Here is a 72,089-nt window from a genome sequence, read left to right as displayed (position 1 = left end):
GCAAGAAAAAATTGTGGGGTACAAGAAGAAAAATGTAGGGATACAAGAAAAAACAACCAATGTCATGTGCACTGAACTGGTCTAAAACCCAAAGTAAATCCATACTTCATTTATTGACCCGGCTTCCCATAGGTGTTCAAGATATGACTAAATACTCACTATTTCTTTTTGCACCCATGATTTCTTCCGGTGCATTTCCATGGATGTGAAAAGTTTAAAATGCCTATGATTTAAATTTTTTTTATAAAACTTGAAAAACCTATTTTGAAGAATTTATTTTGAATTATACAATCCAAAACATATTTTTAAATTTGTATTTCAAATTATACTTTAAATTATATAATTTGAAATAATTTTTCAAATTTAAAAATATATTTTAAACTATATAATTCAAAATATATTTCTAAATCTAAAAATATATTTTAAATTTTGTTATAATATAACAATTTGAAATGTATTTTTAGATCACATAAATTTTTTTAAAATATATTTCAAATTATGCAATAGAAATATATTTTAAGTTCTACAATTCAAAATGTATTTTTGAATTAGGTTATTAAAAAAAGAATATCCTATTGTAAGAATCAAAATATATTTATATATTACGTAATTCAAAAACATATTCTAAATTATATTCAAAAATATATTTCTAGATTATGTGATTTTAAGGTCCATATATATATAATTTAGAATATGTTTTTAAATTATATAATTTTTAAATATTTCTGAATTTTAAATGGTAGAATGTGTAATAAATTTTATAGGATTATTATACAATATAATTTTATAATCCACATGTAACACTCTAAAAGTACATCTAATTATTATAGCATTTTGAAGCATAGCATTCTTATTACACCTCTCTTATGCATAGCATTCTAAAGCATATAACAAGGAGGCTATTTACCATAGTCACCCTTATAAAGTTTTGCGTCGCATCTAAGAGGGCGGCTATGCTAAATAGCCGCTCTTATAAAGCTTTGCACTGCATCTAAGAGGCGACTATGGTAAATAGTCGTCCTTGTAGATGGTAACTTTTTTAGTACATTCTATTTAATGCTAATTCCTATCTAAATTGACCCGTTCAATTATAACCCAACTAGACAAATACATAAATTTAGAGAATCAAATTATATATATTGATAAAAATGTATTACAAACAGTAATAACATATATCTTTACCTATATTCCTATCTATCTATCTAATTCCTACACTATTGATTAGCTATCCTAAAGTTATAAAAATTTAGGAAATATGTAGCCCAAGCATGTCTCACATATTCTATGGCGGCCGAAGGCATTGCTTGCTCATCCATAAAGAACTGCATTACAAAATAAGGTTCATATAAATTAGTGTTAAGATACATATATGTTAAAAAATTATAAAAATAATTTACCATCATGTTACCTGCTCCCAATCACTTTTAAGCCCTAGTCTTACAATGATAACCATCTATTGCAATGTAGTAGCCACACTCATAGCTTCCTAGTTGTCTATTACACTATAATTCAATAGAAAGTAAAAGTTAATATTGATGAACAATGAAAAGAGAAAGACAAAAATTACAAACCTTTAGTGTGATCCATTTCAGATTTTGATAATTTGAATTGGATCGACCTTTTAGGATGTTATATCCACGCCATGAACTGATTAATACAAAAAATTGCGTTAGTAGATTCTTAATTAGTAATATACAAAGTTAACTTTATAGTGTACTTACTTATCAATCATATTCTTCAGATGTGTGGATGACCTCTTGTGTAGGGAACAAAACCACACAACAGTCTTATCAATCATGGATAAAACCAGTAACTGCCAATGACCCCTATATCATCCATGAAAAGAGTTAGTAAATATTTAAAACATTAAATAGTTGTTGAACCAAGTGGTGTTCAAGCTTTGAAGAATCCAAACCCTTTGAAGGATATTGAAGCCTTTGCTGTGCTTGCTGTTGATGTGCTGTTTTAGTTAGGATTTGGGGTAGATTGTGTATGTAATCCACCTCTTTGATTGAATCCAAAGCATAGGCATTCTCAATCTTTTTGAAAGAAAAATGTTTTTCAAACTAAGTTAAAAACAACTGATTGTTTTGTCGAAACAACCGATTGTTTATACTTAGATGTTTTTAAGAAAAGATTGAAAACTGTTTTTCAAATGGTTGAGCTCTTAAAACCAAAACAACCGATTGATTCGAGGAAACAATCGATTGTTTATTTTGGGACCATAACAGAAAAACTATTTTATCTTTGAATGAGCTTTAAATGGGTTAACTGCTTACGCTTCAGTCATTAAATGCTTTGACCAATATTTTAAAGCAATTTAAGAGTTTTTTAAGATTTGATAACAAACAACATCTTTGAATAAATTCAGAAAAACAGATTTGAGTAATCAATCTTTTACAAGATTTTGAATAGAGTTTTTGAGTTTTTCAAAGAGATGAGATTGCTTAGAGTTTGTGATCGATCAAAGTGTGTGAAATAGGATTCTGCTTGTATTGATTTCAAATTATCTTCTGTAACAAGTGTAATCCTTGTACTCTGTGAAACAAGTTTCGTTTCTGTGTTTGCTGAGATTGGCTGTGTGTTCTTGAGGGGGTCAAGATCAGCAATCTTAGTGTTGGTGTGTTGGCCAAGAAGAGTGTGTGTCTTGAGGTGTTCAAGGTCAATTTCTTGGTTGTGGTGTAAGTGATCAAGGTGTGGTTGCTTAGTGGATTTCCTCAGGGTTTCTAAGAAGACTGGATGTAGCTCTGGGTTTAGAGTGAACTAGTATAAACATCTGTGTGCAATCTCTCTATCCTTAATCTCTTTAAATTCAGTTTTGTTTGTTGTTTGCTGGTAAAAAACAACCGATTGTTTATGTGAAACAACCGATTGTTTTTCTGGTACTGCAGCTTTTGCTTGCTGTTTTGTCTAACTAAATTCTTTATCAATTGTTTTCTTGAGAGAATTTCATTCTTGACTTAAAAGTTTGCGAAAACCCTATTTAAACAATTTCCCCCCCTTTAGTTTAAAGCCATCCATTCTAACAATTGGCATCAAGAGCTTGGTTCTTGAAAGTTATTCAAGTTGATCCTAAAACTGTTTTTAAAATGGCTGATAGACTACCTTTTGGGGAAGGTGCTTCAATTAACAGGCCACCTCTGTTTTGTGGTTTGAACTACCAATTTTGGAAAGTAAGAATGAAAATCTTTATGGAATCACTTGACAAAGGAATTTGGGATGCAATTGAAAATGGTCCTTTTGTTCCAAAGTTTGAAAAAGATGGATCTGTCATTGAAAAGCCATGGTCTTAATGGACTGATTCAGAAAGCAAAAAGGCCAAATTCGATTGCATTGCCAAAAATATAATAACCTCTACTTTAAATTCTGATGAGTTTTTCAGGGTCTCTCAATGAAAATCATCAAAAGAAATGTGAGACACCTTGGAAGTCACTCATGAAGGGACAAATGAGGTGAAGAGAGCTAGGAAGCATACTCTAATCCAAGAGTATGAGATGTTCAGAATGCTTAAAGGTGAAACAATTGTTGAGGTGCATAAAAGATTCACTCACATCATCAATCATCTCATGAGCCTTGACAAGACCTTTGAAAAGGAAGAGCTGAACATCAAGATCTTGAAATGTCTTGATAGAGCATGACAACCAAAGGTAACAGCTATTTCCGAATCTAAAGATCTAACATCATTAAGTATGGCTTCTTTGTTTGGTAAGCTTAGGGAACATGAGCTAGAGATGAATAGACTCAATGTTCAAGAAAGTGAAGACAAGCACATAAGGAGCATAGCCTTAAAAGCTTCCAAGCACAAAGGAAAACAAGAATTCAGTGATGATTGTGATGAGGAAAACCTTAGCTTGCTGTCAAGAAAGTTCAGCAAATTCTTGAAGAGAAACCGCAACAAGGAAAACAACAAAGATAGGTATGGAAACAAGAAATCCAATGATTTTAATTTCAATAACTATACTTGTTTTGGTTGTGGTGAGCAAGGTCATATAAAGGCAGATTGTCCAAACAAGAGCAAGGAGAAAAAACCTAGCTACAAGGAAAAGAAAGGCAATACAAAGAGAGCCTACATAGTTTGGGATGAAAATGAGGTATCATCATCAAGCTCTTCATCAAGTGAAGATGAGAAAGCAAACATCTGCTTGATTGCTGAAGATGATGATGAATCTTGCAGCTCAAGTGAGGTTAGTTCATGTACTTCATTAAATGAACAAAATTATAGTGAATTGCTTGAAGCTTTTCAAGAAACTCATGATGAAGCCAATCGATTGGTTCTTTCAAACAACCGATTGAAAGAACTTAACAGCTGGCAGGAAAAGAGAGTGAAATCACTTGAAGATGAGATTGCAAAATCAAAAAATGATTTCAAAAATCTGGAAAATCATTTAAAAAATTCTTCTTGCAAGTGTGACACTCTCATTTGCGAAAATTGTGAAAAGCTCGAGAAAAAGGTTCATTATCTAGTTGATACTGTGGACAAGTTTTCAAAAGGGAAATCTAACTTTGAGAATGTCTTGGCATCTCAAAGCTGTGTTTTTGGAAAGGCTAGTTTAGGTTTCAATCCACAGAATCAACAAGATAAGTTTTCAATTTTTTTTTTAAGAAAGCCAGTAAAACAACCGATTGTTAAATCAAAACAACCGGTTGTTACATGCTTTTATTGCATGAAAAAGGACCATTCGGTTAGATTCTGCAAAATAAGAAAATTCTCTATTTCTAGAGGCTACATGAAATGGATTCCTAAAGGATGTGAGGTTCCAAATGAGAAAAAGAAATCTATTGGACCCACATTTGTGAAGGGACCAAATCTTGTTGCTTGAAGTCATGTTTGTGCAGGAATTCTAAAGAAGTGTGAAGGACTAAGTCATGTGATCAAGTTCTTGGAAGAAAAAGACCATAATTGAAGCTGAATCAATGCTCTGCATATGTCAAAAGGTCCTCAACAGTGAAAAGAGGCTTTTTGATCATAAAGCACATGACTCATTGAAGAAATAACATAAGGATATGACTTTCCTTATCATATTCTTAATTTCTGTTTTAAAGTTCATTCTCATGGTTAAAAATCTTCTTTAAAATGCTTAATATCATTTGCTTTGAACGTTTTCTGCTAATAGTTAAAATTCAAAATCAGTTTTAACAGCTGCAGAAAAACAACCGATTGTTTCTTCGAAACAACCGATTGTTTTGAGTCTGACAACATTGTGAAGAAATCAATTTAATTGCTATTTTGAATTTCTATTCGTTGCAGATCAATTCAAAGAGAGAATCTTGGTCAAAGAACCTGTGATTGAAAGCTGATCACGTTCAGAGAGAAGTTACAACTGTCATAAAGGAAAATATTCCAAAATCTTGGAAATTCAAGAGCCTTAATGACTAGTCAAAGATCACATGTGAAGATCATGTGTTTTTCAGATTTTCTTGACGTTTTTTGTGCAGGGCAGAGTCAAGTCCTCTCTCTTTGAAAATCTGGTACCCACTCATATCATCGAATGCTATTTGATTCTTTTACTGCTATAAAATCTGTTGCAGCTAATCTCTTCCTCAAGAACAACCAATTGCAACATCTCTTTCAAAAATTGTGAAGTGAGCTTTTCTCTGTTTTCTTCTCTGCCATCATGGAATCAACTCCTCCCACCTCAAAGAGAGTCAAAACTAGAGCTGTAAGGTCTGGAGGAAGGCTAGAAGGCTGGTTTTCTGGAGACAATGATCTTATTGAGAAGTATAGGTATGAAACAAGTATAAAAAAGATAAACAACCTCAAGGTTGTGTGCTTTGATTGGCTGAAAAGTCAAAAGCTTGATAATGTAAGGAGGCTGCTCAAAGATCAATCTCTCAGAAAGTTCCTGGATATGAAAGGAAACATTTACCCAAATTTGGTAAGGGTGTTCTACGCAAATCTAAAGTTTGAGGGAAACAATCTAGTTTCTCATGTGAAAGGTGTAGAAATGGAGATAACTCAGGAGGTATGGGCTGCTGTTGTTGGTCTCAAGTTCTCTGGCCTGAGAATCAACAAGGGAAACCTTGGAGTACTGGAGGATTTCAACAAAATCCAATACTACAAGAGTTGCTTGAAGAATCAACATGCTCAAGTTAGAACATGCTCATTAGAACATGCTCGGTTGGAGGTCTAAAGCTTGATGAAAGGTTGCTAGCCTTCATTGTGAACCTTGAAGATGAAACATCTGAGTTGGTCAAGTCAACTCAAGAGTTGAACAATGGATCACTCAGCAAAATGGGTTTTACCAAAGTAGGTGGAAAATGGATTAGCAAAGATGGTGACCATGATGCCTCAACTAGTGCTGCTGCTGATCTTGAACAAGATGAACCTGCTGATATGGATGTTCAACATGAAGATCCACCTGAAGATTATCAAGATGCTGGACCAAGTGCTGGTGCTGGAAATCAAGAAGAAAGGATGCAAACCATGTCTCCTTTTGAGAGACTCATGATGAATAGGCTTGATAGCTTTGGGGAGAATCAAAGAAATCTCCATGATCTCTGTGTCAGTAATTTCCAGAGGATTGACAACAGGTTTGACAGCATGGATGCACGCTTCATGGCTCTAGATGAACAAATGGAAGTTGTCCAGAACCAAATCTTTGATCTTCAATTTGCTGATGATGATGAATGAGGAAAAACAACTGGTTGGTTTATCGAAACAACCGATTGTTTTTGTTGATTATATCTGTTTTTCAATTTTTCTTTCCTTTTGCTATTACTGCTTTAATTCTGATGTAATCAAAACAATTATCTCTTGTCTTATCTCTTCTTTTTGTCTATTTGTGAAGACAAATAGGGGGAGATTATGCTGTTTGTGTTTGATTTCAGTTTTATGTTTTCTGCAAAAACAATTTGCTATTTTGAATGTTGTTTATTCTGATTTTATGCTCTGGATTTCTGTATTTGTTTCTGTGCTAACCAAATATTAGAAGTTCTATGCTTTGCTTAAAACTGTATCTTGCAGGAATTGCTTCAGATTCAATCAGGTACAATACAAGCATCAGGGATTTGTCTTCATCAAATACGGGGAGATTGTTGAACCAAGTGGTGTTCAAGCTTTGAAGAATCCAAACCCTTTGAAGGATGTTGAAGCCTTTGTTGTGCTTGCTGTTGCTGTGCTATTTTAGTTAGGATCCGGGGTAGATTGTGTATGTAATCCACCTCTTTGATTGAATCCAAAGCATAGGCATTCTCAATCTTTTTGAAAGAAAAATGTTTTTCAAACTAAGTTAAAAACAACTGATTGTTTTGTCGAAACAACCGATTGTTTATACTTAGATGTTTTTAAGAAAAGATTGAAAACTGTTTTTCAAATGGTTGAGCTCTTAAAACCAAAACAACCGATTGATTCGAGGAAACAATCGATTGTTTATTTTGGGACCATAACAAAAAAACTATTTTATCTTTGACTGAGCTTTAAATGATTTAACTTCTTACGCTCCAGTCATTAAATGCTTTGACCAATCTTTTAAAGCAATTTAAGAGTTTGTTAAGATTTGATAACAAACAACATCAGTGATTGCTCAAGCTTTCGATACCCCGAATGAGACAGTACGTGTGGGGTAACATTCTTTAATGCTATGTCTTGAGCTTTCTTTCGACGATCCTGTCATAAATGAAATAAACAAAGTGAATTAAATAATATTATGTTATTAAGTTATATAAATGAAAATAGTTAAGTAACTTCACTTAACATCCACGCTTTACATTCACGGCTTTGACCAAAAAGACGCCATGTCTTTTCATCAATATGGTTGTACTTTAAACAACGATTTTCACATTTATACTTGCCAAAAATATATTTCGTCATCAGTGTTGACTTAAACTAATGAAATTTAATTTCGATATTGGATATGATCTTTGATTGAAGCGGTTCCACATTAGGGATTTCAAAATTTGTTCGCAAAATAATATCATGAAATTAAAATTGATCAATGAATATTAAAAAGCATTATATGATAACGATAATAGTGTAAAGCTTACCCGAACATCCTCCCAGAGCATGTTTCGATCGACCTTTGACACATCCTCCCATGAATTAATCAAAATAGAGAGCCTCTCATGAGAAACAACTCCAAGATAGTTGCTAAAGGTCTCAACATTAGGACCATAAGCCACTCCAGTGTTGACGTTAATGTCAACAGGTGTCTTCTCACTAGCAACACGTCTCAATGAGAGACGCTTCAATCTAGTAGGTCCTCTGTTGGCTTGTCCGGATTGGGGTCTGATCGGAGTCTCCATATTTGTGTTAAAAAATTAGGTAACAAACATTAGTTAAATTGCATCGAAAGGAAATCATATCAAACAAATACATAAAATTCTAAATTTGTATTATCAAAAATATTTCTAAATTTATTAGCATAATGGATTGAATGTTCATATGTAAATTTCTTCACTGTGGTCTTTACGGTTGCATGTACATCATCAACTATATCGTCATCTCTATTCATTATGATTGGTGTGAATGAACGGGGGTCACCATTTTCAATATCATTTATGACCACCCCTTGTTTTTTCTCGTGTAAAACGACATACCAATGTTCTCACGTAGGATCTTCGACGTTGAAAACCTGAGATGCTTGTTGAACCATTATAAATGGCTCATCTTGATACCCTATCTTTCAAAAGTCCACTAGTGTGAATCCTAATTCATCAATTTTAACCCCATTTTTATTGTCAACCCATTTAGACTTAAAAATTGGAACGAAAAACTTAGTGTAGTCAACCTCCTATATCTCTTCTATAAACCCATAATATGTCATTGATCCAAGTACATGATTTGTATCTTTCGAACTGGAAAACTGCATTGACTCGACTTTAAGAGTAACACCAGAATTTTGAATTGTACTCTTTTCATCCATAGACTTCGTGTAAAATATACAATTGTTCACTTCGTAACCTGTACAAGAAATGACATCAAACTTCAATCCAACAGCCAACCAAGTCAAGGTCTCTGATGCTGTTGAATCCTTTAACACCTCGTTTTTAAACCAAGGCATGAAAGTTCTATTATGTTCCATCAAGACCCATTTCTCTGGTTGTCTTGGGTTATTTGCCTTCACAATGGCTTTATGAGCATCTATGTAAGATATAACTTCATCTGTGTTATTCAATATATACAAATGTGTTTGCAAGACTTCTGATCGAGATTTGCTTACCACATGTACACCACGTAAACATTTACTTGTAGAACGCCTGTGGTGTCATGAGTTAGTTGGAAGACCTATTGGATTTTCTTTTGACATGTACTCTGAACAAAATTCAATACTTTCTTCCGATATGTACCTTTCAATCATTGAAGCTTCTGGACGATAATGATTTTTCACATAACCTTTCAAAATTTTCATATACCGCTCAACAGGATACATCCATCGTAAGTACAATGGTCCACACAATCTAACCTCTCTTACCAGATGCACAATTAGATGAACCATGATGTCAAAAAAAGATGGAGGAAAAAACATCTCCTATTCACACAAGATAACAACAATTTCATTCTCAAGTTCATCTAATTTTAATGGATCAATGACTTTACAACAGATGGAAGAGAAGAATGACCATAAACGGGTTTTGGTATGTCTAACATTTTTTTGTAAGATCCCACGAATAGCTACCAACAACAACTATTGCATCAAGATGTGACAATCATGAGACTTTAACCTAATTAACTTCAAATCTTGCATTGGCACTAGGTTCTTCACAGTGGAGGAATGTCCTTGTGGCACTTTCACACCCTTTAGACATTGACAAAAAATTACTTTTTCATCTTTTGACATGGTGTAACAGCCTGGGGGCAAATATGTACGCTTACCCATTTCTATCGGTGTCAACTCGCCTCGTATGTTCATCTCAATCAAATCTAAACGAGCATTTAGACCATCATTTGTCTTCCCGTTAATGTTAAGAAGTGTACCAATTAAGCTATCACACACATTCTTATCAACATGCATTACATCTATACAATGTCTGACTTCTAACCTCGACCAGTACGAAAGATCAAAGAATATTGATATTTTCTTCCATATGTTTGTCACAGATGACTTCTTTTTCGACTTACCGAAGGTGTGGTCTATGTTAATTACCTTTTCGTAAACCTCAATACCAGTTAATGGAGTTAGTGAACTACTAGTCTCCTGATGTCCATTAAAGGCTTTTTTCAACCTCTGGTAAGGATGATGACTTTTAAGAAAACTTTGATGCCGAAGATATACTGTCTTTCTTCCATGTTTCAATTATTGAGAAGTGGTGTCTTCTTCGCATATTGGACATGCTTTATGACCCTTAACACTACACCCTGATAAGTTACCATATGCCGGAAAGTCATTGATGGTGCAAAATAACATGGCATGCATCTTGAAAGTTTCATTAACAAATTCGTCAAATACTTCAACACCCTGATCCCACATTAACTTAAAATCTTCAATTAGGGGACTTAGATAAACATCTATGTCAGTTCCTAGTTGTTTTGGATTGGATATCATCATAGACAACATCATATGTTTTTGCTTCATGCACAGTCCAGGAGGTAAGTTGTAAATAACTAGTAAAACAAGCCCTGAACTATGATTCATACTCATATTACCAAACATATTCATTCCATCAGTAGCTAAACAAAGTTGGATATTTCTTGATTCTTTACCAAACTCTAGAAACTCGTCATCAAATTTCATCCATTGAATAGAATCAGCTGAATGTCGGTACATGCCATCACATTTCCTCTCATCTTAATGCCATCTAAGATTCTTAACATCATTTGGGTTTGCAAACAAATGCTTCATCCTTGGAATGATGGAAAGATACCACATAATCTTCATTGGGGGTCCATGCTTTTTTCTCTCTTCAATAGTATCATCATCTTTTTGTTTCAGTTTAGAACGTGATAACCCACACCTCGGACAACTTTTCAACAATTCAAAATCTTTCCTATATAATATACAATCATTAGGACATGCATGTATCTTTTTATACTCCATACCCATCGGACAAAGAATCTTTTTGGCCCCATAATTAAAATTAGGTAGAGTATTTCCTTCTGCAAGCATATCCTTAAAAAACTGAAGCAATTTCGTGAAATTTTTATCAGTACATCTATTTATTGCCTTCAAATTCATCAATATTAACACCCCCGACAACCGTGTGAAGTTAGTTGATCCAGGATACAATGGAGTCTCGACATTGCTTGACATATTTCCATATCCATGCGCTTCTGCAAAAGACTCAGCTCCCACATCACGAATCATGTCCTCCAATCGATCATCATATACTTCACCATGTAGTACATCATCCATGATGGACCCCACATATTCTTCAGTTATGGAAACACGTGGTAAATTTAATAATTCACCATGCCATATCCAAGTTGTATAAGATCGAAGAAACCCATTACATAGAAGGTTATCCCTGATTTTCTTAACATTAAGACTCCTTCCGTTAAAGCAGTTAAAGCACAAACACAATCTTTGCTCCATCGTGATCACTATTATTCGTGTTACATTGCACAAATTGTATAAATTCTTCTACTCCTCTTTCGTTCTCATCACTTACGCAAATAAAATTATTCCAATTTCGATCCATTATATTATGTAATAGTCATTAATGTGTTTACTAATGAGTGTGAAATCTCACATTTGCCGAGGGTCAAACACTCCCGAACTCAATACCAGCACATATCAATTGCCGAGGATCGAACACCATCGGGCTCAATACTAAAATGTATCAATTGCCGAGGGTCGAACACCCTCCAACTCAATACCAACACGATAATTCTATTTTAACCTAACAACTAACATAATATAAATTAATAATAAATATAAATTATAATAAATACTAAATATATAAATGAAAAACCATTAAATTAATTATAAATATTAAATAATATAAATCTATCTACCATATAATAATTTAATAAATCTATTCTAACCTAAAAACAAAAATAATATAAATTTAGATTTAAAAAAATTTAAAAAATTATAACCACCAACCTTGTGCGTGAAGGCAACCAACAACGACAATGAAAGCAGCGACAACGACAACGACGACGAAGCAATGGGGACACAAAGAAAACCCAAAGAGCAACAATGGAAATGGAATAGTAGGATTGTGGTGACCTTCACAACAATGGCAAAAAAAGAAACTTAAATAAGAGAAACAAAAAAAAAAGAAAACCAAAAAGCTTAAACAATGGTGAAGAAGTAGAGAACTTGAAAACAACTTACCCAACAGAACGAAGAAGAAAGGCTCGAGGAAAACGAAGAAGAAGCACAAAGCAGAAGAGAAAACGAAGCATTAGAGACAAAGAAAGTATGAAAGCCTAACTGGCGTGCTCTTAGTTAGGAAAAAAAAGAGAGTCTAAAACGACAACTATTTGGTAAAGTCAACCTCTTAGAGAAATTTAATTTAAAAAATGTCACCGCATTTTGAAGGATAGCGTCTAGCCGTAAAAGCGCTTTAAGTGTAGTAATAAGTCTTTTTTGCACTACTGTGATCATCTGCTCGTGTACATAGTACAGTCACCGCAATTCAAACACAATAAGAAAAACCAGGGTAAGCTAGTGAAAATAAAATTTTATAATATACACAATTCAATCAAAAGAGGAAACCAAATTACATGGATAAATTTCTCAATTATTCAATCTTCTTCAGTTCTCAACATAAAATTCCACATGGATATACACATCCAAGATATTCAACAAACATAATAACAATTGGCGCCTTCTGGAAGACCCATATTAAGTAAGTCCTACCAGAGACTAACACCTGATCCAATACCAAAGACTTAGATTACTAGTGAATCAAAGAGAAAGGATCAAGGTAAGTTCAATACAACCCAAGTCGTACATCTCATATGTCACAGTGTGCATGTACTCCCCCATCAGCTTCTCACCACATGATATCTTAGTCTATGTGACTTATATCATAAGTGAAGCTCGAAGATCTCTGTTACCACATAGGCATCAATACTTAATACACAAACAAACATCATTCCATACACTATCCCAAATGCATGACTTCAATTCTATACAATTTTCATTATACAATATCATTCAAAACGAGAGAAAGTGTGAGGTGAGATAAAGAAGAAAATGAAAAGGGGGTGGGAGGGGCTATTTCTGGGTCTTACAAATTATCCCAAACAACAAAAATTTTCGTCCTAAAAAATTAACTTACCAAGCAAAAATAGGATATGATTATCTTATCTTCTCTTTTATTCCTCAAGTGGAATCACAACATGTGGGATTTCACAATACTTTGACTATGTTGATGTTTCTACCATGAAGTTACCTTATTTTAGAACCCAAAATTTAAACCCCACTTTAAAAGAGAGATATTTTATTTAACTAAATTAGACATTAGAATATGATTATTGTTAGAATGTGTGGCCAAAACAAGAGGGGGAAGGGTGAATTGTTTTCACAAGATTGGAAGTAGAGTGAAAAGTTATGAAAAATCAACCAATTGATTTTTTGTTCAACTGGATAAAATTTTAGTTTTATAGTTCTTAATGATGCGGACATCCAAGCCCAAGGGCCACACACAACAAGATTAAAATATTAAAATAAAATAATATTACACAGAGTATCAACCTAACCACTGACACAAATGATCATTCTTGAAATATAAGGATTGTAGTATCGTCTTATTTTCTTACAAACAAGAAAAGACCTTTGTAATTTATACACTGTTGAAACTCAGATTAGGGGAACAAATATTTTGATAATTTTAGAGAGTGTCTCTCTGCTAGGGTTTTTCCCTGTATCTTGCGATCTTATCAAGAATCCACCAATTCTTGTGGCGATCATCCTTAGGCTTATCAAACTTTGTTTGTGGCGCCTTCCTTTATCCAGGTTTCTATTATTATTGTTTTGAATTTATTCCGTTTCGTAACCCTAAATTCCCAATTTTATTGTCATGTCTATTTGGATTCATATCAGTTGGTATTCAGAGCAAAGGTTTGAGTCATAATATAATTGTGCATCCTGAATTTTTTTTCTGTCTCCCCTCATTACTGTTCACGGGGTAATGTTCACGGTATTGTTCACGATACTGTTCACGGTATTGTTCACGACACTGTTCACGGTACTGTTCACGTGTACTGTTCACGGTATTGTTCATTTTTTTTAAAAAAAAAAAGTAGAAACAGAAAAAAAAAGAAGAAGAAATAGAAAAAAAGAAAAGAAAAGAAAAAAAAGGAAGAAAAGGAAAACAAAAGTAGAAAAAAAAAGAGAACAAGAGGAAAACAGAAAAAAAAAATAGTTCTTATTCAGTGCATACTTGGTGTTTGTTAAAAGTTCTAAAAGTGTCCTATCTACATATTTTATTTTCTCTATATATTGTTTTTGCTTGCTGTTTTTTTTAATTGTCTTGCTTGCTTGTTGATAGTGAAATTGTTCTTCACTATTTTGTTCTTTACTATTATTTTTAATTGATTCTGATTGCTACTTTTGAAAGTGATTCTGGATTATTGATTGCTTGATTCTTGTAAGAACCTTAAGTAGAGAAAGAGTGGTAAAAGGCAGTGTGATCATTAGAAAAAAAGCCTTATTGTGTGAAACACGAGTGTTGAGTGTAAACACGTGAGAAAGTGGTGTGAGGCCCAAACTTATTGTTATTTGTAATCTGTTTACTTGAGCATGGCAGGGGAACCGTCAGATAGTGGACTGTCTCAACTACAGATGCAATGCTTAACACAACACTTGGAAAGGATAATGAAACAACAAAGTGATGGACTCCATGAGAGGTTGGATCAAATGGAGCAAGCACAACAAGTAAATCCAGAAAATAGAGGAGGAGATAGGAGGAGGAGAAGAGAAAATGATGGAGAACAAAGAACTCTGAGAATTGATGGAATAAAATTAAATATTCCCACATTCAATGGGAAAAGTGATCCCGATGCTTACTTGGAGTGGGAAATTAAAGTGGAGCATGTGTTTACTTGCAATGAGTACAATGAGGAGCAGAAGATGAAGTTGGTAGCAGCTGAATTTTCACATTATGCCTTAACTTGGTGGAATAAATACCAAAGGGACAGAACTAGATATGAAGAACCCATGGTAGAATCTTGGACAGAAATGAAAAGGATTATGAGGAAGAGATATATTCCAGCAAGCTATAATAGGGAGTTGCAACTCAAACTCTAGAGAATGACTCAAGGAAATAAAAGTGTGGAAGAGTATTTTAAAGAGATGGAGGTAACCATGATTAGAGCTAGAATGAATGAAGAAAATGAAGCAATCATGGCTAGGTTTTTGAATGGACTGAACTACGATATTAGGGATGTTGTGGAGCTGCAAGAGTATGATGACATTGAGGACTTGTTGCACAAGGCTAACCAAGTAGAACAACAACTCAAGAGGAAAGGAATCATGAGGAGGAGTTCTAACAATAATAATAATTCCAACTGGAAGGATAAGGTGATGAAGGATAAAGGAGTTCCCTCAAGTTCAGCTATGTCTTCAAGTCATCTAATAGATATAATAATTCACCACCTAAAATGAAGACAAGTGATGTAAAATGTTTCAAATGCTTAGGAAGGGGACACTATGCTGCAGAATGTTCAACAAAAAAAACTATGTACATGTTATCAAATGGACAAATAGACAGTGAACCTTCAAGTGAAAAAGAGAATGAGGATGTAGAGGTGGAGTTGGATGCATTGGAGGGTGATTTGTTGATGATTCGAAGGCTTATGGGAAGCAAAATGCAAGCTTTGGACCAAACCCAAAGGGAAAATATTTTCCATACTAGATGTTCCATTCAAGGGGAAATATGTTCACTCATAGTTGATGGAGGAAGTTGCACCAATGTAGCTAGCTCAAGACTAGTTACCAAATTGAATTTGGAGACAAAACCGCACCCAAGGCCATACAAGCTTCAATGGCTTAGTGAAGATGGAGAGATGATAGTGAGTAAGCAAGTGGAGGTGAACACCTATCCATAGGACAATATAATGACAATGTCTTGTGTGATGTGGTTCCAATGGAGGCAACTCACATTTTGTTAGGGAGGCCGTGGCAGTTTGACACCAAGGCTATTCATGATGGTTTCACCAATAAAATCTCTTTCATGCAGAATAATAAGAAGATCATTCTCAAACCCTTATCTCCTAGAGAGGTGTGTGAGGATCAAATCAAATTGAGAGAAAAGAGAGTCCAAGAGAAAAGAGAGATGAGTGAAACACCTAAACAGAGCAAGAGTGAAACACTTAAAAAGAGAGAAACACATGAGAGAAAAATGAGTGGATTACTGAAAGTGAATGAAGTGAAGAAGTTGCTACTTTCTAGCAAACCTCTTTATTTACCTTATTGAAAAAACAACACTTTGGTTGATGATCATTCTAACCAAATTAATTTTCTTCCCAGTGTTGATTCTGTTTTGCAGGAAATCCAAACTCAAGTTGAAGAATTGATGAACAAAGGATGGGTACAAGAGACCATGAGCCCATGTGTTGTTCCAGTAATTTTGGCGCCTAAAAATGATGGTTATTGGAGGATGTGCACAGATTGCAGAGCACTCAATAACATTACCATTAAGTATAAACACCATATTCCCAGGTTAGATGATTTAATGGATGAATTGTATGGTGGTTGTATATTTTCAAAAATTGACTTAAGAAGTGGTTGCCATCAAATTAGGATTAGGAATGGGAATAAATGGAAAACTGTCTTTACAACAAAATATGGATTGTATGATTGGCGTGTGTTGCTATTTGGGCTAACAAATGCCTCAAGCACTTTTATGAGATTAATGAACCATGTTTTGAGAGAATTTTTGGGCAAATTTTTTATGGTGTATTTTGATGACATCTTGATCTATAGCACTAGTTTGGAATTACATGAGGAACATTTGTGTGCTGTTTTAAATGTTCTTAGAACAGAAAAGTTGTATGCTAATCTTGAGAAATGCACATTTTGTACTGAACAAATTGCATTCTTGAGTTTTGTGGTAAGTGCCAAGGGAGTTCATGTAGATTATGAAAAGGTGACAGCTATCCAAGAATTATGTTTACATCATGTTGAGTTTGCTTACAATATGGTTGTTGACAACACATTGAATTGTGATTCATTTGAAATTTTGTATGGATTAAATCCTTTAACTCCAATAGATTTGTTAACTATGCCTAACATTTCTGTTTTAAAGCATAAAGATACACAGGCTAAGGTTGACTATGTGAGAAAGCAACATAAAAAGGTTGAAGCACAAGTTGAAGAAAAAGGTGAAGGTTATTCTAAACAAGTTAACAAAGGAAGAAAGAAAGTAATCTTTGATCCTGGAGATGGGGTCTGGGTACACATGAGGAAAGAAATTTTAACTAGACAAAGAAAATCCAAGCTCCAATCTAGACAGGATGGACCTTTTCAAGTGTTAGAAATGATTAATGACAATGCCTACAAGATTGATCTTTCAAGTAAGTACAATATGAGTAACACTTTTAATGTGTCTGATTTGTCTCCTTTTATTGCAGGTGATGAAGCTTTGGATTTAACTTCAAGTCTTTTTCAAGAGGGAGGGAATGATGCGGACATCCTCTAAGGTCTTTCTCAAGAGGGAGGGAATGATGCGGACATCCAAGCCCAAGGGCCACGCACAACAAGATTGGAATATTAAAATAAAATAATATTATTATTTGGAGTTAGGATTTGAACTCAGGACCGAGTACAGAGTATCAACCTAACCACTGGCACAAATGATCATTCTTGAAATATAAGGATTGTAGTATCGTCTTATTTTCTTACAAACAAGAAAAGACCTTTGTAATTTGCACACTGTTGAAACTCAGATTAGGGGAACGACTATTTTGATAATTTTAGAGAGTGTTTCTCTGCTAGGGTTTTTCCCTGTATCTTGCGATCTTATCAAGAATCCACCAATTCTTGTGGCGATCATCCTTAGGCTTATCAAACTTTGTTTGTGGCGCCTTCCTTTATCCAGGTTTCTGTTGTTACTGTTTTGAATTTATTTCGTTTCGTAACCCTAAATTCCCAATTTTATTGTCATGTCTATTTGGATTCATATCAGTTAACCACTGAGAATTCACTAAGCAATCAAACCAAGATTACAAAACACTCACCAAGAGTGTTGATCTTGAACCCCTCCAGAACACACAACACTTATTGGCAACACCACAATTTTCAGAAACTCTTTATGAAATTGCCTTGCACAGATTACACAAAATTACAGTGTTCAAAAGAAGAAAATAAAGTACACATGGGCTTAACAAAGAAGTAGTACAAGTGAATAAAAAACCCAATTCTATTTCACACAAGCTATGATGCAAAAGCTCTTGATTCTCATAAAAACATTTTTAATAAGCTTTCTTTCTTAGGTTCTTAAAAAGATCATAAAATAGTCTTTATATAGACTTAAGGAAGTGGTTAAAACTGTTCGATCTTTAATCAAAAGCAGTTAGAAACATTTTAAAAAAATTTAGACTTGTTAACAAAATTTTGTTAGAAAAACAACAAAATATTTTACAAAACAAATGATTGAAATTATTTTTTTGTTAAGGATTTTAAATAAAACAATATGTTGTTTTATCGAAATAACCGGTTGTTTCAATTTGATAGAAAAAGAAAAAATAAAGCAAAGCTTTTTCAAAACCTTTTGAAAACCACTAAGTGTCAAACAACCAGTTGTTTCAACAAATCAACTGGATTAAAAACTTTCTATAGACTCAAGACCTTCGAGTAACATTTTTTTCAACAAACTGATTTGAAAAACAACTGACTAAAATTTTACATCTTTTTAGAAAACACTTCTTTTAAAAGAGATAAAGAATCAAATGAGCTTAGATCAATTAGAGGTGTGAATTAACAATTCAAAAACTACTAAACAACACACATAAATATAGTAGCCGGTTCTTCAAGTCTTCAAATCAAAATTGGAAGCATCAAAGCACCTTGTTCAACAATCTCCCCCTATTTCATGAAGACAAATCTTTGGTTTGTTTGTGTTTTAGGTTTTGAACTTAAGAGCTCATGCAAATGAATGTCTCTTGATAGTCAAGGAACTCTGCAAGATGCATACATTTGAACATTAGAAACATAAGGACTGACATTACTTTGGTTCGTTTTCCCTTGAGCAGTTATTCTTTGAACTCAATGTTTCTTGACCGCTAAGAATACCTGAAAAAGAAAGAATTCAAGAAGCAATGTTTAGTTCCTTTATGAATGGGAGTCCATAGTTATTAATTGGGACTTTAGAAACCTTAGGAACTTTAGGAACCCATTTCAAAAGACCTTTAGGAACATAAAACCTCATAATTCTTCAGAATTTAACAGTGTAACCCCTTTTTCATGTAGTAAACATAGATTTTAACCTGTTGTTTGGACAAATTAACATGTTATTTTTCAAAGAAATTGGAGAAAGGTTTTGAAAAAGGTTTGCTCTTGCTGTTTGGATTAAATCCCAGTCCAGCCTTTCCAAAAACACAATTTTGTGAAGCAAGAACAGTTTCAAGATTGGATTGACCTTTGGAAAACTTGTACACAATTTTTAAAAGATAGTGAAACTTATTTTTGAAAGGAATCGCAATTTTCACAAAAGCTTGAATCAACATACTTACAAGAAGAGTTTTGGTAAATCATTTCTAGGTTTTCAAAATCAGTTTTTGAATGACTTAACTTTTCTTCTAAGATCTTGATTCTATTTTCCAACCATTTGTTTAACCATTTCAATAGGTTATTCAATAGGGCCAGCCTATTAGCTTTCTCATGAGTTTCTTTGAAGGCATCAAGAAGTTGACTATAGTTTTCAAAATTCGCATAAGTGTTGGAACTTACACTACTAGTTTCTGAATCTTCATTTGCCATCAAATCCTAAGATGAACCGCTCTGATACCATTAAATGTAACACATAAAAAATACATCTAACTATTCCAATACAAGTTCTACATGTTTCTATACAAGCTTAGGGTTTTTCAAAACATTCCTGATATGTGATTAGGACTTATAAAAATACAAATATTTACAATTCATAGCTTAAAACAAGACTCTAAAGCCTTCCAGGCTCTCTTGTACCTGTATGATCATCTGCTCATGTACATAGTACCATCATCGCATTTCAAACACAACATGAAAAGTAAGGGTAAGCTAGCGAAAATAAAATTTTATAATATACACAATTCAATCAAAAGAGAAAACCAAATTACATGGATTAATTTCTCAATTATTCAATCTTCTTCAATTTTCAACGTAAAACAATCATATAGATCCTACATGGATATACACATCCAGAATATTCAACAAACAGAATAACAACTGACGCCTTCTGGAATACCCACATTAAGTAAGTCTTACAAGAGACTAACACCTGATCCAATTCCCAAAACTTAGATTACCAGCAAACCCAAGTCGTGAATCTCATATGTCACAATGTGCATGAACTCCCCCATCAATTTCTCACCACTTGATATCTTAGTCTATGTGACTTAGATCATCTGTGAAACTCGAAGATCTCTGTTACCACATAGGCATCAATTGATGCAATCCTAGCTTAAATTGCTATGAGTCTTTTGTTTTGTATTTTGGGGTGCAGAATTTGGTGGGATTGGGTGGCTAAAATGGGTGAAAGAAACTGTGAAGTATTGGTGTATGCAGAATGATAATGAAGCTTAAGAGAGGTTTGGCCAACTTCTAAGAGGTTCCTTACTAAAACACATAGAAATAAGGCTAACAAAGAGTGAGCTAAGAGACTAGTTAAGGCTGAAATTTTGGCAGCAATTCAATAGTCTATTCAAAACTAATTTACAAGGCGACTATCACTTGTATTTATAATGCTATGGACAGTCAAGAGCAAACTTTAACCCTAAAATCTCTCTACTAATAGAAGGACAAGTGACTCTCTCTAATTGGAGCAAATCATCAAAAATTAGAGGTTGACAAGTGTCCTCCTCTAATTGGAGAGAATCCTTTCCATTCCCATGAAGACAGATATCCTTTTGGCATTGGTGGAAATCCTTTCCATTAAGGATATGACATGTGGACATTCACGCCTTCCTTGCCACTCCATGTTTTCTATTTGCACTGTAGTAATTTATTTGTGCATCCTAGATGGTCTAGAGTTGCATTGGGTCCAAGGAGGCCCAATTGTAACTCTAGCTACACTTCTTTTTTCTATTTACACCCTACTCTAATTGGCCTAAAACATGACCCAAGAAAATGGCCCAAATACAAGCCCAAAATAAAGCATGTACTACTTTGTATAATGTTTATAAAACTAGATAAAAATGGAAGCGCAGACAACATTAATTCTCTCTAAGATGAAAGTCTTCTATGATCTTTTTATGCTTCCAATCTTCTTAGCCAAATGTTTCGAGGCTGGATGAGTTTTCATCATCAATACTTAATACACAAACAAACATTAGTCCATACATTATCCCAAATGTATGACTTCAATTCCATATAATTTTCATCATACAATATCATTCAAAACACAATCCACAACATTAAAAGTCTTTTTTTAACATAAAAAAAACACTAAAATACTAAACTATCAAAATATAATATTTCTACAAGTTTAAATAATATATAACAAACAAGATCTCTGCAAGATAAATTGAATATTGGGACCACGTCCCCTCCGCATCCAAATCTTAGGGTGCTACTAAAAATTGAAGTTAGCTTCCCTTATCTTAAATTCCTCATTCTGATGGAAATTTTACATCAAATAGGGGAACCACTCCAAAATTTAGGAAGCTAGAGCAAGTTATCCAAACATTACCAAATTGTAGTTTGAACTAAATCAAGTTGAGAGAAACACTTTTCTCAATTGACCTCACTAAGGTTGATAACTAAATCATAGAGATATAAACAGAGAATAAGAGATCTTTACAGTAAAAATGAATTTACTCTGTTTGAAAATTTGATCGAATAGAAATGTAGTCTGACTATTGGAGGGTGTGATTAGATTTGAAAATAGATAAGTTATAGGAGAAAAATTGAAAAGAGAAGAGAAATAGAAAAATGGGAAAAGAAAGCTTGGAGTGAGATAATGAAGAAAATGAAAAGGGGGACTCTATATGGTCTTACACCAAGTACAATTTAAACTTTTTTGCGCAATTTTTCGTACTAATAAAAGAGTATGAAGCGGCTAAAAGAAGTTTTGGAGATTTGTTTTCAAAATACCTAATTTGAGTATTTCTTTATTCATATATTTTTTTGCTGGTTGAAAAAAAAAAAAGGGTGCAAAGTACAAAGACAAAGACATGACATGTTTGAGATATATCTTACAATAGGCTACTGAAACTACCTATGATGAAAACTTATGCGTAAAAGTAACATAACATCTTCATAGATGAGTTCGCTACCCTTCACTTGCTCATTATGAGCACACATATATTATTCATAAATCCCAAAGAAAAATATTTTTTTCTTTTTTTTCTAATCAATAAACAAATTATTTAACTTTATTAAATAATCTTCTTTGACCGTCCATTAATGTACTTCTAATCAAATAATCTTTTTTTCCACTCATTTTTTTCCACTTCAACAAACAAAGCATTAAAGTTGTCTTGGTTTCAACTTGCTTGTTATTTAATCTGTCAGTACTTCTATACTCATCACACTTGTCACTCCAACAATCCAAATCTTTGCCACCATCTCAATCATCAACCACGTGAACAACCATTCCCCCATGGTCAAGCCATCCTCCACCAAATGTGATGCATGCTAAATTATTTATAATTTATGTAAATTTTTCCATCTTCTTTACATTTTCACAAGTATATACAATTGCAAGACTAACCCTAATTACATTAGCTAGGTAGAATCCTTTGATAACTTAGATTCCCTAACACTACAAGGAAAATTCGTTTGAGATCTTTGCCAAGTTCTATTACAACTAATCATCATTTTGGATAAAATGGCACCATGTTTGGTTACTCAATCTACCATTCTCTCCCGAAAACCTAGAGTACTAGACCCTATACACGTGCCCATATTAATCATAGTTGCCTTCAACTTTCACTCTATCTAAATGTGTGGCTCATTATTGCCTACCTATTACGTTTTCATTCATAATGTAAGATAGCATTGTCCCTCCATAGTTTCTCTATATCGACCATCCACTATTTAAGGCATGACCCAATTTTCAATACCACTTCCCCCAATTGAAGAAACACATTTAATTCTTTCTCTAGCAAGATAGACAGAAAAGAGCTCAACTGATTATGATTCTCTTAAAAATGGAAACAATTTTTAAAAACAAAATAATTTATTACTGATTAAATTAAATACTATTTTATAGATTAAAATATTATTGATATTTAAATTACTTTCTAAATTTATAAATTAGTATCTAATTAGTTACACTGAGTAGTTGAGAGTTAAAATTATAGTAGCTAATTAGATACTAATTTATAAATTTTATTAATAATAAAAATTATTTTTAATATTAATAATTTTTTTATTTTTTAAAATATTATCTAATTAATATATAATAATTAATTATTTTTTATCTCTAAAATTAATTTTTATTTAATAATTTTGTTGTAATTTTTTTTAATATAAACTTTTAACCACTAAAAAAAATATGAAGTGGTATCTATATACCTTATTCACATGTTCCTTGTCTTGAAAACAACCATTTTGCTTTCCTTTCTTGCCTTTTCGCCATTTCTTTTCCAAATAAATAGTTTTGTGTTATATATATATTTTCTTTATTACAAAAGTTATGCATATAGGTTAACCTTTATTAGAAGAGGAACTCAAACCTATATATATCAAGTAATGAAATTTGGATTTCAAACAGAAGATTGAAACACCATATGGAAATATCTTCTGTAAATTCTGGTTTATCAAAATCTAAAACACCATTTAATTAAAAAATTCCCCATAAAGGAAGTGTAAATAACTTATATATATATTGCTAAAATTAAAACTCTCAGAATAATTCCTTTCACTTGTCATGTGACTACACGACATACATAGTTGAAAAGAAACATGAGTAGGTTGAAAATAAATGAAGAGCATAAAACCACAAACTAAAAACACTTGAAACCTAAAACAACAGAACATTAAATTAAACAGCATTCATGAATCACATCAGAATGCTTAATTGGACATTTTAGTCGCCCCTTCCAAAGTTGCTCATCTTCTACCCACTTTTTTCTTCAATGAACTTCTGCAACTTTATGCTTCCAAAAGAAACTCCTTGTCTTGTTCCAACCTCCCCATAGCCTCAGGCTCCAAGGTTAGTTCCACATCGATGCTCCTTCCTCCAATCTTCCCTGGATACAAATAAATCATCCCATCAAACTTGTTATTTGTTCCACTCCTCACATTCTCTGGCTTTCCCCACCCAAAATCAATGTCATAAACCTTGAACCTTGGGGAGCTTCCCACTGCCACACAATTCACCCCTGCATCTTTGAATTCAAAGATCTTGGGTGCACTTTCCCACTCCTTATTTCGTTCATCAATAGCTTTTGCATTGTGAGCTTCAATGGCCTTCTGCACCAATGAAGCTGCAAATTGCTGCGGATGGGCTGCTAAAAGTCCAGCCGCCGTAACGGTAAATATAGCCTGAATTAGGTTTCCGAAGTAACTCTCCGGCATAGGTGGGTCAACCCGCTTCCGGCAGTCGGCAAAGACGGTGAACACGGTGTAATCCTCCGGCTTCAGGTTACGTGCATGGCTTACATGGCGCCAAATATGGGAGGAAAGAGCCTGAAATGTTGAGAACGGTTTTGAGCCGTCCGATGGAGGGTTCTCGTTGACCGTTGACTTGATCTTGTCGATCTTTGACTCGGAGAATTTGAATATCCTTTCCCTGAGAGTGGGCTTTGCCTCGCCGTTGGAAGTTGGTTTTTCGTTGGGCTCCGGCAGTGAGAGGTCCAGCTTCACTCGCGTGTTCCGGGCCTTTGTCCGGTCCAGGAACGGTGGTGCTGACGTGGAGGGTGAGCCGCTGCAAAGCTCGGCCCACGAGGTCATGAATTGCCACGTGGCAGTCCCATCCAAGACCGCGTGGTTGAATGCTAGGCCCATTGCAAGCCCATCTTTCAGCTTCGTTAACTATGCATAAGCAAAAAAATCGAAATGAAAATAAAAATAAAAAAAGGTATATATATATATATATATTATATTACACTGTGAGAGAGAGAGTAAATGTGATAGGTGATGAGTGGGGTGCAATATAATGGCATAACGTGGAGGTTTAAAGTGTTCAGATTAACACATACCATTGTCAAATAAATTGTCCACCTACACTTATAAATACTAGTGATACTTATTATATATAAAAAGATATTTAATTTCAACTGTTACATTGATTTTAGTTTGATTATGTGATTAGTCATAGTAATTAGAGGATGTGCAATGAATGGTTTTATAAGACTCTAAATTATAGGTTTCACAAGTTTTTTTTTTTCAATCGTGAAACTTTGTAAGACCCATATATATTTTTTTAATCTTTTTATTTGCAGTTCATTTTTATTTTATTTTAAGTATTTTAAACTTGAATCCTGTTTCATCAGAATGTTCCAATAAATTTGTTTTATAATAACATGAAGCATATTTATTAGGACAGTTATCAGATGCCAAGTTTGCGTAAACTTTATCTTCATCTGAGCCACACTCAAAGGAACATCATTATAGTTTTGAGTTGAATCAATTCATTGTTATAAAGATATGAATTGAAATGTGATATGATGAAATATGATTTTGGAAATTTAGCAATTGAATGATGTTGATTTTGAGTGGACCAAAATTTAGTGCTGAACTGTTAAATAGTTATTTGTGGTTGACAAAATGAGACGCGCAAAGTGGTGGCAGTGATTTGATGCTTTACCTATATTCTTTTGTTGGAAACAGAAAGTTATATTTATAATTTTATACAACTTCTAACCTCTTATAGGAGTGATTCAAAAGGGTGGTGGGCTCAGTTTGCCCTGGATCTGATAAAATATAGCAGAAAAACATCCATTCACCCAGTCTCATTCATCTAATAATTTCAAAGTTTTTGTATACCTACATGCTTTGATTCAAATAGAAGCTACAAAAGAGAAAAGATAAAAAAGAGGGGTGTTTTCATGACATAAACTAAAATGTTCCATAATAATTCATCTTCTTTTTTTCTTAGGAGAAAAACAAGCAAAGAAAAAGGGTAAAAAGAAACATAGAAATGGCTAGTGGGGTTCATATAAGGCAGCCATCCAATTAGATCTGATACAAATTGGTAAAACTTTGTTTTCATTGTTTCCTGCAACCCCTTTTATGACTGTTAGTTATCACTATGCAATGTCATTAACTTCCAAAAAAAAAGCTGTGAACTTCGAGTTGAAAAGTTGACCCTTTTGGCTAAAACTAGCTTCCAAGATTATAAATGCTAATTGACTGATCAACAACATAATTAACCAAATCAACATGCATTGAAGAAAGTAAAATTACCTGAACTGCCAGCAAGGGTCTATGCATGCCTTCCAAGTTTAAGATACCTGTATAAGGTATGAGCTCCTTCAGATTGCTGCTACTTTCAGCGACAGTTAGTTGATCCACAGCAATCTCATCAGCAACAGCTTCAACAACCTCCACACCAACCACGTCATCATCATACTCAACCCTAAACACCCCATCTTCATCTTTCCCTAACTTTCCAGCTAGTTGATGGAACTCCTTCAGGACTACACCAAGTCCAAGTTTCAGCTTCTGAACCATGCCCTCAAAGTCTTCCCCCTTGTAAAACAGTAGCTTCTGGTTGTAGTAGAAGGCCAAGTAGGGAAGATCAAAAGTGACCAACTGGTACTCTTTCCTCCCAATTTTCTCCTCAGGTTGCACATGGCTCTTGTTAGTGATTTTCAGGTTGAGAGACTCTTCCTTCTTCACCACCTCACCAGCCATTTTTTTCTTTTCTTGAGAAACTGTTTGGTGGAAGAAAAATGTGAATTGAGTGTAGGTTTGATGTGAGAGCAGTGCTGTGTGTTTGGATGAATATTAATATAGAGCAGTGTTGTTGGGAAGCATTTATGGAATTCATGAGAGCGGTTGTGACCAATTAATAACGCTTATTGGGTTAGTAGATTGGTAGGAAGTAATTATAGATGCAGAAATGTTTGGTAACATCACAAAACTCATACTCAAAACCTATATTTTGTACTAATCTCTTAGATTCTCTTCAATATTATTATAAATAATTGAGAACACTCAAAGAGTTCCTTAATCTATATATGACTATATGTTGGATAAAAATATAATACTTTTCATATAAAATTATTAATCGTTCAAGCCAATACTTATTAAAAAAATATTAATGTACCAATTATTAATTATGATAATATTTTTTTTCACTAATATGGTTGCAAAATGAGTATTAGTTTTTTTATAAGGTGAATTAACCATTTAGTTTTGATTTGAAAGAAAATTAGCATTTAGTTAAGATTCTAATAAACAAAATCATTTAATGCTTTTTTATATTTAAAATGAAAAATATTGTGAAATAATTAATAAAATTTAATACGAAACTAATACAAATTTAGCATCTACCTTTAACATTAAGTATATGATGTTTTAAGTGGAAGAGACCTACGACCCAAATTTATTTCATACAAAATAGTTTATCATAGACAATTATTTTAACATATTTTTGAAAATAAAATATTCAGTTTGACCCTTTTCAGAAGTGGTCGTATCTATTGTTAGTTTTTTTATTATTTTTTTGTCAGGGGATTTATTACTAGACTAAATACTTAAATAAATCACCTTGAAATTTGTGTGCCTCTACGGTGAACTTTGGAAGACTGGATGTTTATGTCGTTACCTAACCTACATTCTTAATTTGGTGCGTTTGTAAAAAATAAATAATATTTTGTATAAATTAATAATTTATATATATCAAACAATAATTTAATATTAATAATAAATCATGTTCTTATGGAGAATGAATTTTCTTTCTTCGTTTTTCAAACTATTTTATTGAGTGGTGGAACACCTCAAGGAGATTTGTCGACCTCAAGGAGATTTGTCGACAGTGAAGTCAATAAAAATATATGTGAATTTGTAAGTGAGTAATTGAATAAGAGATTAGATCTACTTCATAAAGTCCAATAAAATGATTACTTTATCATAACCGTTAGGTCACGTTTTTCTTATGTGTGTCATATCATTTTGGGTACTTGGCAGTTAAAATTGAACTGTAAATAATGTGGACGGTTAATGTCGAGCTATGAGGTGAACGACCATAACTACTAGCTGTTCTTGTTCACTAACGTCTACTTAATATATTTATTACAATAAATATATAATAAATACCTATATTTTGGGTATTGGGTAGTACATAAGTCCCCAAGTTTGGAAGCCGAGTACACAATTTTCGAGTTTTATGAGGAAACATTAAGGTGTTCAACTCGATATGAGGGAGCATAAGCTTGTCCAACTTTGGGAGAGTTTAACTTATACTTTGGCTGGAAAACAGAATCAAGTCTATGGAAGAAGAGTTGGGAAAAACAAAAGATTTTGAAAACCTTGATTTGATTTACAAAAACTCATCTTGCAGTTGTGAGTCAAAAGTTTGTGAAAATTGTGAAAATCTTGAAAGAAAGATTCACTATCTTTTGAAAATCTTGGACAAACTTACAACTGGAAAATCTAACATTGAAGATGTTCTTGCATCTCAAAATTGTGTTTTTGGAAAAGCTGGTTTAGGTTTTTATCCTCAAAGCAAAGGAAATGGGATTTCAAAACTTTTTTCAACTGTACCAGAAAAACAATCGGTTAAAAGGTCGATTCAACCGGTTGTTACATGCTTCTATTGCATGATGAAAGGTCATTCAGTTAGGTTCTGCAGGTTTCAAAAATATTTTGTTCCTAAAGGAATCTTTAAATGGATTACTAGATGTTTTGATGGTTCCAAAGACAAGTGTAACACAAAGGGTCCCAAATTTTTTAAGGGATCAAACCTTTTGATTTAACAAGTTATGTTTTGCAAATTTTTGACTCTACTTGAAGGTTCATAAAGAACAGGATCTTAAGAAGATTTGTGTACAAGTCAAAGCCTTGTCCTGATTATATGATCTGCTTACATTTGTGTAACTGTAATCTGAGGATAATTTTCTTGTTCTTCTCTTTAGAAACATTGACTCTTAAATCCAATTCAATGACTGTTCTCTATGCCTGGATTAATTAGCTTGTATTTTTTCTATGCTTTATACAAAATCGTGTGCATCAGAAACCTTGATGTTTGGATATAACATGGCTGTTTGAAAATCTGATTTTCTCAAAACTTTTCATCAGGTTAGAATTTCAACCAATTGTTTCTTCGAAACAATCGATTGTTTTCTCTCTGTCAGCAATGGGCAAATTTGTTTTATATTTCTAAATCATTATTTGTAATTCTGTTCAAACCTAGTGATATTTGTGGTTAATATTGTATTAATTATATGTTTGAATACAATTTACCTCTACGATAACTGCTCTTTATGAATCAGATTTCTCCTAATCTTGGAAATTAAATCTGCTTTTAAAGTTTGGTCAAATCAACATGTGAGTATCTGTACTTTCTGTTTGACTGAAAAGAAAACAACTTTATGGTTCAAATTTGATTCGTTTTTCTGTTTTGAAAACAACCCACATAATGCCAATTTTGACTGAGGGTTATGGCTATATAAGTAATGCAATTAGTTGTTGTATTACACACAAACAACCTGTTGTTCTTATTTTTTCTCTGCTATAAGTTTTCTCTATAGTGTGCTAAAGTTCCTTTCTAAATTGAGATATGGCCAGAACTCCTCCATCTGCTAAAAGGATGAAAACCAGGGTTGTTAGAAGTGGTGGGAAGCTTGAAGGATGGTTCTCTAGAGAATCATAATTGATTGACAAATACCTACATGAAACTAGTAGGAAAAGTGTGAATACACCCAAGCTTGTTTCCTTTACATGGATGAAACAACAAAATCTGAATACTGTGAGAAGCCTACTCAAGAACAAAGGCTGAAACATTTTCTTGAGCCTATTGGAAACATTTATCCAGATTTGGTGAAGGTATTTTATACTAACCTTCAATTCAATGGTGACTCACTTGTTTCTCATGTGAAAGGTGTATATATGGTCATCACAAATGATGTATGGGCTGTTGTGGCTGGATTGAAATTCTCTAGAGTGAGAATCAACAGAGGCAATCTAGGGGTTGTTGAAGAGTTAAAAAAAATGCAGTTATACAAAAGTTGCCTCAAGAATCCCCTCTCCAAAGTGAGAAATTTTTCTGTTGGAGGGTTAAAGCTTGATGAAAGGCTCATAGCCTTCATTGTGTCATGGATCATCACACCAAGAGGGAGCAATCACTCCACTCTTTTTGAGGAAGAGCTTCTGCTGATCTATTGCATCATGAAGTGAAGATCAATTGGATCCACACCATCAAGAAGCATATGCAAAAATCCATGAGGTTAAGTGACTTCCACTACCCCTATGCAATTTTAATCTCTAAATTTCTTCACTATTTTGAAGTGGATATAAAAGGGGAGCTAGCTGAAATTATCAAGCCCTCAAATGAGATTAACAGTGGATCCCTAAGCAAAATGAGATTTACTAAAATTGGTGGGAGATGGGTGAGCAAAGATGGTGATCAAGTTGGCCGAAGTGGAACCAATGATGGTGATGAACCTGAAGATGCAACAACTCAAGAAGAACCTGCTGCTGAGACTCAAGAGGTTGGTCACAATGATGCTTACATGGGAGAAAGGATGACCACAATGTCTCCTTTTGAAAGATTGATCGCATGGACACATTTGCTAAGAATCAAAGAAATCTCCATGATTTGTGAGTCAAAGTTCAATCATATGGATTCACGTTTTTCAAGTCTGGATGAACAGATAGAACAGGTTCAGAATCAGATTATGGAACTACAATTTGAAAGGGAGAACAATCATTCTTTTTAATTTTCTAGTTTAAATTCCTCAACAATATTTTTTTTTTCTTTTATGTTGCTTTTTAATCCTTCCTTTTGCCTATTTGATAAGACAAATAGGGGGAGAAGTATTGGGTTCTGTAATGTTCTTATTACCTGCACTTATTATTGCTTTGAACATTGTTGTTATAACTGTTTAACTAGTTTAAATTTGAATTTTTAAAACTGTTAAAACTCAGATACAAAATTTCAACCGGTTATTCATACGAAATAACCGATTGTTTATCTGTCTTTGCACCTTTGTATGTTGACTGGTTTCTCATCTGATTTAGCTGAAGTTCCTCTCTGGAAATCACCTAGTGGGAATTGGTTTCTGGTGCTTATTTGATTGAAATGGATTACACTGTGTTTCTATGTTTGCTCATGAATACAGGTTATACAGATTCTAAACAAGAACATTCCAAAAAGCATCCCAAGGATTTGTCTCCATCAAATAGGGGGAGATTTTTAAGCATGGGAGCTTTGATGTTTCAAATCCAAGATGAAGCTTGAAGTTATGCTGCTTTTGGTTTGGGTTTAGATTAAAATGTTTAGAATCTATGTAAAGATCAGTTCTTAATCCTTGCACAAAGCTTTCCCAATCTGTTTTAAAAAGCAAAGTGTTTTTCCAAAGCAAAAGGAAAAACAACCGGTTGAATTATCAGTATAATTGGTTGTTTGACACTTAGCTGGCTTAAAGGTTTTGAAACTATTTTTGACTTGGTTATGTAACTTCCTAACCAATTCAACCGGTTAAATCGTGGTTTCAACAGGTTGATTGTGTGTTTTCATAAGAGTTTTTTTTTAAAACCTGTTTTAACTATTTTGAATGTGATAAAACTGTTTTAGCTCATTAAATGCTGCCTTAAACAACTAGTTTTCAAGTGCTATAAATATAGCTTTTCTTTCAAATCAAAGTACACAAGTTTTTTATACAAATTTGAGATAAAAGAGAGATTGAGATTTGTTTTTGAAAGAAGTTTTCAAAATATTTGCAAGATTGTTGTTAAAGCTTTCCACTGGTACAAAATCTTATCATAGGGCTTCCTGGTTTGTGTATCTCAGGTGTTTTCTATCCCTTTCAAGATTCTTGTAATTGTACTTTCATTAAACTTATAAGTGTGTGAAATCCTGCAAAGTCAGAGGGTGTTCTGACTTGAGGTGTGTGGTGTTGCAAAAAGGGTGAGTGGGTCTTGTGGTTTTCAAGGTCACCTCTTTGTGGTGTGTTGGTGTAATCTGGATTTGATTACTAGTGGAACTCAGAGGTTGTTTTGAGAACTGGATGTAGCTTAAGGTTGAGTGAACGAATATAAAATTTGTTGTGTAAATCTCTATATCTCTAACTCCTTATATCTGTTTGTGTTAATTCTGTTTCTGCTGCTGGTATACACAACCGATTAAAATACAATTTCAATTGGTTAAAATTCTGAAAACAATTTCCGTATCATTGGTTGATTGCTTTCCTTAATTGCTTATCTATGATTGTTTGATAAAGGTTCATTCGTAATCACTCTTTGCGAAAATCTTTGACAAACAATTCACCCCCCTTCTTGTTTAAGCCATCAATTCTTACACACTTGAATCAGATTGACACATGTTCAATCTGGTTTAACTACGTTTGAGGATTGAAAAAGGATAATCTTTTAGATGACATGTGAAGAATTCATTGGTGGAAGAATTTAGGAATCAACCGCTTTTTATTTGTTGTTTAAATCTATTTTATATTTTATTTTAAACAATCTCCACCCCTTTTATCTTTATTGTTATTGCTAACTTTTCTCGCAGATAGATTTTGAACACTGATTTACTGATTTCACTATTGGGTTCGTTGGGAGATGACTTGGGATCATCTGACCACAATTATACTATCATCCCTCTAGCGTTATACAGGTCTACGCTAGAATCATTTTAATTTGAAAGCAAAATTACAATTATCAACTTTTATAATAGTTCACTCTTAACACAAGAGCTGCATTTAGTTTAGTTCTTGACCCCTACAAGAACTCTCACTCATAGCCAATTGCAGATACAATGACCCTATCTAAATTTGCTTTACAACAATCAAGAATAAAAATAAGGGTTTGAAAATACCTGAGTTGTTACATCAAATAATACAAAAGAATACAAACTCAAAAACACCTTCTCTACAATACAGGAATGATCCAAGAAGCAAATAAATTATCCAAGATTTTAAAAGCAAACTTTTTGTTTTCTCTTATTTAATTTCGTAATTTGAAATGTACAAATTATCCCTTTTTATGAGTTTTCAATAAAGAACAAAACATTTTAATCAATTCAGTTATAGAATCAGAAAACAGTTAAAACATTAAGTTGATTTCTTGAAATAACAAACTGTTTTATTTAACAAAAGAAATCAACAACTTTTAAACCAATTTATATTTCGAAATAACTTATTGATTTCATTAAACAAAAAGGACAATTTAAAAATAAAACTATTTAAAACATTTAGAAAAGCTTAAGTATTTTCAATTTGCTGATACGATAATTCAATCAGTTAAAAATACTTATTATAGCCACAAGACTCCAGTAGATGTAATTTTAACAGATTTAAAATCTTAATCAACCGATTAAGAGAAAACTTTCTTGGAGATAACTTGGATTATAGTGCATTGTAAAAGGATACAAAAAAATCTATCTAGACACACACACAAACTCACAACTTTCCAATATTCATGGAAGAATTTGGAATCATCAAATCAAGATCTTCAAAGTCAACAATCTCCCCTTATTTGATGAAGCCAATATTTGGTGTGTGTTAGATTTTGATGAGAAAGAAGTCCTGCAGGAAAAAGGGAAATAAAAAGAAATCCAAATATATATGTATACAACTACATGACATTCAAACAACCATGTAGTATATTGAATTAAAACTATCAAAAACTAAAAACAATTCTACAAACAACCAACATATATTTATCCCCCTTTGTCTTCAGCAAATAGACATAAAAAAGGAAGACAAGAGAATATTAAAGCATAAATAGAAAGCAAAAATATAATGTTCAGGGTGCATAAAACATATAATGCATGTATCCTAGATCTCTTTTCCACACTGAAACTCAGCAAGTTGTGTCTGAACAACTTCAATATGATTATCCAGGTGTTGGAACTGAGCAACACAAAATTCACAGTGATCCTTCTAATCACTAGCCATAATATTCGTACGATCAAGCACCATATTATCAAAAGGAGACAGAGGTTCACCATGGTCTATAGGAGGAACATAGAGCCTATTTATGTCATCTCCAATAGCTTCGCTTGCTCTGGCAACAACATTAGTGTTGTCATCATCCTTGCTAACCCATTTTTCATTCACCTTAACAAATCTCATCTTAACCAGAGAGTCATTGTTAATTTCATGAGATGGCTTCACAACTTCAATCATTTCTTCTTCAAGATCAACTTCAAAATATTGAAGAAATTTGGAAACTAGAATGACATAGGAAACCTATAATCATTTAGGCGAATAAACTTCAACATATGTTCTTTAATGACATAAATATAGTTAACTTTGATCTTCTTTATTATGCAGTTAACCAGAACCAAATCTTCTTCAGTGAGCACAACATGATTGCTCCCCTTTGGTGTAAGCATCTAGGCTTTTATGAAGCATCCAAATGGTTGGATTGAACATTTACCATTAAGCCAAAACAATAATTGATAATTAGAGTGTAACTATTACTACGTAAGAGCATATCAGCTAAAGCACCCCAATTTGATTGTAACTTGACTCACTTGACTTCCATCACAAGACAATTGATGTCATTTGCAAATGTGAATCTTGTTTAAATGTATGTAGTAAGTACAAGAAGATAGTATATAACAAAGGTCCCCTAGTTTCACTAGTGGCCTAAATAATGTAGATTAAAAATCAAAGTGTGAGAAGTTAAAGAAAATTCTTGTATCTCCAAAACATTAATGTGCAAATATAATTATAATAAACTTATTCTAGCCTATAAAATCAAAGTTTGTAACCCAAATTAGTTCAATAATTATCTACTATAAGAGTATTTAAGAAAACGTTATTAGATATTCTTTACTATAAAGATCTATATATTGATTAATTATCGATGAATATTAAATAATTTTTTGTGTTAATATTATGCACTACAAGAAAATCATGAAATAGAAACTAATTTTTGAGACTACAGTGACTAAATTAGAACCATTTTAGAGATTAAAAAAAGTGGTTTCTAAATTAATTTCTATTATTGTTTAATGGTTTCTAAATTGGTATCTAATTAGCAACCAAAGTTTTTGCTACCAAATTTAGAATCTAAATAATTGGTAGTTAAAACCTTGATAGCTAATTGGATACTAATTTAAAAATTATTTAACAATAATAGAAACTAATTTAGAAACCATTTTTTTTAGTTTCCACTACAAAAAAAAAGTGTATATTGTGACGGTTATTTTCGTATATTGTGGCGGTTATAACCACCACAATATACGCTTGTGGCGGTTTCCCAAACCGCCATAGAACTGGCCGCCACAAAGTTTAATGTGGCGGTTATACGCTACCCGCCGCAACACCTGCCACTTTAAACATAGTGTAAGTAGTGGCGGTTTTTATATGTAAGTAGTGTCAGTTATAACTGTCGCAATTTACATTCATTGAAGAAGATTCTGGCATCATAATATACGTAAGTAGTGTCAGTTATAACTGTCGCAACTTACATTCATTGAAGAAGATTCTGGTGTCATAATATACGTAACTAGTGTCAGTTATAACTGTCGCAATTTACATTCATTGAAGAAGATTCTGGCACCATAATATATGTAAATAATGACGTTTTTAACTGACGTAATTTTAATTCTGAATAAATAAAATTTATCCACCATTTTTTTATAATCTGTTTTATACAATTATAAAATTTAACCACCACTTTTTCATAATAAAATAAAATAAAATAATGTATAAAGTTATAATCATCCATTCTTTTCATTGAAAATATAAACACACATAATAATGTTCAAAAGTTTATATGTAATTGAAAATTAAAACACATAAAAAGTTCATACATTCCTAATCAAGTTTAAAATTACAACACATAATTGTTCAAAAGTTCATACATCCCTAATCAAGTTTAAAATTAAAACACACATCCCTAATCAGTTTTGCTTCCAGCACTTGATCCTATTACTTGATTAGGTGAAGGAGCACCACTTCCAATGCCTGAAATAAATAATTTTAAGTTAATGAACTTGTTTGAATTTGTATGTATCATGATCAATACATCATCATCAAAACAATCCAAACACTTACCCCAATTTCCAATGCCTCATCATTCACACATGTGCCATTTTTCCTCTTATGTGTGATCTTCCACATTTCAACTCGTCCAATATTTTTACCAGTCTCAATTTTCTATATGTTCAACAATAATAATATAAGTATAATGTAGCGAAAATTGTAATATATTAAAATAGAGAACACAATATAAGCAAACAAATACCAAATTATTTCTTCTTCTTGACAAAGACATAGCACCACCAGTGTGAAGAATAATTTGTCTCTTCCTTATATCTCTATTTCTATTACACATGTTCTACAAAGTGAAAATGAAATCGGTTTTGTGTAAACTTAAAGTAAGCTTATTAATAATATAAAAAAAAACACTTTACCATACCAATTCTTTATTTATCATTAGAAGTGCAAAAAATGCCAATGAGTCCAGCAAAAGGGGCATTAGAGAGAGAATGAAATAGAGATTGAGTGACCATACTAGGCGCTTGTTTATCTCTTCTTCCACAAGATATGCTAGTAATTTCTCAGTCTCAATCTGCAAATCATTACAAAGAAGGAAGAACAGAGACATGAATGATGGAATCTGAAATTCCCTATCAATTCATATAAAGAGCAAAGTATCTTCTTTGATTATTACCTGTGATAACTGTGTTGAGTCATCGAATTCAGGGTAAAGGAGCAACTGCAACATTAAAGATCAAAGTCAGATTTTCTATCATACTTTTTAGAACTAAATAGACACAAGACATTCAGCATGGTAAATGAGTTTACTTGTCTCCTAATAAAGGGTGGCAAAAATTCAAATAGAGCAGATGCCCATGGTGAAAGCTGAGAAGATATCTCGTCAACAACAACACCTTGTCTGAGTAAGCCATGAATTTCCTGAGGTACAAAAAGGTATTGGAAGGAACAGATTAGATACCACCTGAGAGGAAAATTGCAAAGCTAATATATAAAAGCAATGAGAGAAACTGTCATTTTCTGATGCTTCAACAGTCTACAATGTAGACTTGATAGATATCATTCTGCTTTGCACTTAGGTGGAGCTTGACTATCGAGAAAGAGGTGTTACAAGTTACAAGTTAAAATAACAGAGTAAGTCACTAGTGCAGAAATGTAAAACAAATGCGGCTATTTTAAATTTACAAATGCGGTCATAGAACCGCATTTGATCAGCACGCATTCGTAAATCCGGCATTTACAAATGCGGTCATAGGACCGCATTCATAAATCACATTTACAAATGCGGTTATTTTAAGTAACCGCATTTGTATATTATTCTGAATGAGGGATGTAGGTTTGGGGTTTAGGATTTATGAATGCGGTCTTGGTAAAAACCGCATTCATAAATCACTATTTACAAATGCGGTCATTTACCAAGACCGCATTTGTAAATAGTGAATTCGCATTTACAAATGCGGGCATTGTAAAGACCGCATTTGTAAATCATTTGAATTGATTTACAAATGCGGTCTTACCCTAGAACCGCATTTGTAAAACAATTTAATTTCAAAAATGCCACCGCGTTTTTTACAAATGCGTTTAAGCGCAAAGCCGCACTAAATAAAGGGTCGTTGTTTTCATATTTTGTACTAGTGAGTGGTTAACAATTGTTACTGGTTTTCAATTGAATTCGAACATAGTAAATGCACAAATTTCACACAATCTTTTGTTTAACAATATCTTTTGTGGCTCATAGATGAAAGAAGATTTGGTAGCAGACATTTAAGGTTTTGATAGCACGGGGAAGTAAAATTAACAAAGTTGTATTATTAAGGGACTACTTGGATCAATGATTTGTTTTTGGATGCTGGTTAATCCACTTAGATTTTAGTTGATGCAAGTTCTTCTCTGACCCTGAACTTCTTCTCACAGCAACAAATTCCTACCTTCTCACATGAACACAGTAACACAGTAAATTTATCAAGCGACAAAGCTATAGAGTTTAGAGCGCGCAAGAAAAAACCTGAACAAACGATTGATTTGTTGAATCCTTGCGCGGAGGTGCCGATGGTGGACCCGAGAGTGAGCGTTAGTTTCGTGAGAGGACAAAGGCGTTAGGGTTTCATGAGAGGACAAAGACGTTAGGGTTTCGTGTGATGGAAGAGGCGTTAGGGTTTCGTGTGATGGAAGAGGCATTAGGGTTTCGTTTCGTGTGAAGCATAGAAAGGGAAGAGGCTTAGGGGTGTGGAGCATAGAGAGGGAAGAGACGTTAGGGGTGTGGAGCAGAGAGGGAAGAGACGTTAGGGTTTGGTTTCCAAACTCAAAAGCAAAATTTAAAAAAAAAAAATAATTTTCAAGGAAAAGAAAGTTTTAAATAAAAGGAATAATGAGAAATGGTGTATGCAGATAAAAAACTGGGGAACTTTTTTTTTTTTTAAGGATAATTGCGACATTTAAAACTGACATATTATACTGAAATGACGTATTATACAAAGATAATTGTGGCGGTTAGTCAAACGACATATTATATTTAAAATTGTGGCGGTTATTAATAACCGCCATAATAAAACCGCCATTTTTTACACTGTTTTTTGTAGTGTTCTAAAATAGTCTCTAACTTAGTTACTATAGCAACTAATTATTTTTTATTTCTAAAATTGGTTTCTATTTCATGATTTTCTTGTATACCCTTTTGGATGTTGAGTTTTATGATTTTTAGGAAATGTAAATATAATAAATTTAAATTACTTAAATTTTTAAAAGTTTTATTTAAACAAAAAATAAATAAATTTATTCAATTTTAATTTTTTGAAATAAGCATTTTAATTACTTTCAAATAAAGAAGTACTAGTTTAACCAAAATAACTACTATAAATTTCAATTGAAAAAAATTTGATTGACATCCACAGTAGAAAACCATGACAAACATCATTGGAGAAATTATTTTCTCTTACATCAATAAATAAATAATCTTTATAATGTTAATTAGAATTTAATTCATATCAATGTTGACTAAAAAATCTCACTTACATTAGCTATAATGTAGTGTCATCAATATTGATAAAACTTTCTAGACGGCCTCAACTAAAAAATAGTCGTAACAATCTTGGTTGAGAAATCTATAATTCGTGTTGATTCTAAAATAACTACGTTTTATCACTTAAAAATAATATAAGTTGATTTTAACCAAAAAAAAAATCGTATTTAATATTAGTAAACAAACACGTTTGATTTGATGTTAGAAAAAAATATCCTAATCAATATTAGTTAAAAAATAATATTGGTCTTAGTAGTACAAATTTAAATAATAAAGCTAAGTTATTAAATTGGTTAAATAAAAACCGATGCAAAACGTCACGTAATGATATTTTTATAATTTATGACATAAATATTATATTGGTTGTATTAACAATTGATGTAATATGTTCAAAATCACATCATTATATATATTAAGTGGTGATATTTTTGTAATTTCTGTCATATATATTACACATATATATTACACTGATTGTACTCACAACTGATGTGACACATATAACATCGGTTACATTGGGAAAAGATGTTATATGTGCAATTTTTAAATTTTAGGTTTTGCATTTTAATGTTCACTTTCCTCTTGTGCGCTTGTTTGCTTTCTCTTCTCCCTCGTTGTGTCGCGTACTCAATTCTTTGCATTTTCATTTTTGATTTGGTTTTTTGGATCTCCGATGATGTGGGTCACGATAGTGTGTGGTGCGAGACATTCACCACTTCTTCTTTATTGCGCTGTGTACAATTCACGGTCTCGTTTTTTAGGTTGTGTGTTTGTATTTTTGGGTATGTGCTTTGGTGTTTGGAACGAGTTGAGTTGATTATGCATTTTTTTTGTCTCTACTTATTTTCATTTGGGTTGCTTCAATCCTAGGTAAGTTTTTTAACATTTTTTTACTCTTATTATTTATGTTATATTAATATGTAATGATGTGATTTTGAAGAAAAGATGTTAGTAGAGAGTATTAAGGTCGGGGAAGGGCGAGTAAATGTGAGTATGCTGTAATATGAAGACGACACCCTATTTTTTTTGTAAAGCCTCAATTCAAAGTGTTTGGACATTAAAAGCAATTCTGAAGTGCTTTGAACATGCCTCTAGTCTTAAGGTTAATTATTCCAAGAGTAAGGTTGGTGGAGTGGGTGTGAACATCAATCAGACGACGATTTTTGCCTCTATTCTTAACTGTGATATTATGAAGGCACCTTTTAGTTATTTGGGGGTGACGGTGGGTGGGAATCATAAGAGGTGTGCTTTTTGGGAAGGGGTGCTCAATAAGTTAGGGAGCAAGCTGTGCTCTTGGAAAGGAAAATCCATCTCTTTGGCTGGCAGAGTATGTCTTATCAAATCGGTGCTTACATCCTTACCATTATTCTATGTCTTCTTATTTTGTATGCCGGCTACTATGGTGAAGGAAGTGAAAAAGATACAAAATATATTTTTGTGGGAGTGGGGCTCAAAGAACAGGAAAATTGCTTGGGTGGCGTGGCTTAAAGTTTGATATAAGGTGGATTAGGGGTAATTGGTATAAGGAAATTTAACTTGGCTCTTCTGGGGAAATGGATTTGGAGACTTAAGTTTGAAAATAGAAGTTTTTGGAAAAATATTCTAGATTCTAAGTATGGTGGGTGGAGGGGGTTAAGGTCCCAAGTTCAGAATTGTAAGGAATCTTTATGGAGGAGGGACATTAGGAAAGTTTGGAATTTAGAGGAGTGTGGCAATGACTTTGAAGACAGAGGTAGGTGGGAGGTAGGAGATGGAAAAGATATCAGGTTCTGGGAGGATAAGTGGGTGGACAATGTTCCTTTAATGCATAAATTCCCTAGACTTTTTTTGATATCCTTATTTACTGGTCGCACTCTATCACAAGTTGGGGTTTGGAGTAATAATAATTGGTCGTGGGAATTGAGTTGGAGAAGGAATCTCTTTGTGTGAGATTCTAGTCTGGCTGACCTTTTATTGCAGGTGTTGGATAAAAGAGGTTAAAAGGAGAGGGTGAAAATACGACCGATAAATGGATTTGGAGGGATGTAGAATCTACGGACTTCTCTGTGAAAGCAACCTATAATGTTCTCTTGGGGGAGGAGGCTGTAGGGTTTAGGGAACCTTTTGCGGAGTTCTGGACATGAAAGACTTTACCATCATCACTATTTTACGGTCTGGAGGGTGTTATGTAATGCGATTGCCACTAAGGACAATCTCTTGAGACGTGGTATACCCATGACGTGTGTTCAATGCCCCTATGTGGGGTGGAAAAAAAGATGGTAAGGCATCTATTTTTTGAGTGTAGGGTCTCTTAGAGAATTTAGGGAATGTGTCTCGAGTGGTTGGGATCTTCTTTGCCTCTACATTGTGATGCACAAATGCATTTTAAGATGTTCAAAATTTATAGGTTTGAAAAATGCTATTATTAGGTCCTGGGGGGCATTTGGGTACGTATTGTAAGTGAAATTTGGAACCACAAGAATAAGGTTGTTTTTGAGAATGGGAGCGTATATGTAGTGGGGGTTTTTACGGTGGTACAAAGGAAGACTTGGTCTTGGGTCACGATAAAGGAAATATTGGCTGATTTCTCTTACTCAGACTGGTGTTTGGAACCTCAATGCTGTATGAGGTATTTGAAAGATTGATTTTTGGTGCTCCATGGTTAATGTTTTTGGTTAATGTTTTTGTTCAGATTTGGAAGTTGTGGTGTGTTTTGCAAGTTTCTTGGTTTTTTCTATCTGGCAGGTTCGGGTTGATGGTTTTGCTTTTGGGTTGCGGTAAAGGAAAGTGTATTTGACTTATTATATTCGGTTTGACGTTGAACTTTATATGGTGTATGAGTTTTAATATATTGATGTGTGGTGTTTATGGATACTGTTTTGTCCATATTGGAAGGTTGTAATGTGCTTTGTGCATGTTTTTTAATTTATGTATCCTCCTCACAAGATCGATTTGTTGATGTTGGCACTTGGTTATTTGGAGCTCTTCAGCCTGCTGTCAAAGATCTTTTTTAGTAGTTAGATTTTATGTCCTGTTTGAGGGTGTAGTCTCTTTGGTGGGTTGATGTAATTGTATTTGTTGAAATTCTGTATCTTGATTTGGTAGGTTTATGGTTAATGTGTTGTAATGTCTGGTGGATCCTTAACTGGTTGGGTGCTAGGAAACTTGTTTTGGGTGTTTTGTATAAGGGTTTGGACACCCCTGAAGTGCCGCATTTTATTTTATTTATTCTTTGCTGATAAAAAAAAACTAATAATTTTGATGATAATGTATATATTTAAATATTTGTAATTTAATTTTAAATATGTTAGTTTTTAAGATTATTTTTTGTTATGTTTCAATTTTTAAAATACTATTTAGATTAAGATAAATATATTAAGTATTTTGGGATGTTTAGATCGAGAGAATTTGTATTTAATTTTTTATAACATTTTTGCTTTATTAAACATATATATTTGAGATGAGTATTGGAATTAAAATTCATTTTTATTAATAATTTTCTTATGATTTGTTATTGTTATTCATATATGATATTACATGCGTTAAAATTATAGGTTGGAAAAATAATATAATGTATTTTACATTTTAAAAATGTTACATATTACATGTGTTAATATTTTAACCCATATAAAAATAAACATTACATTGAAGAATCGATGTAATATGTTTTTCAGAAGTCAATAAATAAAACAAACAGAGACTATTACATTGATTATCGTCGGAAGTCGATGTAATATACTCCTTATTACATATGTTATAGAATCATTGTAAAATATGATAAACTTTGTACATCATTGACATCTACATCAAAGATAAAATTAATGTAATAAATCTTCTAAAATTGATGCAAAATATATTATTTTTACTATTGTATATATTAAAAAAAATAAAATAAAGAAGATAAGAAAATAAGTACAAATGACTTTAACATAAAATATTTTAAATTTTTTATAAAACTAAATTTCCCTCTAAAATTATCTATCTAAATACAAAATAAAATAAAAAACTAAAATATTGTTTAATCTATTTGAAGATATATTTCCAGTTCAAGTTTAGATACAAACTCTAAATTAAAGTATTCTGTGGCTTTGTTTTGCGATATAAAAGAGGCAAGGGTTGAATGCTTTATTTTAAATAATATAATTATACATTATTTTCAATATTTTAAAAATATTAACATGTTAATTTTATTGAAATGTGCCAATATTTCATTTCCCGTTATTTTAAAAACCATGAAATTAAAAAAATACTCATTCGAAATGAAAAGTTAATTTATTTCCTTTCCTTTTAGAAAAAAAAAACTTCTAAACACATGTTCTGAAGGAATTTATATCCTTATACGTTGCAAGGTTAATAAAACATCAACACATACGTACTAATCAAACATAAAACACAAAATCAATGAAATTAGTTGATATATGAATTAGTTTGTAGAAACTATCTCACATTGTTTCTCTAATTTATTATTTTTAATTTATTCATGAATTAACTTTAACTTGTGAAAAAATTAATTTCTTTTATAAAAATGATTTGATGTTAGGCATCACAAATTTAAATTATTTTTTCTCTTAATAATAGAAAAATTATATCAAATATATGTGAAAATTCTAAAAGTATACTAATAACATAATACAATTCTTTAGTATGTTCCACCCTTTTGCATTAAATAATAATAAAATTCATATAAATATGTTATAATTTAATATATATATATATATATATATATATACTTATGAATTTCATAAATAGGTTAGATCAGTAATAAATAATGCGAGTTTAATAAAATTTATGAAGTATTAATATAATTTTATCTATTGTATGTACTCAAATATAAAAGGGTGAGTTTGTCTTGATAAAAAAGAAACTTGAATTTCATTAACATTTGATGTTGAATTTGAAGAATTAAAATTCCATAAAACATGAATGTCTCCTACAATGTTGAATTTTGTACCATAAACTTAGAGATGAGTTTGTCGTTAGGAATTAAAATCATAAGCGCATGCGCCGTTGGTTCTGTTAAGGAAATACTGCTTTTTATTGCTTTAGATTGCTGTCCAATTTTCATTGCACTACCTAGTCTTAATCTTGACATTAGTCAATGGTTTTCACACCAAATTTTGACCATTTTCTTTTGTAAAACAACAAAAAGAAGAATTTTAAGAAAATTAATTATGTTTTGTTGGTGATGTTTGGTCCCCTTTTTCTTATTTTCTTCATTCAAAGAATGGTTTATGGTCCAATCTTCTTTTCTTAGTTTCTTCATTCAAATAATTGTTTATGGTCCAATCTCTTAACATTAACTTTTTTAAAAAATATGATCAAGGTGAATTATCGTAATTAAGATGTCTGTTTAAAATTTTATCACAATTTCGTGTTCAAGAGAATTAAGATATAATATATATTAAAATTATTTTTTATCTTACTTCTAAACTAAACTATTAGGATTATTAAACATATTCGAAATAAATATAAATGAGAAATTAATATTTACACAACATAACAAGATAATTTAGTGAAAAAGAGATCATATTTATTCATTTAAGCGGATGGTTTTCCCGTTTTTCCTAGATGTATTTCTCTGGATTAGTTAGAAGAGTTATGTTTTAGCGAACTTTGGAGTAAGTCTTGTCATGAAAATTATGGGTAAGTTCTTGTATAATGATTGAATTACTCCTAAAGTGATTCATATTTATTTATTGTTTATTACCGATAAAAAAATAAAAATAAATTCTCATTCAGTTAAAATAGTTTATTGGAAATTATGATTTTCTATGATAATTATTCTCTTAATTATGTCTTTGAAATTTAGCTTAAATCTGGTTTTGATTCGTAAATTTGTAATTTTTTTTATTTGAATACTTAAATTTGAAAAAAAAAATATTAATTAATGATAACCAAAACCTAACTCTTTTTGATTTGATTTGATTACACAGGTATGTAGAAATTGAAACCATAAATGGGAAGCAATTTTGGATAACAGTTGCATAGCATTCCCATGTGTTTTATCCGCAAAGGCAGCATCTTCTTTATTTTGTACAACTTTTCTTGGCATAGCTAATGAGATAACTGAGGCATCAATTTTGCTGTCAAAATGTTGGACTTGTTGTAGTACCATTAATTAAACCTCTTCAAACTTCTAACTTTTTCAATCCCTCTCTAATTCAAACCGAAAGTGCTTTTCGTGCCTTCCATAAACAGCCGAAAACTTATGGTGAAAAAAGGTCAATTCTTCATGTTAATCAAATGCTTTAAATCAAATAAAAAAACTAATGTTGGTGTAGAAATGGACCCACCTCCATAACTCCAGAGCTTATCAAAATTGGAAGCTCACGTGGCTCCATCACACTATCTAATATTCATCTTTCCAAATTGGAATATGTTTGTGATTAATCTAAACTAATGTAAAATATTAACACATCACATTCATATTCTTCATTTCTTAGCTCTCCTTTTTTAAGTTTTTACCATATGATTGATTATATAGAAAATTTATCATTTTGGTATAATTTCTTAAATAAATTATTATAACTAATGAATTATAGAAAAATAATAAAATCAAATAAGTTGTGTTCATGACTTTGATTTGAAATAGTAATACGACTTCCGCATTTTATTTTTAACCATATATAGAAGTCCTGATATATACACTTTTGTTTGATGTTTAGTGAAATCATGTACTAAGTAAGCATGGTTTTTTTTACTGAAGTCTAATTTGGTAAACATGAGTGATATATATATATATATATATATATATATATATATATATATATATATATATATATATAAAGTAGTGTTTAATAAGCATACTTTCTATTTCTTTTAATTTATGTTTAACATAAACAAAATATAGAAAAATCGTGCTTACATTGCAAAAAAAAAAAAAAACTCACTTACCAAACACTATCTCAACACAAAATAAATTATATAAGGTGAAGTTGTTCATACCAAACATAATTTTTGTCTTGAAAAATTAAAAAAATTTAAATTATATTTGTGAAAATTTATAGAGTTGTGTTTCATAAATAATGACTTATTTAATTTTATAATTTTTTTATAATTTATTTATTCTGTTAATGAGTAAAAAAATCATAAATTCTAAATGTAACACCCTAAAAATACATCTAACTATTACAATACAAGTTCTACATATTTCAATACAAGCTTAGAGTTTTTCCAAACATTCTTAATACATGATTATGACTTATAAAAATACAAATATTTACAATATAAAATTCAAAAGAACATCCTAAAGCTTTCTGGGACCTCCAACACCTGTATGATCATCTGTTCATGTACATATATTACAATCATCGCAGTTCACAACACAACAAGAAAAGTAAGGGTAAGCTAGTGAAAATAAAATTTTATAATATACACAATTCAATCAAAAGAGGAAACCAAATTACATGGATAAACTTCTCAATTATTCAATCTTCTTCAGTTCTCAACATAAAACAATAACATAGATCCCACATGGATATACACATCCAAGATATTCAACAAACAAAAATTGACACCTTCTAGAAGACCCGTATTAAGTAAGTCCTACCAGAGACTAACACCTAATCCAAAGATTACCAGCGAATCCAACAGAAAGGATCATGATAAGTTCAATACAACCCAAGTTGTGCATCTCATATGTCACGGTGTGCATGAACTCCCCATCAGCTTCTCACCACCTGATATCTTAGTCCATGTGACTTAGATCATTAGTGAAGCTCGGAGATCTCTATTACCACATAGACATCAATACTTAATACACATACAAACATCAGTCCATACATTATCCCAAATGTATGAATTCAATTTCATTCCATTTTCATCATACAGTATCATTCAAAACACGATCCACAACATTCAAAAGTCTACTTAACATAAACAACAATACTTAAATTCTAAACTATTAGAATCTAATATTGTTACAAGATTAAATAACATATAAAAAAACAACACAATATATAAACACACAACATCCGTGCAAGAAAAATTGAATATTGAGACCACGTCCCTTTCACATTAAGATCTTCTATCCTAGGGTGCTATTAAAAATTAAATTTAGCTTCCCTTACCTTAATTGCTTGTTTTCCAAGCAACTTCTAGAATTTTATCCTCCCAATCTGGATAAGCTTCAAAATTTAAGGGCCTAATGCAAGTTATCCAATCAGAACAGAAATTCAATATATAGTAGAATAAGTTGAGAGGATTAATCTTCTCAACTGACCCCACCAAGATTGATGACTAAATCCTAAGGAAAAACATAAAATAAAGCATATATAGAGCAAAAATGAATTTTGTTTAAAAATATGATCGGGTAGAAATGTTCCTTAACTCCTCAGTTACAGTGATGTGAGTTGATTTTAGATTGCACATTTCACAGGTTTCACTTTTGTTTAGAATTTGTGGATTAACGAATTAAAGGTGAAAAACTTAAGAAGATTTCCACTAGACAGGAACTTAACCAAGTGGTTAGGTAAATGTGAATGTTCATTTCAGAAGGGCAAAGAGAAAAACACAGATATATGGTGCGGATGATGTGAGGGCGAAAATTAAAAGATAACAAGAAGAAGATGATAAGATATGGACCGAAATTAAAAGAAGATAATAGAATGAAGATGAGATGAAGATAATGCAAAAAGGAAGCGAAAGGAATTAAAAAGGGAAAAGATGAACAAACAGAGGAAACTTATGGAATGGAAGATGTCACGCCACTTGGAGCAGATGAACTCCAAAATGAGTGGTGCAAGAGCTGTCACTTGAGATATCACTCACTCAAGATAAGACCCAGATAAAACTGAGATTACTCAGACTCACAAATTCACTCAAGCAGAGTATCTTTACTTCAAATTTTAATGATGAAAATACATTAGGCAAGGCACCCTATTTATAGGAAAGGGTGCCTTTGTGGGCAAGATGGGTGAAGGGTAGAAATGGCAAGGGAGAGGGCTTGCCTAGGGTGTTGACCATGGTCAAAACCACACCTTTAGGCATAACTTCTAGAAGGTAGGTTAAAAACCCTAATTCTAGGTGCCTTGTATTGAAAATGTGGGCTTGGTCAAGCCCATTTCGCTAAGTACACTCCCTTTTATGCTTTGTTAATCTACTCTAGTTTATTTGAACCCCCAAAGTGAGCCCACTTATTTACAAACATGTTTTTGTCTTTTAGAAAGACTAGAAGGAAGAACATTTGGTGTTCTGGTCTATGTCCAGTTCTTCTTCTGGTGAGGTCTGTCTGATTTTTGGTGGGGTCTTGACTTGATTACTGAGATGACTGCCACAATGTGAATTGTCTCTTGAGTCCTTGGTCATCTTCTTGACTACTTGGATTGTATCATGCCCCTCAAATTGGAGAGAATTCAACCTCGAATTTAGAACTCCTGCAAATAACATAGTTAGTTTGTTCACATATAAGATAGTGCGAGGTGTGGTATGTGAAGTAAACTTATGTTCATCAAGCTTTGGGAGTTCATATGGGTAAGTTCTAGATACAAGTTTGGGATGACATGATGTTTTGCTGAAAATCCTCTTAGAAGGTTAGATCCTTTAGGAGGTGTTTGAATTTCATCCCTAAACTTCTTTACCCAAGATGTCAAGTACTTAGAATTATCGAGTAATGAAAAAGAGAAGGAGGAAGTATACCTAGGAGGCGCGGTTAGTTTTGTGTGGGTCAACATTATTGTTTTGATTGTGTGAGATGAGATGTTGAGACCCATTTTACTTTCCTCTCTTTTTTCATTTTCTCTTTAGGTTTTCATTTTTATTTGGTCTTGATTTACCTATATTATCATTATGATTCTTTTACTTGGGCAATTAGTAGCAATGTGCCCAAAACCTAGACATTTAAAGTATTTTTTACTTGAAGTTTTGGTGGGTGATTTAGGAGTAGAAGGTTTATGATGTGGGGTGGTTTCTTTTGAGAAATTGGAAAGATAATATTGGTTTTGAATTTTTTTTCCCTTCCAAGTTGATTTGTAAAAGCCATCATTATGAGTATTTTTACAAGAATTTTTCAAAACTTGTGATTCAACCTTGATCGCTAGGTGAACCAATTTTTCCAAAGAAGTATACTCATATAATTATACAACATCTTGTACTTCTCGCCGTAATCCACTCACAAATATAGCAATCTTTGACTCTTCACTTTCATGCATATTAATTTTAGTCAAAATTACTTCCAAATCTTTAAAATACTCGTCTACACTCCTAGATCCTTGCTGAAGCCGTTGGAGCTTCAATAAGAGTTCCTTCCTATGGCAAGGAGGAACAAACCACGCACATATGCATAACTTTAAATCACTCCAAGAGACCACGACTGACCTCTTGTTTAGTCCAATGTCCATTATGGTTTGATGTCACCATTGATTGGCATAGTCTATAAATTATAGGGAAGCTAACTTTACTTTTTGGTCTTCATCGACCTCATATACATTAAAAATATGATCTGCTTTAGCTTCCCATCCTAAATACAAATCAGGGTCAGTGTCCCCATTAAAAGATGGTAACTTAATAAAAGGAAAAAAAAGGTTTCTGGTGGGAGGCGCCTATTATATGCATGATGTACTCTCCATTCTTCGTGTTCGTCTTTATAACTTCCGTAGTGCATGTGATGTCTTGTATCGCGCTGAGGCTCTGACCTCCTTTCTCGGGCCATGCTTTCTTGGTTGGCTTCTAACCTCTGCATTTTCTCTAACAGTTGTCTCATCTCCTATTCTTTTTAGGCCAAACTTCTTTGGGCTTCGGCTAATTCCCCCATAAGACGTGCCTTTTAAGGGGATTGAGGCTTGGAAGACTCCCCGAAAGAGAAATGAGCCATTAAATTTACACAAAGAAAGCAAATGGTTAGTTAAAATAAACATTTTAAACCTTAACTCACGTGTATCACTCAAGAAAGATACTCCCTCAAAAGGGTCTACACTTGTAGCAACACCTCAAGTGAAAGATGACAAAGCTCTTACACTTTCTCACCAAAGATCCCTCAACAAAACTTAAGAAAAAAGGAAAGACAAACAAGAAAAAACTTAAAGCAAATAAAGCTAAACCAAAATGGAATTAAGGTGAAGACAAAACTTTGAACAAGACAAACACGAAAAACACAAAAAAGACGCAAAGAAACTTACTTAAACTTTAATTATGAAGGTTTGAAAGTTCTTAGAAAATGTGAAAGCAAGAAGGATGAAACTCCACAAGTATAAACACAATTTGCCATATACTTAGAATCCTTTTTTTTAGAAACTTGAAATTTGAAAGTTGAAATGTGAATGCTCTCAATTTCTTTTTTTTTGTCCTTGTTTTTTTTATGGATTCAAAAGTTCCATATCCCTTTTTCCATGCATATTTGTAATTCACTTTCAATTTTCGAAAAAAAAAAAGATTGGATTGGGATTCAATTCATATGAACACTTGCATTCTACGTTTGGAATTAAATCAACCACTTACTCAAACAACTTCTAATTTGATTTTAGCTCTTCACAACTAAAATAAGAACAAGTAGAATGGATTTAAGACTCCTAGGACACTAAGAACATATGACTCAAGCAAAAGATATAAGAAAAGAATAATTGACACCAAAAAAATTCAAAAGCAAAATTTAAAGGGCTTGATGAATAAAAAGCGGAATTGTAAATGACAAGGAATTAAAAGGCGGAAAAGAAAGGTGCTGAATTGTAAAGTGGGAATTAAATTATTTGAAGGTAAAAGCAAGAATTGAAATGTGTTGAAAAATTAAAGGCATAAATCAACTCAACAAAGATAAACACAATTAAAACCATGCTCTAATTACCACATGATGTGAGTTGATTTTAGATTGCACATTTTAAAGGTTTCACTTTTGTTTAGAATTTGTGGATTAACAAATTGAAAGTGAGAACCCTAAGAAGATTCCCACTGGACAGGAACTTAACCAAGTGGTTAAGTAAGTGTGAAGGTTCACTTCAGAAGGGCAAAAAGAAAAACACAGATATATGGTGTGGATGATGCAAAGAGGGCGAAAATTAAAAGATAACAAGAAGAAGATGATAAGATATGGACCAAAATTAAAAGAAGATAATAGAATGAAGATGAGATGAAGATGGTGCAAAAAGGAAGCAAAAGGAATTAAAAAGGGAAAAAATGAAGAGATAGAGGAAACTTTTGGAATGAAAGATGTCACGCCACTTGGAGCAGATGAACTCCAAGATGAGTGGTGCAATATCCGCCACTGGAGATATCACTCACTCAAGATAAGACCCAAATAACACTAAGAGTACTCAGACTCACAAATTCACTCAAGTAGAGTTTCTTTACTTCAAATTTCAATGTTGAAAATACATGAGGCCACCCTATTCATAGGAAAGGGTGCCTTGGTGGGCAAGATGGGTGAAGGGTAGAAATGGAAAGGGAGAGGGGCTGCCTAGGATGTTGACCATGGTCAAAACCGCACCTTTAGGCATAACTTCTAGAAGGTAGGTTAAAAACCCTAATTCTAGGTGCTTTGTCTTGAAAAAGTGGGTTTGGTACAAGCCCATTTTGCTAAGTACACTCCCTTTTATGCTATGTGAACCTACTCTAGCCTATTTTGCTATTTGGACCCCCAAAGTGAGTCCACTTACTTACAAACATGTTTTTGTCTTTTAAAAAGACCAGAAGAAAGAACATTTGGTGTTCTGGTCTATGCCCAGTTCTTCTTCTAGTGAGGTCTGTCTAATCTTTGGTGGGGTCTTAACTTGATTGTTGAAATGACTACTCATAGTGTGAATTGGCTCTTGAGTCCTTGATCATTTTCTTGGTTACTTGGATTGAATCATACAACATGGTACGATCAAATTCTAAAATAAATGATGTATGGAGTGAGAAGTGAATAGAAAAGTAAGAGAATGAGAGACATAGAGAGAGAAGGGAGGAAGAAAGAAAAAGAATGGTGCGTGAGGGGGAGGGCGGTTACGTTGGTTTTAAGAAAAAGCTTTGTGAAACTAAACTCTAAACATATAATTTAAGAAAATGTTGAGATTTATTAAATTATGTTTCAGTTATTTCTAATCTTATTTTTATTTATCTTATCAATCCGTAAATAAGTTTTAAATTATATAAAAATACTAAATGCTTTATACATTTGAATTAATATATACAAATATGATTAAGCAACTTTCACTAAAAATCACTTGCTTGTCATAGTAGCGTTAGTGGTAATTACTTACAAATATTTCATGATTTAAAATATCCTATCAATACCAATAATTTTCTATTACGCCCTATCCTTAGCATTCTTAAATGCGTCTCTTATCTCTTTAGGTGTTATCTAGATTTAGATGTTCATGCATCATTTTTCAATAGTTTCTAAATTAAGTAAATCCAAATGAAATAAACTAAGATTAAATGCAATTACTTAATGAAGCATAACAAACGCATTCATTCATCAATAAGGTGCATTTTCTAATCAGTTTTCTTTGCTATTATTGAGTATTGAAGAACCTTGAAAAGACACTTTGCTACCAAACCAAAAGAGTACACACAGAGAGAACATGTTGATGAAGAGTAAAATCGTTGGAAAAATGGTAGTCACAATTATAAACTATTAAAGCTTCTCAGAAAACTATTTCTTCGTTTCATTTAAATCATCATAAAACATTAATAATTTATGATCAATGAGAGAAAGAGTTACAAATCTGAATTCAAATTCGATTAAACATTCAGAATTTACAAAATTTGCTTATTAACTCTTGATCCTTGTATCGCAAGTGTTTTGGTTTTAGTTTTTTTTTTTATGGGAGTGATAGTGTGGACATCCTCTATTGGTAAGAGATAATCGCTAGGTTTAATGATCATTCGTATAAGAAAATTAATTTTTTTTTTTAAAATGGAAAAATATATTATACTTGCAATACATATGAAAAAAAAAACTAAATGAGGTAATTTTATATTTTTTATTAGGGTTTTTCTTCTTGCACCCCTCAAATTTCTTTCTACATCTCATCAACTTCAAAATTTATTTTTCATAATATAAAAGTCAATTTTGGAAATAAAAATTTAGAAGAGAAAGAAAAATATTTCCTAATAACCTTTTTGGAACATCTATTTTACCTCCTAGAATCTAAAACAACTATTTTGACTTTCAAAATTTGATTTTTGGAATTGATGAGGTGTATGAAGAAATTTGAAAGGTGCAGAAAAAAAAAACATAATTTTTAATATTATGCGGGCTGACCCATCTTGTCATACTTAACTCACACGAGTTGCAGATTATAAAAGATGGACCTAAGTGAGACAACGAACCAAAATTGCAAACTCATTCCATGTTTTTCATAGGAGATTGTGGAACCACTCCCAAACTGACACCTCTCTTTATCAATCATTTTATAACATGAATATAATATATTTTTTACATTTTAATTCATCAACAATCATCTTTATTGTTATAAAAATTTACAATATTTAATTAATTTTTTTTTGCAATTAATGATCTTTATTAGTATCATTTTTAATTGTTGGAAATAAAAATGTCAAAATACACGGACTAAAAAGCTTGTAAAACACCTAAAAGTAGACAAAAAAAAATTATGTCCTAAAAGGAATTGTTCTTTTTATCTGTTAAAATAATAAATCTTTGAAAATATAAAAACTTACTTTTCGTAAAGAGAAAAGGAATAAACATATGATAAATCAAGTTTCTCTACTTTCCTATTCAAAACCTATTTCAATTCATTATTGACAATCATCCTATTACACAATTTATCATAACAACCATACAACAAAAAAATAAAATAAAAAATTATAAGATTTTATTCAAAACGACACAAATAAAATATTTTTTATTTTAATTTCTAGAAATAGATTTTGTTTTTAATTTTATATATTGGGGTAACAATTTTTTCTACATAAGTTGATAATTTTGTTATTACGTCATATAATAATATTATATTAGCATTATATTTAACAGAGAAATTATAAATAAATATAAAAAAATAAAAACAAAATAGTACATATCATATAAGGACTAAAAATTTAATCGAGTTAAACAAACTTCACGATACATTTATTTTTGACTAAAAATAAAAAACTTGAAAGAATTTACTAATTAACGTGAGTGTTTTATAACTTTATTTCGAACAAAAATTACTTGAGAGGTTGAAAATTGAATTGGCCACATAGATAATGACTTTAAAGAGTGAATGAGTAACTATGAAGAAACAAAACTCATTATTTTATTACTGTCACTAAATTTTAATTAATTGTCTAAAAAAATTAAAGATGTGATAATAGTAGTTTTAGAAATAATATTATATTTATATGTACCAACATTTTGATTAACTCCTCCTTAACTAACCAACTTTTGATTGATAGATAGCATATAACCAGTTTAACTTTTGATTTATAGATAGCATCGAACCAGTTTATTCAATCATTATGTAGATTGGGGAAAATGTGACAATGTGACCCACAACAACATTAGGTACTAACTAATTACGATATTGTTAAGTACCTTGACTAAATCCACACCATGATTAGGTATTTTATTAAAAAATAGATAAATCTTTTTTTAAGAGTGGATATAATAAGATAAAGTGCTCACTTTTATTGAATAATAGATGACTATTATATAGCCTTTACATAATAGCCTAACACAATATTATAACTACCCACTAGTAATAGTAAAAAAAACTGTTCATGACTAATCAAATCCTAAAACTGTAAAACTGAATTAAATCCCATAATAATAGGTATTTGTTGTTGAGTGAATGGTAAAATCCTAACGTCTATAATCTTAACCATTCCTTCCTTAAACTGAATGCTAAAATTCAATTTATCTCTTTCTCATAACAAATTCCTAATAGTCCTCTCAGCTTCAAGAAAACATCCAACTTCAACGGTTTAGTCATTACATCAGCCAACTGTTCCTTTGTGCCACAATGTACTAATTCCACATAACCTGCCTTTGTGATCTCTCGAAGGAAATGAAAGCGCACATCTGTGTGCTTATTGCGACCATGCATAAATGGGTTCTTTGAGAGTTTGATTGCAGAACTGCTACCACAGTTAATAATAGTTGGATTGACTTGATTCTGACCCAACTTTTTCAACACTCCTTTTAACCATAATGCCTGACATGCACATGAAGCTGCAACAATAAATTCTGCCTCGGTGGAAGATAAACTTACTATTGGTTGCTTTTTTGATGACCATGAAACTGCTCCTGAACTTAATAAGAACACATAACCTGAAGTACTTTTCCTCTCATCCAAATCTCCAACATAATCACTGTCAGTGTAAGCAACAAATTTATCATCTCCTCCCTTCCTATAAAAAATACGCAAACCAGTTGTTCCCTTCAAATATCTCAGGACCCTTTTTGCTGCTTGTAAATGAAGTTCAGTAGGATTCTCCATATACCTACTAATAAGACTTACCACAAACATCATGTCTGGTCGAGTTGTTGTGAGGTACATAAGACTACCCACAACCTGTTTATAGTAAGTCTTGTCCACCTTTACTCCATCTTCATCTTTCATGAGTTTATAGCCAGGAACTGTAGGATTATGAACAAAGTTACTGTTCTCCATTCCAAACCGTTTTAGCACCTACAATGCATACTTCTTCTGACTAATAAAAACCCCATCAGATCTTTGCAGGACTTCAAGATCAAGGAAATACCTCATCTTACCAAGATTTGCCATATCAAACTCATGCTTCATGGAAGCTTTAAAATCTGTAAACATCAACTCATCATTTCCAGTAAAAATAAGATCATCAACATAAAGACTTACAATTAACAATTTGCCTTCTTTTCTTGTCTTGATGAACAATGTATGCTCATACTCACACTTCTCAAAACCTTCCTTCATGAAATAGGCTTCTATACGGCTATACCAAGCACGTGGGGCTTGCTTAAGTCCGTAGAGTGCCTTTTTTTAATTTGTAAACCTTATGTTCATGTCCCTTTTGCACATAACCGTAGGGTTGCTCCACAAAAGACCTCTTCATTTAACTCTCCATGTAAAAATGTAGATTTTACGTCTAGCTGGTGGATGGACCATCCTTTTTGAGCTGCAAGTGCTACTACCAAACGAATTGTCTCCATACGTGCCACAGGTGCAAATACTTCAGTATAGTCTACCCCATGTTGTTGAGTATACCCCTTTGCTACAAGCCTGGCCTTGTATTTGTCAACATCTCCATTTTTGTTGAATTTAGTCTTATAGATCCATTTTACTCCAACCTTCTTTCCTCCTTTGGGTAATTCCGTCAATTCCCATGTTCCATTTTTGTTTATTGCTTCTATTTCCAGATCCATGGCGTGCTTCCATTTCTCACTTTTCAAGGCATTTTCATAGTGAATATGATCAATACCTGCATGTATAGCTAAATGAGCTTCATTATCTTCTTCAGAAAGACCTTCCCCTGTTGTATAGTCTCTCAACTAGACCGGTGGTCTTCTATTCCTTTCTTCAGTTGAGCTAGGACAACAAATGTCCGCCAAAGATTCAGAGGAAAAGTTCTCCCCTTCTATATTAGCTTCGAGATCAGATTCATTCCCCTCTTCATTTTCATCAAATGCAACTGTATCCTCATCACTATCATCCCATTCCAATTTACACATAATGGATCCTTCATAGATCTTATCCCAATCCCAATTCATGTCTTCCTCGAATACAACATCCCGACTTATTATGATCCTTTGAGAAGTTGGATCATAAAGTCGATAAGCCTTTGATTCTTCACTAACTCCCAATAAAACAAAACTTAAGCTCTTATCATCCAACTTGGTTCTATTGTTGTAAGGCACATGAACATGAGCAATACAACCAAAAACTCTAAAATGCTCCACTGAAGGCTTGACTCCACTCCAAGCTTCTTCTGGGGTTTTATTTTTGACAGCCAATGTTGGGCTGCGATTCAATACATGCACGATCCAGTTGACTGCTTCAGGCCAAAAACTCTTTGGAAGTTTCTTTGTAGAAATCATACTACGAACCATATTCATAATAGTTCTATTCTTTCGTTCCGAACCTCCGTTCTGTTGTGGTGTGTATGTAGTTGTCAATTGTCTGCGAATACCATTTACTTCACAAAAGTTATTGAATTCTTGTGATGTAAACTCTCCTCCTCGATCAGTACGTAAGGCTTTAATAAATGAGTTTGTTTCCTTCTCAACATGAGCCTTAAAATTTTTAAAAACAACAAAGGCTTTTGATTTCTCTATTAAAAAATAGACCCATGTTTTTCTACTAAAATCATCAGTGAAAGTAATCAAATACCGTTTCTTGCTGTTAGAAATGGGTGTGATCGGTCCACAAATGTCAGCATGCACCAATTGGAGAAGTTGTGAAGCTCGCCAGGTGCTCTTCCTTGGAAACGAGTGTCGTTGTTGCTTACCCACCAGGAAATCTTTACAAAGTCTTGAGGGAGACTTAAGTTGTGGTAATCCATTCACCATCTTCTTCTGTTGTAGAGTCTTCAAGCCTTTAAAGCTCAAGTGGCCATATCTACAGTGCCAAAGTTGCCCCATATCTTCTGTAATTGTATTAAAACAAGTAGATGCTATAGGTTGTGATATAGAATGGAGTATAAAAATTCGATTTGAAGTCATCTTGGTCTCCATGAGTAAGCCTCTCTCACGGTGAAACACCTTACATTTTCCATTTTGAAACAGAATTGTAAGCCCTTTTTCTTGTAATTGCCCAATACTCAACAAATTGTTCTTCAGTTCTGGAACATAGAATACCCCTGTAATTATCTGTGCTATTCCATTTACTTGTAGTCGTATATTACCCTTACCTGATACGACCATGCTTGTGTTGTTACCCAGCTTCACTGATTCTTTGAAACTTTCATCAAAATCTGAGAAATATTCCTTCTTCCCACACATATGATTGCTGCACCCTGAGTCAAGAAACCACACATCTGTTGCATGGGCTTTATTCATATCCATGTAATCCATCAATAACATTGCTTCTTCAGTTTCTGCATAGTTGGCCTCCTCCTTGCTTGGACATTCCCATTGAAAATGGCCTAGCTTGTGACAATGATAGCACTCTACTGTGGCCTTGTCGAGGCTTTGTCTACCTCGTCCTCATCCTTTTCCTCTGCCACGACCTCGACCCCTTCCTCCAGATTGTGTTGCGTAAGTAATCTTCAAAGCATGTTCTTCTTCTATATGATAACTCATGCGTTGTTCATGCACGAGCAGGCTGCTTTGCAACTCGTCAATGGTCAAGGTGTCAGTATCCTTAGACTCCTTAATGGAACACACGACATAATCAAATTTGGGAGTCAAGGATCTTAAAATCTTTTCAACTACAACAACGTCTCCCTTCTTCTCACCATTTACTTTCATCTTGTTGGCTATGGTAAGGGTCCGAGCAAATTACTCATTCACAAATTTGCCTTCCTTCATGTGAAGAATTTCAAACTCCTTTCGAAGAGCTTGTAAGGGTGCACGCTTAACCCGGGATGAACCTTGATATTTTTGCTTCAAAGAATCCCATATGTTCTTTGATGTATCCTTATGAATTATCGTCTCCAAGATAGAACGATCTAATGCTTGAAATAGATAGTTCTTTGCTTTCAAATCTTTCAACTTCTGATCGTCAATGTGTTTTCTCTGGGCATCTGTGAGGTCAACACCTTCTGCTGCTGCAGGAACCTCATTTTCAACCACGCCCCAGTACTCTTTAGAGCGTAGAAAATTTTTCATGAGCATTGCCCAATGATCATAGTGCCCATCAAATTTAGGAACTGCTGGTTGCACAAATGAACTTTCTGACATGATTTTCTCTCGTAGAAGACTGCTGCTTCTAGGTTTAATCAGGCCCCGTAATGGAGCTTTGATACCAAATGTTAAAAAACAGAGAAGCCCTTTTTTAAGAGTGGATATAATAAGATAAAGTGCTCACTTTTATTGAATAATAGATGGCTATTATATAGCCTTTACATAATAGCCTAACACAATATTATAACTACCCACTAGTAACAATAACAAAACTACTCATGACTAATCAAATCCTAAAACTGTAAAACTGAATTAAATCCCATAATAATAGGCATTTATCATACTTAAAATTATAGATTTTAGTCGATAAAATAGGTTATAAACGAAATTATTCATAATCAAATTAATATTACGATGTTACCATAATTTATTTTAAGATATAACTTGCATTAAACCCTTAAATCTTGAAACTTATCCACACTAAGGGGATAAAATTCTAAAGCTTGTTTGGAAAACAAACAATTAAGGTAAGAGAAACTAACTTTAATTTTTTAATAGTATCCTAGTCTAGAAGATATGGATATGGAGGGGACTTGGTCTCAATATTCAATTTCTCTTGCAGGGATGTTGTGTGTTTATATATTTTGATGTTTCTTTATACATTATTTAAACTTGTAGAAATATTAGATTTTGATGGTTTAGTATTTAAGTGGTTTTTTTTTTCATGTTAAATAGACTTTTGAATATTTTGGATCACATTTTGAATGATACTGTTTGATGAAAGTGGTATGGAATTGAATTCATACATTTGGGATAATATATAGACTGATGTTTGTTTGTGTATTAAATATTGATACATATGTGGTAACAGAGATCTCCGAGCTTCATTGATGATCTAAGTCACATAGACTATATCAGGTGGTGAGAAGCTGATGGGAGAGTTCATGCACACCGTGACATATGAGATGCACGACTTGGGTTGTATTGAACTTACCCTGATCCTTTATGTTGGATTCACTGATAATATTTGGATCAGGTGTTAGTCTCTGGTAGGACTTACTTAATACGGGTCTTCCGAAAGGCGTAAGTTGTTATTCTATTTGTTGAATATCCTGAATGTGTAGAGCCATATGAGATCTATGTAATTGTTTTATGTTGGGATTTGAAGAAGATTGAATAATTGAGAAATTGATCCATGTAATTTGGTGTTCTCTTTTGATTTAATTGTGTATATTATAAAATTTTATTTTCACTAGCTTACCTTTGCTTTTTTTGCTATGTTGTGAACTGCGATGACTGTACTATGTATATGCTCCTACTAGGGAGATGGGACCTAGAGAACTATTGAAGTCTTCGTCTCCTTCCTTCGGTCGGGCAGGTTGCTGGGTGATCAACAGGAGTTCCTCTCGTCTTCGCGCTTCTCCCTTGGCACTTGGTCTTGGGTGAACACTGGATGGTGGGGGTACCTGCGAAGGCACTCCGACGCTCAAGTCAGTAAAGCGGGTGATGGTATTCTGGTAGGCGAACAGTAATAAATGACGTACCTTACTCCTTGGGATGCGTGCTATTTATATTATTCTAATGGATCTACCTTGTTGGCCCCGTTTATCGGATTGGACCCTGCTTAGGGTTGTATTACCTAATTCTTAATGACGTATTAGCCTCACTGACCTTGGTTTGAACATTAACGGCGATATGGGTCGGCCATCGGCCAAGTTCCCATGGCCTCGGTCGTCTCGACCAAGTCTTCTAAGGTCTCGGCCAGGTAGATCGTCGACCTCGTAGTCTCGGCCAGGTAGACCGTCGGCCTCGTCGTCTCAGCCAAGTCTCCCAGGTCTCGGTCAGGTAGACCAGGTCTTGGGCAGCCAGGTGGGTCTCGGTCAGGGGGACCAGGGGTCAACCTCACCCATACCAGTACACTTGCCCCCCAGGCTTGAGGGCATATATGTAAGATGTGCCCGATGAGTTTTTGATAATGGGTATCGGTCGGTCTCCCTTGATCGTGCGACTGTTTTATTTCTCGAGGTATGACGTGACCCTAGGCAGCGTGACGTGACCCTAGGCGGCGTGACATGACTGCCATTAATGATGGGTTTTTCAGGCGGGAAGTGTTGTGGACCGTTGGATCTCTTGGATGATCCAACGGTTGAGATTGGTGTGTCGGTTCAGAATCTGAGGCCCATGGGCCCTATTAATAGGGGTCCTCAACAGTGTCGAGACCTTGCATTTTTTGAGTGAGTTTGTTTGATAACTGAGCCTTCCTTCGCCCACTGTTCTGAGAACCGAGAGACCTTTCGGTCTATTCACAAAGCTTCGCCCTCGCCCACTTTTATTTTAAAGAAGGTTAGTCATGTCGTCGCAGTCTCGCCTTACCTCTTCTTCTTCGGGTCACCCGTCCTCCCCTGTCGGTCGCCCTCCTCAGTCTAGAAAGTCCTCGTCTTCTTTCTCTTTCTCTTCTTCTTCTTCTTCTTCTTCTTCTTCAGTCTCCGCCGAGCCTGCTTCGGTTGGGGTGGCCGAGGCGTCACCCCAGGTGGAGGTTGTAAGGAGGGATGTCCCGGCCAACGCTGTTGACCGATCGAGCTCTCCCCCGATTGCCGTCCCTTTAGAGGATCTCAGCTGGGTGGATCCTAAAGTAGTCAAGATCTCGTCCGTCTATGGGACCGAGGTGTCTATGACCAAGTTTTTGGCCCGACATCCGATTCTAAAGGCGGAAGAGTATTCGAGCTACTTTGATGTCTTGCCTTGTGGGGCGACCGAGAGCGTGTGTATGGGGTGACCGGGTATCGGCCCCGCTTTTTTTTACATGTACGCTTGTTTTTTCACAGACCTTTACGTCTCTCTTCCTTTTGACGAGTTTACGATGGACGTCCTTCGGACGCTCAACGTGGCTCCCACCCAGGTTCACCCGAATACCTGGGCGTCCCTTCAAGCCTTTTGCCTGCTGTGTGACGTTATGCGCCTTCACCCACCCCCTCTTGCTTTCTTTCTTATTATACTTCTCACCCAGCCAAAAAGGCTGCTTGGCATTCTTTGGCCAGGCGGCTGGGCAGTGTGTTGTTTGACTCCGTCGCCCTCTTCTATAAACGCTTTAAGGAGAGGTTTGTGAAGGTTGTCATTCGACCTTAGGAGACCACTTGCGAGATGTCTCTCCCTCGGACCTCTTAAGGAGCGACTTCGAGCTGATGTGCCGCTCGGTCGTCCTCGTCCAACTTTGTCTTCAGGGGCGAGACCGCCAGGCCGAGGACGTGTCGCAGTTGGAGCACCAACTTTCTGAGGCCACTCAAGACTCGAAGCAATCCTTGGCCGCGAATAACGACCTATCGGCCAAGATTGCTAAAGAGGCGGCCGAGAGGGAGCTAGCGCAGAAGGAGGCCGCGGAAGCGAGGCGTCAATTGGACGCTGAGAAGCTGAGGGCGGCTGCCGAGATAGCCGAGCTGAAGATGTTGGCCGAGGAGAGAGGTGAGAAGCTCTCATCCTCAGCCGCTGAGTTGGCCGCCCTTCAAGCCGCCAAAGATCAAGCCGAGGCCGAGCTTGATGAGAATTATGAGGAGGCCGAGGAGCTGCTGAAGCAATGTTTTAAACGAGTCGTGTGTCAAGCACATGTGCTTTATGGCGGGCCGCCGGCCACTGGTAACTTTGACCTCGATTGTGAGGTTTACCAGGGTCGGCTGGTGCCGAGTGCTGAGGTGGCGGCCTTGACTGCTTAAGAGGCTGGACCGGCCGGGACCCAGGAGGGGGAGGCTGAGGCCGAGGCCGAGGAGGAAGAATGCGTAGAGATCCAAGATTAGGTTAGCCTTTGGCCGGGTTGTGGCATTTTCTTGATTTTTTGTTTCCTCTGAGCCCGGGATGTGGCTCTTCATTTTGCTTTTTGATGTATCGCCCAATTTCTACTTATTAATATACCGCCCCACTTTTCTTTCGCAATGGCTTTGTTTTGCATAAAAATTCACAAGTTAACAAGTCGGGTTTTAGTTGAATTGGGCGGTCGACCATTTAAAATTGTGATGTTAATCGAACAAGTAAAGCATGGGTGATCGGCCATTAATTGCGATGTGAATCGTACAAGTAAAGCATGGGCGGTCGGTCATTAATTGCGATTGTTTAATCGAGAAAGTTGAATCGGGCGGTCGACCACATTAACTGTGATGTTAGTCGAAAAAGTGAAAATGGGTGTTCGGCCACTTGTCGCGAGAGGTGTTGGCAGGGTATGCCGGTCAGGGCTTCATCTAGAACAAACCTGGTGGGTCGGTCCCGACAGGGTATGCCGGTTAAGGCTTCATCCAGACCAAACCTGGTGGGTCGGTCTCGGCAGGGTATGCTGGTTAAGGCTTCATCTAGACCAAACCTGGGGGGTCGGTCTCGGCAGGGTATGTCGTTCAAGGCTGCATCCAGATCGAGCCGAGGGAGGTGTTGGCAGGGTATGCCGGTTAAGGCTTCATCTAGACCAAACCTGAGGGGTCGGTCTCGGCAGGGTATGCCAGTTAAGGCTTCATCCAGACCGAGCCGAGTGGTTGCAGAAGAACAATGTCAGTACTTTGATGAAAACGCCTTGTTAAAACCTTCCTGGTGGGGTGAGGAAAGAGTGCGTGACTTTATTAATTTTAGTTGTAGTAGAACTTGAGGTGTGTGGCATTCCACGTCCCGGTACAATTTTTCCCAAAAGCCATTCTAAGTGATAAGCTCCCCCGTTTGCGATTTCTTGGACTCGGAAAGGTCCCTCCCAGTTGGATGAGAATTTCCCTTTATTTTTTCTCGCATCGCTGTGCATTCTCCAGACGAGGTCTCCCTTCTGGAAGCTCCTCGGCCGGACCTTTGTGTTGTACCCTCTGGACGCCCGGATTTTGCAGGCGGCCTCCCGAATCCTGCTTTTGTCACGAAACTCACTTACCAAATCGAGGTTAACTGCTAGGATTTCCTCGTTTAGGGTGAGGTCGAACATCTGCCGTCGTATGGTGGGCTCACCACCTCAACCAGGATCATGGCCTCGATCTCGTATGTCAGGCTGTAGGGTGTCTCCTGCGTGGTACTCTGGGGGGTGCACCTGTACGCCTAAAGTACCTCGATCAGCTCCTCAGTCCATCGGCCTTTTGCTTTGCCTATGCGCTTTTTCAGTTCGTTGAGTATGACCTTGTTAGCGGCCTCGGCCTGCCCATTGGTCTGCGGGTGTTTTACCGAGGCCGTGACAGACTTGATATCCAGGTCGTCATAAAAGGACTGTAGGCCTCGGTCAATAAACTGTCAGCCGTTGTCAGTTATGATTGTGTGTGGGATGCTGAATCGGCAAAAAATGCTCCTCCATACGAAGTTTTGCACATTCTTTGCCGAGATGGATGCAAGGGGTTCGGCCTCGATCCACTTGGTGAAGTAGTCGACTCCCACTAGGAGGAACTTGGTCTGCCCTTTTCCTGGTGAGAAGGGACTAATAATGTCCATTCCCCAAATGGCGAACGACCATGGGGAGGTGATGTTGTGCAGCTCTTCCGGCGTTGTGTGGTGGAGAGGGCCGAACTCCTGGCACAGTCGCCCTGCATGGTCGGCCAATAGTAGCCGGCCCTCAGAACCTTGGCGGCCATCGTCCTCGCCCTAGCGTGATTTCCGCAGATCCCCTTATGGATCTTGGCCAGAATGTACTCGGCCCGTTTGCTGGTGATGCATTTTAGTAGGGGGGTCAAGTACCCTCTCCGGTACAAGTCTTTGTTGATCATGGTGTACCAGACGCATTGCTGCTTCATCGCCTTTTCTTGGTCTGGCTTGCACGTGCCGTCCGTTAAGTACTGGATGACGGGTGTCATCCAGTTGTCGGCCTCGTCTATAGCCAGACACTCGGCCTCGGCCTCACTCACACTGGGGTGTCTCAGCCATATCTGTATGACTGATCTCTGGTGGCTCTTCTTCTTGGTGACTAACAGCTTGAACAAGATGTCGGCCCTTTTATTGTCTTCCCTCGTGTGTTCCAAGGGTGCTTTGCTTAAACGGGCGATGCTGTTTTTTGCCGCGTGGTAGTACCATTGCAGCAAAGGCTCCTTTACTTTGAATTCTCCATTGACTTGGCCGACCATCACCTGAGAGTCGCTTTTGCATGTAACTTCGCGTGCTCCCATGTTGTAGGCTAGGTTCAGCCCGACGAGCAAGGCTTCGTACTCGGCTTGGTTGTTGGCCCCCCGGAATCCGAATTGGAGAGCTTGCTCCAGGAAGAGGTCGCCCGGCCCCTCCAGGACGACTCGTGTTCCACAGGCTGTTTTATTTGAGGAGCCGTCCACATAGAGCGTCCACCCGCTCGAGGGGGTGGGCAATGGTGTCAACTCGGCCGAGAAGTCGGCTAGGCATTGTGACTTGATGGTGCCCCTTGGTTCGTAGCGTATGTCGAACTAGGAGAGTTCGACTGACCAACCGATCATTCTCCCTGCAAGGTCTGGCTTAGATAAAATTTTAAAAATAGGGTAGTCGGTTCTTACAAGTATGAAGTGATTTTGGAAGTAGGGGCGCATTCGTCTTGTCATGAGGACTAGGGCCAGAGCCACCTTCTCTATCATCTGGTACCTGGTCTCGGCCGAGTGGAAGGTTCGGCTGACGAAGTACACCGATCGCTCCTCACCCTCGGTCTCTTGTACTAGGGCAGTGCTGACTGCTTCCTCTGAGACTGCCAGATACACCAGGATTGGGTGGTCGGGTCTCGGCTTCTGGATGACAGCCGGGGATGTCAGGAATTCCTTGAATTGTTTAAAGATTTCCTCGCATCGGTCATCCCAGGCCAATTTTTTGCCCTTTCGGAGTAGCTGGATCATCGGTCTTGTCCTCTCGGCCAGGTAGGGGACGAACCTGGAGAGGGCAGTCAGCCGCCCTAGGATTTGTTGTACCTTCTTGACGCTATTCGAACTTCTCATGTTGAGTATGACCTGACATTTGTCGGGGTTGGCCTCTATCCCCCGGTGGGTGAGCATGAAGCCTAGGAACTTCCTCCCCTCAACCCCGAAAGTACACTTCTCGGGGTTGAGCTTCATGTTGACTCCCCTGAGGGCTTTGAAGACCTTGTTCAGGTCCCTCAGATGTTGTTCGAACGAGTCGGACTTCACGACTATGTCGCCCACGTATACCTCTACCGCCCGACCGATTAGGCCTTTGAAGATTTTGTCCATGAGGCGCTGCTAGGTCGCCCCCACGCTCTTGAGGCCGAACGGCATGACCTCGTAATAGTAGTTGGTGTCAGCGGTCATGAAGGCTGTTTTCTCCTTGTCCCTGGGGTGCATGCTTATCTGGTTATAGCTAGAGAAACCGTCCAAAAAAATCATAATTTTGTGGTCGACCGCCTCGTCCTCCAGTCGGTCAATGTTCGGGAGGGGGTAGGTTGATGTTTCTGTAGTTGACGCACATCCTCCAGTTACCATTCAGCTTGGTGACCATGACAACGTTGGCCAGCCAAGTCGTGTATCGGGCCTCCCTTATGAATCCGGCTGACAGCAGCTTGTCGGCCTCTTCCTTCGCCGCGAGTCGTTTTTCTTTGCCCAAGTCCCTCTTCTTTTGGGAGATCGGGCGAGTTTCTTTAAATATCGAAAGTCGGTGAGTGATGACATCCGGGCTCACCCCCGGCATGTCGGTCGGCGTCCAGGTGAACATGTCCATGTTTTTCTTCAGCGCGGCGTGCATGATCTCGGCTTCGGCCGCTGCCAAGGCCGTTCCTACAACGGTGTTGTGCTCTTTGTCGAGGAGGGGGACTCTCCTTAGTTCTCCTCTCGCCTCCAGTCTGTCCTCGGTCGCCCGGGGATCGAGGTCTACCAACGCCACGGTTGGCTCGACCTTCCTCGGTCGGTCCTTTCTGGGTGAGCGGTCATTTTGAGAGGAATTTCTCACCCTGAGGGGAGAGGTGTCGTTCCTTAAAGGTTTCACCCGAAGGCTCTCGGCGTAGCACTCTCGTGCGTCTTTCTGGTCCACGTGGACTGTGAGAATGTCCCTTGTCCTCGAAGGGAACTTCATTGCGAGGTGAGGGGTTGATACAATGGCCATCAGCCGATTGATGGATGGTCGTCCGAGGAGGATGTTGTAGGAGGTGTTGGCGTCGATGACCAGGTATCGGATTTTGATGGTACTGGTGCTATTCCCCTCTCTGAAGGTGGTGCACAATTTGATGTAACCCTTGGTACCCACCCAATCGCCCGATAATCCTACCACGTGGTCGTCGTATGGCATCATCTCGGCCTCGGCTATCCTCATGGCCTTAAAAGTTTTCCAGTAGAGGATGTCTACCGAACTTCCCTGGTCCACAAGGGTCTTCCGGATGGTGAATCGGTCTATATCGAGCGCTATCACCATCGGGTTGTCCTGCTAGCGATAGTCCACGCCCTTAAAGTCCTCGTTCGTGAATGTGATGGGTGGCATCCTCGGTCGGAATGCCACCGCGTTTACCTGGCGTACTGCTCGCAGGTGTTTCTCTCGGCGTTGTTCGTGCTTCCTCCCCCGACGAAGCCGCCGACTATAGTGTTGATAACCTCCCGGTTACCTCTCCTATCGGCCTCCCTTGGGGGGGGGGGGGTCGTCCTTTCGGGGGGATCGTCCCTTGCGGGTTGTCGGTCGCCTCTGTTATCCCGGTCATTTTGACCGCGTTGAGGTGACCTCGTCCGCCTGGGTGGATCCACCCGGCGGGGTAGGTCTTGGCCATTCCTGACGAATCGGCGGAGATGCCCTGCCTGGATAAATTCCTCGATCTTATCCTTCAAGGCCTGACACTCCTTGGTCGAGTGCCCGGTGTTTTGGTGGTACTGACACTACTTTCTCTGGTCGGCATTGTTTGGGCTGGCCACCTTCCTTGGAGGAGGGATCAACTTGGCGTTGAGGGCCTCGTCCAAAATCCTCCTCCTCCCGTTCGTCAGGGGTGTGTATCTTGAGAACCGGATTGGTCGATCCCGGTTGTCTCGGCGTCGGTCATTTCTTTGACTCGGCCGCCCCTAGCGGTCCTTCTCTTCTTTGCTTTTCTCCCCGCCGGCCTCGGCGCGGGCTTGGTTACGTAACTCTCTGAGCTTTTCCAACTGCTTGTACTTAGTGGCTCTCTTCCTCAGCTCATCCAGGCTGTCGGTCGGCTGCATGCACAGGTTGTCGGCAAAGGGCCCTGGACGTAGGGCTGTCAGCATGTGGTGCATGGCAACGTCCGGGCTCAGATTCCGGATGCTCATTGCCACCTTACTAAACCTATCGGCAAAGGTTCTCAGCGACTCTCCCTTATCCTAGCGGATGCCTACCAGGGCGATGGAGGTTAGGTGGTGTGGTCGGCTGGTCGCGAACTATATCTCGAACTTTGCTACGAGTGTGGCAAAGCTATCGATAGAGTTGGGTGAGAGCTTGGTGAACCAACTAAGGGCTGCTCCCTTCAAGGATGTGGCAAACACTGGGCATAACACAACGTCATCCGAGGTGTAGAGACTCATATGGGTGGTGTAAGCGTCCATATGCTCGTCCGGGTCGGTCGACCCGTCATATCGGTCTCGGTTGAAACCCTTCCACTTCTCAGGCAATGGGACTTTGATGATGGTGTTGGTAAAGGGATGTCGGCGGGTCGAGTCGGCCGTCACGGTCGTCCGGGCGGACCTGATCAGCCATGACTCGTCGTCCATCTCGATTTCTCGGGGAGGGGGTCGACCTCTCGTCCCCTCGGCCACGTCAGGGTTGGGGGGGAGAGGTGTAAGACTTGCCGACAACGTTCATCGGTATGACATAAGGTCCTCCCTCCCCCAGCTTCTTTCTCATCTCTTCGTTCTCCCTACGGAGAACTTGCAGCTCCTGCTCGTTTTTCTGAGCAGCTTCATCGGTCTTCCTCCTCATCTCGACCATCTCTCTCTGGAGAGACGTAGTAGCATCGTCTAGTCGGCTTCGGTCATTCTCTCCATGCTTCTGGTTGAGACCATCTACTTTTTTCCTTCAGCTAGTTTCTCTCGGCCCCACGGTGGGCGCCAATTGTTCCTACTAGGGAGATGGGACCTAGAGAACTATTGAAGTCTTCGTCTCCTTCCTTTGGTCGGGCAGGTTGCTGGGTGATGAACTGGAGTTCCTTTCATTTTCGCGCTTCTCCCTCGGCACTCGATCTCGGGTGAACACCGGATGGTGGGGGTACCTGCGAAGGCACTTCGACGCTCAAGTCAGTAAAGCGGGTGATGGTGTTCTGGTAGGTGAACAGTAATAAATGACATACCTTACTCCTTGGGATGCGTGCTATTCATATTATTTTAATGGGCCTACCTTGTTGGGCCCATTTATCGGAGTGGACCCTGCTTAGGGTTGCATTACCTAATTCTTAATGACGGATTAGCCTCACTGACCTTGGTTTGAACATTAACGGTGATATGGGTCGGCCATCGGCCAAGTTCCCATGGCCTCGGTCGTCTCCGACAGGTTCCCCTGATCTCGATCAGGTAGACCAGGTCTCGGGCAGCCAGGTGGATCTCGGTCACGGGAACCAGGGATTGGCCTCGCCCATACCAGTACAGTATACGAGCAAATAATCATACAGATGTCAGAAAATTTATAATATTGTTTTAAAATTTATATTGTAAATATTTATATTTCTATAAACTTTAATCATGTATTAAGAATGTTTTAAAAAACTCTACACTTAATTATTATTTAATTATTATTTAATTATTATTAGTTCATCTCAAATTAAGTAAAAATACATGCGTCTAAAAAACAATCAATACTTTAAAGTTTTAAATTGGAAGTGTTGTATTGTTTTTTTTTTACTTAAAATATTTATGACTAACTAGTGTCAAATCAATATTTTTCCACTTAGAAACCTCATCATCTTAAATTATAATATTTTTATTTTAAAAGAAAAATTAGTAGTAATCAGAACTCGCTGTAAAATATATTTGTATTTTTGTTTAATATTTGTATAATTGAAAAATATAGTAAAATTTGTTCTCATTTTATGATTATTTGTCATATTTTAGTAATTAAGAAATAATAAAATATGGCATATTTTATATAATTTATTGAAGATTTAAAAAATTGTTTAAATAGTATTTTTTTAAAATTGTTCAAAATTTTAACAACTCTTCATCAATTGTTATTTAATAATTTTAAAATTAATAATGAAATCAGCTATTTTATTTAAAATTTAAACATGTATTGAGTGGTTAAGTATGTGACATTTAATTTAGACAATGAATAGTATAGTATCTTTGATTTTGCTATCTGATAATTGATTAATCTCTAAAGGACTAAGAAATAACCCTTTTTAAGGAGCAACATCCTTCATTGCATTGTGTCCTTAGTGTAAAAACAAGACGACATAAATGTGGACTAATTCTCTGAATGAATAATCTTTGAATGAAAATTTTGTTTCTCTATTTATTTTGTACATATATAAACTACTGAAAAATAAATAGCTTCAATGACGAAAATTTGTATATTTTGATAAGTAAATATTTTCAATGTTTAAAATATATTTTAGATTTGTGATAGATCGAGTTTGAGATAAATAATTTAGGTACAATATAATTTTATTTTAAACTATTCATATTTTAAAATAATATATAATGAAATTTAAATTCGAACTAAAAGTACTAGAAGTGATATACTAAACAAAAATAAGAGTTTAAGAAAATTCTTAACAACTGTGATAATTAAAAAAATCTTAATAACAATGGTTATAAAATTGCTATTTCTTTTATTAAGTTTTTATCTTAGATATTATTATGCAACTTGACATCTCAGCTAGACTGACGCCCAAGTAACAATTATCATCTGTCATCACAGAAAAAAGGTTATTAAATAAACAAGAAGAAGAAAGAAAATACAAAAAAAAATATGGGAGGATTAGACCAGAACCCAAATCTTAACAAAAACGATATATAGGTAAACTATACTTATTCATAAAGAACTCTAAGAATAGACTAGATGAAAACCTATTATACTAATAAAATGATTCTCTATGAATGTATCCTAAGTTAGACAACTTATTGACACATGCATTCCCTTCACGAAAAATATGAGTAACCCTAAATCTTATTTTCCCACAGTAATTAAGACAAGTGTTCCACAGTAAATGCACCACTAACCAACGCAGAATTACATTCAAACCATATATTTAAGATCACATAAAAAGTCTTAATAAACAATTGCCATAAAATTGCTATTTAAAACCACTCTAGTTTAAAAATACTTATGGTAATTCTTTTTATAAAACTCTTGCGATGCAACACACGTCATCACATGAAAATGAAAAATAACATAAAAAAAAGAAACATAGGGGACTAGGCTAAACCCATGCAAAGAAAAAAATAAAAGAAACTCACAAGAGTAATCTAAACAACTATATTGGGAGTTTAAACCAAAAAAAGGAAAAACGAAATAAATACCAAAAGGCAAACAAAAACTTTTTCTCGCCAAAGATAACAAAGAGGAGTGATTGAATGTCAATAATCCAATCATATTGACCCGTTTGGTTATAACATCCATAACAAAATTTGGTGATAATCACACACCATTACTTTTTCTTAAGTTGACATGTTTTGGAGGTTTTCTTATTGACTTTTACTCTAGTTTTAGGAGGACGTCTCGGTCTGCTAGAGGTCTGTACTTGTTCATCTTCTTCAGTTAATGATTCATTTTTATCCATTTTTTTAGCCCAGAACTAAGCCGCCAAATTGATTTCTTTTAAGAAAATATCAACTAAGGTAGATTCAATTACATATGTTACCAAGATGATCGAACATGATTTATGAGCCTCTCGATCATCACCTGAAAAACATTGAAAACAATTTTGCAAGGTCAAATCATTAGAAAATATTTTGGATTGTGTAATTCGAAATGTATTTAGTTTTGGATTGAGTTTGTCAACAATACATTCAAGACTATGGAATACATAATGCAATTTGGACCTGTAAATGACTTTCAAATTGCATAATTTGAATTTTTTTCCATAAAGTTATGAATTATGCAATTCATAAGACATTTTTGGACCCCAAATTGAATTCAAGATTGTGCAATTCGAAATGTATTTAGTTTAAAAAAAAAAAATACATGATAGATTATGTAATTCATAACAAAATTTTAGATCTAAAATTTCTTATAGATGGTATAATCCGGAATGAATTCAGATTTTGAAAAAAGAATTAGTTTGTACAATCTGAAAATTTTGAAACTAGTAATTTCATAGTGCAATTAACCAGTAGCAACAAATGGTTTTTTAAAAAATAAAATTTTTCAATAATAACACCGACGAGTCGGAATAATGGATAACCAAAACAACAATAATAGAATTTGATAATGGGACTAGAGCAAGCAAAGGAAGGAGCACATGTGACTGATGGTCATCTATAAGGAAGAAGAAATGG

The 72,089-nt window shown here is 35.0% G+C and overlaps 2 protein-coding genes and 1 pseudogene across 2 annotated transcripts; 1 reads left to right on the top strand and 2 right to left on the bottom strand.

Annotated features, from left to right (window-relative positions):
• The first annotated feature begins 14,630 nt into the window (after positions 1 to 14,630).
• LOC137838787 (uncharacterized) lies at positions 14,631 to 17,529 on the top strand (annotated as a pseudogene).
• Positions 17,530 to 23,834: 6,305 nt separating this feature from the next.
• PEL3 (HXXXD-type acyl-transferase family protein) lies at positions 23,835 to 26,978 on the bottom strand. Its single transcript, XM_068646626.2, has 2 exons — positions 26,382 to 26,978; positions 23,835 to 25,007 (listed from the first exon to the last, which is right to left on the bottom strand). The coding sequence occupies exons 1-2, from the start codon at positions 26,829 to 26,831 to the stop codon at positions 24,126 to 24,128; spliced, it is 1,332 nt and encodes a 443-aa protein (XP_068502727.2). The 5' UTR covers positions 26,832 to 26,978; the 3' UTR covers positions 23,835 to 24,125.
• A 39,112-nt stretch (positions 26,979 to 66,090) lies between these two features.
• Positions 66,091 to 67,074, bottom strand: LOC137838785 (uncharacterized). Its single transcript, XM_068648011.2, has one exon. The coding sequence runs from the start codon at positions 67,072 to 67,074 to the stop codon at positions 66,091 to 66,093; it is 984 nt and encodes a 327-aa protein (XP_068504112.2).
• Between the last annotated feature and the right edge of the window lie 5,015 nt (positions 67,075 to 72,089).

The sequence above is a fragment of the Phaseolus vulgaris genome, chromosome 4 (assembly GCF_051622355.1).
Source record: "Phaseolus vulgaris cultivar YP4 chromosome 4, ASM5162235v1, whole genome shotgun sequence".
In the NCBI taxonomy this organism is placed as follows: domain Eukaryota; kingdom Viridiplantae; phylum Streptophyta; class Magnoliopsida; order Fabales; family Fabaceae; genus Phaseolus; species Phaseolus vulgaris.
The sequence above is the reverse complement of the archived record's forward strand: the minus strand, read 5'-3'. Positions and strand labels throughout refer to the sequence as shown.

Bases quoted from the DNA above. Each gene is read 5' to 3' on its own strand.
- PEL3 (XM_068646626.2), bottom strand. From the start codon at position 26,831: ATGGCTGGTGAGGTGGTGAAGAAGGAAGAGTCTCTCAACCTGAAAATC. The intron at 25,008-26,381 runs GTAATTTTACTT...GCTTATGCATAG, and splicing joins GACCCTTGCTGGCAGTTCAG to TTAACGAAGCTGAAAGATGG.
- LOC137838785 (XM_068648011.2), bottom strand. From the start codon at position 67,074: ATGGTGATAGCGCTCGATATAGACCGATTCACCATCCGGAAGACCCTT.